Source organism: Xiphophorus maculatus, chromosome 3 (genome assembly GCF_002775205.1).
Source record: "Xiphophorus maculatus strain JP 163 A chromosome 3, X_maculatus-5.0-male, whole genome shotgun sequence".
NCBI lineage: Eukaryota > Metazoa > Chordata > Actinopteri > Cyprinodontiformes > Poeciliidae > Xiphophorus > Xiphophorus maculatus.
In genome coordinates this window covers 4,384,404-4,445,351 of record NC_036445.1, presented here as the reverse complement: position 1 = coordinate 4,445,351, position 60,948 = coordinate 4,384,404, and the positions used below count along the sequence as shown (strand labels likewise).

The window sequence follows — 60,948 nt, the reverse complement described above, 5'->3', positions numbered from 1 at the left end:
TAATTAATCTGACACCATACTTTTTTTTGAAGGAACATTGTAAACATGCAGGACAGAACAATGGCATTTTCCTCTTTTACATTTAAAGTCTGTTAATGATCCACATTTCTTGTGGTTGTTTTTACATAAGCATCAGAACATTAATGCTATAGGACATTAAAACAAAACATATTACTCTGGCATTTCTCCACAGATGTTTGAAAGCAGAAATCTGTGACTCAAAATCATTGTTAAAGTCAAACTAGTCAGCACCCTTCATCCACTGAACTTGATGACAAACGTTCAGGGTGACATCAAATGTATTATTTCAACCAGAAAAAGGTGCAGAGGTAAATTATGATCTTACACAACTATCACTGGAAATCTTTCTCCAGTTTAAATGCAAACTTTGGTCAATAACGTAAATTTCTTCCCTATATTGGGTGAAATCCTTGTGGAAAGAAATACCAAATCTTTCTTATACCAGTTGTTGTCTCATGAAGTTGGGAAAAAAATATCTATATTTTTAATTTAATTTAGTCTTAGCTTTAGTGCCATATTACATATAATTCATAAACTATAAATAACAGGAAAGTGAAAACATTGTGAGGGTACCACAATAAATAAGATTTTAATGTTTTTGTCAAGTAAAAATGTATACATTTTATTAATAATTTGTATTTCTTTCCATCTTTACACCAGTAATATAGCATAAACCAGCAAATAAGTTTTATAATTAGCACAAGGACTATAAAAACAAAATGAATTCAGTTGTTTGATATTTAGGTTTTTTAAGTTTAAAGAGCACAATTATGTTCTCCAACAAACTGATGTTATATAAAAATGTAAACTAACAGTTGGAAAACCTTATTAAATATTGTAAAATTATGTGGAAATTTGACATTTCTGTTTCTGTACAGGTAAACAACGATGATGTTGATAGTTAGGTTAACATGATTTGAGTTTTATCAAACAGGATTAGCTGATAAATAAGTTAGTAGCTAGACTGTGCAAAAGTTCATGTGAATTTATTTTATCATTCACTGTTTTCTATAATGCCCAAGTTTGATTTTTAACTTCACCTTTAGTAATATTTTTGCATGAGTAGAGAAGCTAAACCACTTTTAAAGGGTATAGAAAAGAGGATATTAATCACTGCATTTTAAACATCTATCCTGCATAGATTTAAATTTTTTCCAATGACATGCAGACAGTCAGTGATTCAGAAGGTTATAACACATGAATAGATGGCTGTACAAACTGAAAACAACAACAACAACAAAAAAAACATTTAAAATATGTGATATTAGAAACTGGTTGCTACTGGGCACTTGGCTATTAAAGTATGAGGGGAAAAAATTGCTTTAACAACTTTTAACCAGACCTTAAACAGGTTCTTATAACTGAGGTAAATATTTGTAGATAAAAGTTATTTTATGTACGATGTACCATGTTAGCTCAGAATGGTACCAAAATCTTCTCCAACTTCCAGACAAACTCAGTTCCTAAGGAAAACCGTGGTGGCGTAGGGGATAAGCGCGACCCATGTTTGGAGGCCTTGAGTCCTCGACGCGGCTGTCGCGGGTTCGACTCCCGGACCCAACAATATTTGCCGCATGTCTCCCCCCCCTCCTTCCCTACCCCCTTTCCTGTCAACCTACTTTCATATAAGGGACACCAGAGCCCACAAAAGACCCCCTGGAGGGGTAAAAAAAACAAACAAAAAAAAAACTCACCAACCTCCTGCGATAAAGAGGGTCCCATATAATTAACGCCGTAGTCGTAGAAAAAGGCTGCAGTCTTTACAGATGTATCGTTCTTTAACTCAGTGTCCTGCAGAGTAAACACACATCCAGCTTCGAATCCACACACTGCAATATGATTTCAAACAGTTAATGGTGAAATAAAAAAAAAAAAGATATGTCATTTTAAATAAGGCAAAGAAGATAATATTCTAGTGAAAAAAGGCCAAACGTCTCAAACAGCTACATCTGTGTTTGAATACAGCAGACAGATTGATGGTGAAAACTAAAATCTAAAGTGCAAAGCTTGACAAGGAAAGTGAAAAATTTACATTTATTTTTACTGATTATGTTCAGGACAAGAGGCCCTGAATGTCTCACTGAACTTAACATTAATGACATAAGATAAAAATAACATTTTCTGACACTAAAACAGTCCAAAGCTTTGGTAATGCATAGTTCTTTCCTGAACGTCTCAGATCGTCAGTCATGAAATCCGACTTCTCCCAGATTTTAGTTGCATCAGTAAATTTCTACTGCTGTCAACAAAATAAAGAGCAATGACAATAATAAGGTAATGGCTCTTTTTCCCCTCAGGCTTGTTCTCTTGCTATTTATTACTAGTTCTTCCAGCATTTGCATTTTTGTTATTTTGAGAAAATTCCAACCAGAGCAGCAACTCTTCTCTAAGAGATCTGCATCTTAAGTTGGTATGGGCTCATCCTCATCCTCATCCGCACTGGGGCCCGGGTCGCTCAGGCACCTTAACAGTTTCTGCTGATCTCTATCGTCATCTTTCCCACCAGTTTTGTAAGCTCTGCTTGAACTTGAAGGAAGGCTCATCGTCAAGCCTTGGTCCTGTCCGACCTCATCCAACAGCCTGACGGAGTCTGGAGACTGTGGAGATGCCAGGTCAATCTGGATGCTGGGCACGCCTTTTGCACCTGGCTTTACATAAGCCTGTGAATCTGCAGGCAAAACAATAACATTACTAGGCTATCAGCAATATTAGGGTTTTGAAACCGATTACATACAGTTTTATTATTCAATTGGCATGCATGAGCCTAGACCAGGATTGGGCAATCCTGGTCCCCGGGGGCCAGTGTCCTGCAACTCTTAGATGTCTCCCTGGTCCAACACACTTGAATCCAACAGCTGAATCACCTCCTAAGTGCAGTCAGGTTCTCCAGAGTCCTGCTAATGACCTCATTATTTGACTCAGGCGTGTTGAAGTAGAGATACATCTAAAAGTTGCAGGAGACCGGACCTCGAGGCCTGGAGTTGTCCACCCCTGGCCTAGACAGTTGAGACCAGATGTTTAACATACAGTGTATAAAAAAACCAGTCATGTTTTTCTCACTCCGACATTAAATTAGTCTAAACCTTTCCGACTTTAGAGCTGTTATAATTACCAAATTATTTCAATTTGATAAATGCCAGATAATTTTTACACCTGTGAATGCATTGTAAGGCAACGCTGTGTGACATCAGAAATATACCAAAAGAAGAATCAGTCAGTTCACAAGAGGATTTTGCCTAATGACCACAGTTGCATTTGGTGGATAAATTATGAAACCTTCAAATGTAAGAGCAGGAGTCAGAAAACTGCAGGAAGAACTAGTGCACTTCACAAAAAAAGATGTCATGATGTCATCACAAGGAAAGAGCATTATGTGGAAATATTGAAGCAACTAAGGCAATGTTCTGTAGTGACCCACAAAAAAAGCCCTGATCTCAGCTACAAATACAAATTGCGGGAGCTGAAAAGGTGTGCAAGTTAGGCAGTCTACATCACTTCTGACATGAAAAATGGACCAAAATTCTGATCCAAGTAATACAGTTACAGTTTCAAAGGCAATTCTACCAAATGCCTAGGAAAGGTATGTCAACCTTACCTTTCAATTTAAAGAATGCTAATAAAATAATAATTAAAAAAACACAAAAATCTCTCTCAATACTAAGGTATTTATCAAATAAAAATATTGTTGGTAACCTTTGCTTAACTAAAACAGGTTATGTGAAGTTAGAACATAAAAGCCTGGGTGTCTTTTCATACAATGTAATGTTAACATCTGGTTTTAGCGGTAATGTGCAAAGGGAGAAAAATATGAACTACATTTAGAGGTCATAACGTCACTCGTCTAATTAGACACTTTTGCAGTTCAGCAAATGCTGAGCACAGCAGTTTTCAATGAGAAATAAACACATGCTGCTATTATTCTACTATGTTTAAGCTTATAGAGACGCTGCTGAAGCTCCTCATACACAACATGCTGCTAATTAGAGCCTACCTGCATATCTTAATTAATAATGAAGAAATAAAAACATGCAGATTAGAGTTGCTGTTGGCACATCTGTCCTTCAGAGGACTACGCTTTACTCTACATACCTGCTGACTGTTTGTTTCCTTTTTTCTGCTGAGGAGGTATGAAATCAGTATTTCTGCCTAAAATGAAACCAAACTCTGGTTTAAATGCCGGCTCGCAAATGCAAACATGTTTCCATCAGAGGAGTCGGGAAGGGGAGGGACATTAGAACAGTTTATAGAACATACAGTGGTGTGAGAAAGTATGTGGCCCCTTCCTGGTTTTCCTTTGTTAAGTTTGTCACACTTCTGTGTTTGAGAGTATCAAACACATTTAAATATTAGCCAGTCACAAATAAACATAAAATACAGTTTTCAGGGTTTCTGCAGGTTTTACCAACTCAAATTTAAGACCATTTAAGATACATTTTGTACAGAAGGAATGCATCATTACATGGATTGGCACTGCACTAAGTGTGACCTGATTCTTTGAATGTTGGTGTGGGGTCTTTTGTGAACTCTTTCCTACTTTATTTCATGTATTTCTTTGTATCTTGCCATGATGTCAAACTTTTGAGGATCCTTTGGTGTACTTCACTTTGTCAGAAAGGTCCTATTTAAGTGATGTTTTGATTGAGAACAGGTGTGGCAGTTATCAGGCCTGGATGAGGCTACAGAGAGTGAAATCAGGTGTGATAGTCCATAGGCAAGTTCTATTTTAACAAGGGAGGGGGCAGAAGGCAATCACTTTTTCACACAGGGCCAGGTAGGTTTGGATTTTTCCTTCCTTAATAGTCAACGCCTCCATTAAAAAAACTGCATTTTATGTTTAGCTGTGTTGTCTTTGACTAATATCTTAATTAGTTTGATGTTCTGAAACACTAAAGCAGGGGTGTCAAACTCCAGTCCTCAAGGGCCGGTGTCCTGCAACGTTTAGACGTGCCTCTGCTGCACCACACCTGAATTGAATAATTAGGTCATTAAGGCTCTGGAAAACTGATCTACACAAGAAGGAGCTAATTAAGCCATTTCATTCCAGTGTTTTGTACCTGTGGCACATCTAAAGACTGCAGGACAGCGGCCCTCGAGGACTGGAGTTTGACACCTGTGCACTAAAGCATGAAAAGCATTCAATTACTGAACAATACCTACATAAAATATATCTGGTCCGTCTGGGTTCTATTACAGGGGAAAAGTTTGTCTTGGATTTTAAGTGAGATCAGACAGTAAGAGGTTAAATCCATTACAGTTTTGTGTTTAGTTGATGCATATATTTACCTGAAGCCATTCTGGTTCTGCTCATAGTTGGGGAGCCTTGAGCATGAGGCACAGTCAGGTAGTTGGTCATCTCTTTTATCTGAAAAGACAGAAAATAACTCCATTTTGCAAGAATATTTAAGTCATAAACAGCTGCATCAGTATTGCACAAAGCTTACATAGGACAGCAATGAGAAAATAGCATTCTGGCTCACTCAGTTTCCAGGGAAATTAATCACAGCTCACAGTGTTCACTGCGTCACCATTGACTCAATCAGTATCTTTATTAAACAGAATTGAATTTGATGTTTTGCTTTATGGGAGCCTACAGAAATCCTCCCCATCCTCAGTGACTTCTAGCACATTTAATTTATCCTAAAAAGGAGTCAATTTCCTTTTGCAATTAAAAGCTGACGAAACGGAAGAAAATGTATGACTGCTCATCTGAGAGAATAAATTAACACCTCTTTGAGTCAGAAAAAAAAATCAATTTGGTAAACCCAGAATTGACTCTAATTAAATAATAAATCATGCTTTTGGCTGCATCAGTTTAATTCTTCATGGCTGCTCTCAGATTGACACTGTATATTTTCAGTAATGCTTAATTTACTTTAAGCTCATTGACAGATGGCATTAGATGATTTATGAGATGAAGTTTTACATACCTTCCAGTCCAGCTCCATCATCCTCCTCTTTTTTAAGATTAAGTCATCAAGTCCCTCCTCATCAGGATCAACCACCAGAGTGTGCCTGTTGTAGGATTGCAACTGAGAAACAAAAAGCATAAAAGGTTCTGCATGACTAACACGGGAACACTGCATACATACATATATATATGTAGTTGTTCAGGTCATCTACATTGTTGGTTCTGCCATTTCTTATCTTCCTCTTGTAAACACTCGATAGATTGTGGCTAGAGAGAATAACTATATATATTCTATACATAAATAACTCTGAAGTGAGTGGTACGTTTGAAACTAGTTATATAGTCGTATTTTTGTGTAAACAAGTAATCATGACAGTTACCCTCTGTCGTGTCCTCTGAAGGTTGGTCCTGAGGATTTGTCTGATCTCTTCCTCTCGACCTTTGGTCAGCTGTGGAAGGGCTCTTTCTGCAGGTCGAGCAGAAGGAGGAGACTGGATCTTGGGCTGAATGTTCCTAACAGGGAAAAACAATCAGAAATGTTGTTTTTTTGACTGGTGCAAAAATAGCTGATCATCATGTTTGCGTGTGTTCGTCATATTCGTAACTAACTGAGCAGAGATGATCAGTACAGAACAAGGAGAAATCTGCCTCATGTTCACACATATTAAGGATGCGAAAAATTATGATTGACCATTTCTGCAGAATTACTAATGAAAGAACATCTTTAAAACAATTCTATTACCCAGAATTATTTTTTACCCAGTCATTCTTTCTATATGAAGTTGGACTTTTGTTAAAAATTGTGCTTAAAAGGGGGTAAATCTGAGCAACAAAAGTAATCCCTCTTCATTATCTCTTTACCTCCAAAACAAGGTGCAACCACACAAGATAAAACTATTTCAAAGAAAATAATTTTTGTTCAGAAATGTTGAAACATAAAAGCATTTCTTTCGTATTTAAGATATGTCAACATAGACAGGAAAATGCTTTTATTAGCAAAGGTCAAATCTTACCTGACCTTAACATTTGTAACTTTTGTAGGGCTGAAGGAATTAATGAGTTTAATCGCGATTACTGAAAAAATGGTCATCTAATTTAGTGATCTTTTAAATGTTAAAAGATCACTAAATATGCAGACACAGGAATGCTATTTGCTAAAAATACTATGTAGTCAGAGCAGTAGTTAAGCCAAAACTGTAAAGAAATATACATTTTGAATTTAAGATAAAAAAAAAAAAAAAAAGTCTGTAAATATGTTCTATCCACAACTCCTCAAGTGGCAGTTTTATCTCCACTCACTTCAAATTCTACAGAAAAAAACCCTGTAATTACTATCCAATTATTAATCAGTTTATAACAAAATTAATCACCAGATTTGCCCTACACTGTACTGATAAGTCAAGATGAATAGGCTGAGCATTTCACATTATTTAAAGTATTTGTTTTTAGCTGCAGATGCATTCTTTGCTTCAAATGATCAAGTGTACATGAAAGGAATGTTATGTTATTGCATTTTAGGCAATAAAATGTTTGCGTTCTTATTTCTAATATAAAAAGGCTAAAGAAGTAAAATGAAAAATCTGCAGAATGTGACAATTTCTTTTATCTGATTAATCCATTCCTAATTACAATAATCAATGAAATAACTGATTTCAAAAATAATCGTGAGTTGCAGCCCTAAACCTTTGCTGAAGAATTTATCACTCCATTCAGCGCTAATTTAAGTAAATACAGTCTGTAGTACTCACTGCATGGAAACAGTGGAAGGGAAGGAAGAGTTGAGCTTAGATCCCCCTCCGCTCTCCACCATCCGAATAGCGTGCTTCATCTCCAGTTTGTGATAAAAGGCAATGAGCTGTGGTTCTTTGCAGCGATCGCCTGCAATCAGTATCTTCTTCACATATTTCTTGTTAAAGCGGTTCAGCCTGAGAGGAGAATGGCAGTGATGAATAAACAACAACAAAAAGGAAAAAAGACATTGAGGTCATTCTTGTCAAAGAGTTATCCTTCTCTAGGATGAAAATAATAAAATCCTACCAAAATTTTAGATGCATAGTTTTTATGTTACCTCACATTCACTTTTAGTGAAGTACCTGTACAAACTTTTCCAAAATGTACATTTCCACATTCGGTGGAAAAGGACAAATCCAGTGGAAAAGGTTTACTTTCAATGTCAAGCATAAATTCAAGATCATGTTTTCCAGTCATGATCCGTATCTCATCACAATAGGTGAGGGTTGGAATGTAAACAGAAAGTTTTCTTTGTCACAGCTCTTTCTTCATCGCAACAAACCAAAGCAGCGGCCATCTTGTTGGCCCTAATAATCCATCTATACAATTCCTGACAATAGGAGCAGTCAGTGGAAAGCGACAAAACTTTCAGGTTTTTCCTTTTGAAAATAATTTGGAAGGGAAATTTGTAAGCAAAAAGGACCACATCACTCTCAGGTTTTTTAAACTACTGTACATAGTAAATATAATAGCAATATATATTCAAGGTACAGTCTTTGCTCCAGTTAAAATACATACTTGTTTTTCCAGTGGTGATGTCCATAGTGTCCACAGATATCCTCAATCCCAGTCAGCAGGTGGTCAAGGAACTGAAAGCAGATGTGAAAAAAGAAAGAAAACTGATCAGACTACCTCCCCATCTTTAATAGGGATGATTTGTGTGTGCTGCAAATGATTCTAAGCACAGTCAAAGTATCATATGGAAACATTTGTCTTTTGCCATTTCTTTGAGAGAATGTGTTGTAAGTAACCATTCACATTTTATTTAGCTGCTTCTTGTAGTTCTTGGATCAGCACTGTTGCCTTCACTAACAATACAAATATCTGGGCACATCAGTTTTAACATCCGCAGTCAGCGGACTTTAAAATAAAATCTAGGAGAGGAAGTGAACAGCAGCAGCCACTGCCAGGTGATTGATTGGAGCAGCTTTATTAACAGGAGAGGGATTCCTGCTTACACAATCAGAGAAATGTAAGAACTGATTTGTTGTTTAGACTGCAGCCGACCCATAGATTGGCCCGATACTCTGACTAAGCCTGGAGATGACAGTTTGACAGCTGGTGTTGCTATAGTAACAAGTCATTAAGTAGAACCACTGTATACACTTGTGCTTTGGCTGAGGAAAATGATAAATATACAGACTGGACCATGCTGTGGGGGTGAAGAGTCATCTGTAAAAGTGTTGCCACTCCACAACTAAGAGATCGATGCACTTTTATAATTCTAGCACCAAACTGGCCTAGTTTAGAACAATTACTCGACTTTCTGAGTATTTCCTCAAAAGTGCAGTTAAAGAATCAGATTGGATATTATGTTCAACGTACCACTACAAAATACATCATACCTCCATGATAAACATGTTTGAAAAATATGCATCATGCTTGAGAACACATGCACTAGTAGCTCACATCATTTACTGTAAAAATAAGAGTAAATAAAGACTTGTCAGAAGTCTGGGTGGCAGTCTGTTTAGATCCTTTTCCACACTGTGCAATGTGCAACTCTGGCCTCCCTCTAATCTCTGCTGTTTTACGTTGAAGGAGCCATTAGAACCGTCTGCTCCTCTTGCCTCGAGCAGTGGTGACTCATCACTGAGCCCCTAGAGAGTATGTATGTGTGTGTGTGTGTGTGTGCTGTGGGTGTCCAGACTTGTGTAGTTATGTTGCAACCTCAAAAACATTCGGTACTGAAGACTTAAACAAAATGCTTAAACAAAGCGCTAAGCACAGAGACACTAATGGAACAGAATGAGGCAAGAAAATCAATAATTGCTAAAAATTTCTGAAATGGTTTTCAATGAACAGACATGGAGTACTGCTACACAGCCACTGGGTGGAGGCAAGGCTCAACATTTGATTGAGTAAATTACATCAAGCTTCCTGAAAGAGCTGATTAAAGTGTCAGTTTGGTCCATCTATGGATGCCTCTGAATGTGTACTTGAAAGTGGAAACAGAACATGCTCTAGTCATTCAAATGAAAAAACACTGAGAAGAGCTGGCTCTTCATAGGCCGTACCCGGGTATGGATCTCCTCATTAATGGAGCGCTTCGCCTCATGTTTTTTCTTCACTGCCAGGAGCTCCACCAGGGGTTTAATGGTCATACCCTTGAAGGGGGTGAGAAGAACAAAGCATTATTCACGTGAAACCCCTCCTAATCTTTTGCAATGACGGAAATAGACTGTTATCATCAAGTGCTTTTGAATTGTGATAACTTTATCTCTCCAGTATTTTTATTATCTGTTTTGGCATTAAAGTAATGTAATACATAACACATTACTTTAATGCCACTTTGATGCTTTCCAATTCGTAAATCAGGGTGCAGATAAATAAAGTAGAAATGCACAGAGAAATTGGATGGTGAATACAACCTATTGATTTTACTTGGGTTGTAAAATAAAAATTGGATCTTTTTCCGATCTGTGAGCAGCCTTTACTTAAAAGCAAAAAAAAAGAAAAAAACACTATGATGTGGAAGACTGGAAACTCTGAGGTTTCAGAGCAACCCTGGGTTCAGCACCAATGTACTGTAGCTGCTGCTCATATAATACATAGTAAATGTTGTTGTATAAAAGGACTTCTGATAGCACCTGTAATGGTTTGTGAATAAGTACCTTTATTGTTTAAATGTAAATTAGAGATAATTGCATAGTTATTTTCTTGTGTTGCCAATAGTAGTCAGCACCTGAACAATTAGTAAATCCCACTGGTTTCTTGACTTGCAATCAGAACAACTCAGTGGTGGTGAAACCAACCACTTTATATGATGCTGCTTCTTCTGACAATTAAAAAACTGTTATTGACAGGTAAATCTGTCAATTGTAATAACTTAACTTATAATAACTTAAGAGTTGTTCAACACTGACTTACTTTTCTCACTCACAAACAACATAACATCATCTCTGGTCCTAATAGAAACAGTGACTATTCATATAAAGAAGGAACAAGCGCGTAAAGAAGTATCCTGATGTTGGGGGACTTCCAGAGCACAAACAGAAGCCATGCCAATTCTAAATCTCATTAATATGGAGGAAAAGATGCATCTTTTTGTGTCTTTGTTCCTGTCTGCAACTATAGGCTTGACTGTTTGCTTCTCTTACTTAAAGAGATTAAACCAGATGTCTGCCTTACTCCAGTGGCATGGAGTGGATGACAGCACATTGCAGCTTTTTCATAATGACAGTCTACATCAAAACCTGTATGCAAAGTAACTTGTATTTCCCTCATTTTATAATGATTACGAAAATCGGAGGAATGACTACTGTAGTAAGACAGAAAAGTGATTCGGACTCTATAAGCAAACAAAATGGTTTATTATAAAAACACTAAACAGATAAGCTGATCAGCATGGGCAAAGATTTAAAATGTTACTGGTTTTAATCTGGGGGAAAAAAATAAAACCGGTGAACCCAAAAAATAAAATAAAAAAAACATTTCAGCTAATTCAAATACCATCTCAAACTTTCACATCCTCGTCCGTAATTTCACAGTATAAATGTCAGAAAATACACATTTAGCTGTGAACTCCAGGTAGGGAGGACATGAGGCCACTGGCGCAGGGGAAAAATTCAAAGTAGATGAATAAATGCAAATGTGCTGTGCCAAAAGTTCTTTTGCAAACCAAAATGTTTGCTGATCACTGATGCAGGTGATGCAGGAAAGTGATTATCTGGCAACACGAGAAATAATTAAAAAGGGGAAATAAAAAACAGTTTGAACAGTTTCTTTAAAGTTAATGTGGGCTTATAGAAAAATCGCTTCAGTATATTCACCTGAACAAAGACAGTGAAGAAAATAACAGTGATGATGGCAGTCAGGAAGATCTTCTTGTGATCTGTGTGCAGAAGGAAGCCCAGGGAAAAAGCAATGGCACCTCGCAGTCCACCATAGGCTATAATGAACTGATCTTTGGTGGTCAGCTTGACGATCCGGAAATTGTTAATTACAAACGTAAGACCCACCACGCCTGAAAAAAAGATGAAAAAAGAAGAGGAATTAAAATAATGTTTCATCATTTTACTGACTTTATACACCCAATGCACATCAAAAAGCCTCCTTTCCTGTTGGAAAAATCTGCAAGGAAATCCTCACTGTTGAAGTGTCTTTTTAAGAAAAAAGAGATTTGGGATCTGACCTATGACTCGTGCAACCAGACACAGGATGAGAGTCGCTGTGATGAAGATCCAGTCCCAGTGGTGTTCTCCGTCCACTGTGGCCACACCCAGAAAGATGAAGATCAACGTCTCACTGACGCTGCTCCACATTTTGAGAAAGTACTTGATAGTGGTGTGGGACTTGTGGGATATATTAGCTTCTACATAGGGTCGCATCACTGCTCCACATGCTATTAACCTGGAGAAAGAAAAAAAAGTGGAAATCTTGTGTACACAAAAGTTTTAAAAAATTGGCTGGATGCATATATATTGCTAAACGTTTTCTTTAAAAGGCGAGACAGTGCTGCAATTACAAAGCTTGAATTTCACAAGACAGATTACTTTGAAATAGTATCTCAACAACTTCTATCACCATCTTAAAATGGGTAACAAATCACTGCGTACCGCAGGAGGTGATTAAATGCCACCTCGGAAAATATGGAGGTGTTCATAAAACCAGCCATGATCTATGCAGAAGTAGATAAACAGAAAAAACTATTTAAATATCGGGTAAAATAAATAGCCTTATAAGAAGGCAAAGTATGACTGAAATACTACTGCAATTGAAAGACTGCCCATAGATCAACTGTGCTAAGAATTATTACAAAACTTTGAAGTATAACCACATACTATTTTTGGAACCTGAGACCCTTTACAGTGCATCTTTGTGTCTTGTTGGTTTGCCATTTTCAAATTAGTGGTGCACCATAGTGCAGGGTCTCTCCCAGTGTATTATAAGTCTAGCAGGTTTTACGTGCCCCCACCAGGCTAAGCGCTGCTTGTTTTTGTTTTTATTAAAATAAATAAATAAATAAATAATAATAATTTTTTTCTTTAATAAGTCAGACTGCCAGCGTCTCTTCCGCAATGAGCATTTTACTGGCAGGGCAGAATTATTCCTGAAAGAACGATGGGTTTATAGTTGTCATAGGTGATGCACTGAACAGGGAGCGCACACCAATCAGGCGGCTTGATCTCTGAAGTTTACCTCGACACGGATCACTCATATAGGTTCACCTGTATGGACATTTATATAAAAAATCAGAACAACTCCCCCCCTAAAGCCCAGGCAACCGAAACAGTTTCTGTGGCCTTTATTAAAAACTCAATAGGCCCAAAATGGAAGAGCTACTAAAGCCAAAAAATCACATCTCTCATTTATCCCTCTACCTCCAGCAGCAGGTCTAGCTCATCATGCAAGGCCTGTCCAATGTTGAATGAGGCCTGGAGCAAAATTCGATTTAAGGGCCCCTCTTGCTGCTAAGAACATTAACACCACTAACAGCATTTCATCACAGATTTAGTGAAATCTGGGAGGGGAGGGGAGCCTAGTGTAATTGGCTCCTAAGATGCATTTGTAAGCAAACAGAGCTAAAACTAAACTGAGAGCATCAGATTGTAGCTATGGTAACAAAACTATTTAACTATGAAGGTTGTTCTTTGAACTTTTACAAAGTAAACTTGCCAGCTCCTTAAGATCTTAAATTTAAATGTTAAATAATTTAAAAACTTTTAATTTATCTATGCTGAAACCATTAAATCAAATTTAACTGCATTGATATTCTCTTAGTTCACTTATGCCTTGGGTGGGTTCTAAATGTGCTCAGCATTACATTATGTTTTTAGATCCATTAACTGATGACTTAATTTGGATTTAACAGAAGTGCAAATAAGTTATATTTATTTTAACTGTATATTTGGGATTTGTTGTTTTTAAGATTCTATAGTTGTAGGTTTAAGTATTGTTGGCAATGTCTTCCAGTAACATAATTACCCAGTAATATTTTACATTTCCTGTCAACTTAACATCTTTTAATACAAAACCCCGGTGGACCACCTGGGTGCCCTGACCAGCAAGCTTAGCTAGTTTTCTGGTGGAAACCCTGATAATGTGACCACAGATCCTATTTTCATTTAATTTCTTTTGAAGACTAACAAACTAGATTTCTGATCGCAGGTAGCTCAACAAGTTACACAGCTAAAAAAATAATTCAGTAATAGAAATTAAATTTAACCTATCTGGGTAAAAACCAATAAATCTTCACTGAACAGATCAAGTAGTAGTTTCTCTTTAAAGCTTTCTTAAGAGAAATGTATAAAGATCAGGTTAAAATACTGAGATTAACAAGATTGAAGGTTCAAGAAAAAGCCTACAGAAATTTATATTTAAATTAATAAAAACTTTTCTGACATACACACACACAGGAAACATGGGAGAGGTTCAAAGCAGTACCAACGTAGATGCGTTTGACGAAGTTGCACTAACCATGCGGGAGGGTTAAAAAAAGAGAGAGAGGGAAAGATTGTACTTTGGTATGTCCCTCATCCACAACTTACGACATGATGCCCGAAAGGTGGAACACCTCTGCCGACAGGTAGGCCATGTAGCTGTAGAGGAACACAAAAAGAGGCTCGATGACCCTAGTGTGGGAGGTGAAACGAGACGTGAAGGCAGCCAGGATCCCATAGAAGGCTCCAACCAGGACGCCACCCAACGCAACAATGAGGAATGAGACGAGTCCCAGGATGGCGTCCACTGCCGACACCGAACCAGACTCCATAAACTCCTCAAATAGATGGTAGAGTACCTAGAAGGGCAAAGAATAATGGTGTTGGGAGTAAATAGAGTAAAAGGATAAAAAAACAGGTGAGAAAACAAAAAATATGAAAAGATGATCCAAAGAAAAGGCATAAAAAACCAGAACAAACACACATAAAACATAAATTATATTATCAGTTGTATTGTCAAAGTGCAGAAAATTGTACAAAAAAATTGCATATATGTCCTCAGAAATTCACAAAAAGTGTATTACAACATAGAGCAACATAGAATCAGCCACATAATAAGTCTCATGTTGTCATAGTTTATATTGAGCTCATAAAAATAAGCTTCAGTGTATCCTATAAATGCTATTCACAAGCCGCTAGCTTAGCATTTCACAATATAAAAGCTCTTGCAACAACAGACAGGATATTCTAGTCTTTCTCTACGTGAGACTGTGCTGCCAAATCATGGAGGTAAATTTGTTACCTGGAGACAATAGTGTTGATGGAATGAAAGTAATGTACAGTGGGGATAAAACTGGATGGCATTGAGCACAAGTAAAAGTATTTGTTGCACAAGATGTTGTTAAAAATACCTGTCTGTGTTCTATAAATTTGTGCTTTTAATAGCTATAATTCAAGTATGTTAAGTTATTGATAATATGAATTGATTTTGTTCCAGTGTTTTCAGTTGTCAAAAGTTAGCCAAACCATTGTCAGTGAATAAACTATTATACCCATTATCAAGATTGCTTGTGCAGGGTTTTCTGCTTTCACCCTTAACTGAAAATGTTTATGCTTTGTATGTGCATCTGTTGATGTGCATCTAACCAATCTCTTTATTCTAACTATGACCACTTACCACTGTTACAGCATCGTTCAGCAGTGATTCGCCAAACACCAAGATGTGCAGCAGCTCATTTATGTGAATCTCTTCAAAGACAGCGAGCACAGCAACAGGATCCACAGCAGAGATGATGGAGCCAAACAGCAGACAAGGCAGAATCCCAATGTTGCCGAGATTGATTTCGCTGTACGTGTCTTGTGCGAGCTGACAAACACCATAGATGAGACCTCCGACAAAAAAGGCGTTCCATAAAGTTCCCACAACAGCAAACATCAGGATTGTGCCAATGTTTTCCACAAATGGTCGGATAGGCAAGAAGTACCCAGCATCCAGGATGATGGGGGGCAGGAGGCAGAGGAAAAAAATTCGGTCGCTTAGGACTGGTGGGACCTCATCTCGAGCTAGCTTGAGGATTCCTCCGACTAGTAGGCCAACAGATATTAGCAGGCAGCTCTCTGGCACGACGTTTGATAGACGAGGAATCAGATGGAAACCTGACATAGAAAGGAAAAGAGTAAATAATTATTTAAAATCTGTTTGTGGACATTTCTGACATATTTGTGGAATCAGGAGAAAATAGGGAAGACTCAGGCTATAAAGGCCACAGCAAATAAACATTAAAATAAAAATTCAAATGCTTATGTTTGTAAGAACTGGACAAGAAGCGTCTCTTAATAGTTGACACAAAACTTTTTTTTTCTTCAAAATGACCTTGAAGCCTTTAATTTATTTCTGTTACTTTGTTTAAGTAAATCTTACAAGAAAAATAAGCTGTAAAATAAAATATGGAATAATATATAGATTTTGACTTCGTTAGATTTAGCTGCAGACTGTAAAACGTATATTAGAAATTGCTAATGTTCTGCAATGAAAATGTTTCATGGAAATGCAACGAGACGGGCAACATGCCAGAGCTTGCTTTCACCGTTTACCTGACAAAACAAATTCTCTGCACATAAAGTCGTAAACAGTGAACTATACTGAAAAGGTCAAGAGAGAGATTCATAAAACTGACAGACATGTCCGGCTGCATTTGAAATATATTAGCTGAGCATTCATTAGAAAAAGATCCGAGAGAAATAAAAAAAAAAAATCCTTAAACCTCTTTGCCCTTTTGAATTACGACATAATACACTTTTGCAAGTTCTGCTAATTGAAATCTCTTTTGTTGCCTCAGGCAGGGAGGGCTTGCTTAACTGCACAAGCATGTCTGAAATCTCCAGGCAGCTCAAGCCACCACAAGCAGAAAGTCTGATCTAATAAGTGAGAAAAGGTTTTTCCCATTGAAAGTTTTTTCTTTACATTTAAACAATGGTGATCCAGGCGGAGTTGGTTTCAAATAAAGCCCAACACACCAAAAGTGCGTGTTAGTCTGGTCTGTCTGACCAACAACATATAAAAAAGGTGATAAGTGAAATCCAGCGAGTCGGCTGGCTGTATTTACTGTACACTGCTGCCACGCAGGTATGTGTCAAGCTGAATGTTTGAAAGCAAATGTCACTGTAACAAATGTCTCCACGGAAAGATGACAATGAGACAAAATAGAAACAAAAGTATGTGCAAAGCAAAACATTAGAACAAGCTCAGAAGTGACAACAATTTCATCAGGGAACAACATAACAAAATACCACATGTATCTAACATTTAGATAGAACCTTAAAAAAGTTATGAAAAATAGGCTTTGATTAAGCTCGTCCTCACAAGGTATGTCTGCACAAAACTCACACTACAGTTTCTTGTATTGTTTATAGCAAAAACATTAGTTCACATTATCCAATACCCACAAAAGCTCTTTTGCTTTATGTTTTTTATGCATTTATGCATGATCAGCACTTGAAAGATATTTGGTCTGGAAATAAATCTGCTGAATTTCACCAATGGCTGAAAAAGATGTGTAGGAGAAACTTCCAATCAATAAACCACTAAATTTACTACGAAATGTTTTGGTCACAGAACTTTGTCAGGCACACACCAGGCATGTTTACATGGACATAAGTAATTGGAATAAACGGTATATCAGAATAAAACTGTGTCATGTAAATAACCCCAGTCGGAATATACTGATGGATTCAGCTCAAACGGATGAAAGTTTAATCCGAATGAGAGGGTAAATGCCAATTGATAATACGAATGGCATGCATGCTAGCACTTTTTCTGTTTGTGTTATTCTGATTGTGGCCAACTGACCTGACTGCACATGTTTACGAAGGTAAAGGCAACAGTTGGAGGCAGCACAGAACTCTGTTTATTTCTTCCCACCCTCTCAACCTATAAAGCAGGAAGCCCAATAGCATGTGCTGCTTAGTCTATAGTTGAATTAGGCAGTGGAGTTAGATCTCAACTGTTATTGGAACCTGGCGTGCGTCCATTCTGGCCACTCAGAATGCACAGAAAGAAACACACTACTGTATTTGTTTTTATGTTCAGAACAGATTGAAGAAAAAATATTTCTGTGTTTTTTAAGGGAAATTTTTACAACTCTGCACATGTGAGGGCTTCCATTCTGAATAAGTTCTAGTTAATATAAATGCACGTCATGATCGGATCAATTAATATTGGGCCCATTTAAACAATATACCGGTATTTGGATTATTTGATACAAATAAATTTCAATCTGATCAAATAATTTTGCACATGTAAATATAGATACAGTTTTACAGCCCTAAGCATTGATATAAAAAAGTACCTACCTTGTAATAAATAATGCCAAAGCCATTAGATATACAGACCTACATAGAACTTCTTAGGGAAGGTGCCTGGTTTAAAAATCCAATCCAATTATATTTTCTCCCTTACTTCTCTTAAAATGAAATTAAATCAATACAAAACAACAGGGAGCTTATTCAGTTTAGTACTACAGGACAGGATGCCCAAGTCTAGTTCTCAACATCTACCGTCCTGCAACTTTTAGATGCATCCATGCAAAAATACAGGGAATCAAATAGCTGATTTCCTCGAGCTCTGCAAAGGCCTGGTAACAAAAAAAATTGGGTGCCATATTGCATCCCAGCAGTACTGAAACGACAATTAGAATTTTGTTAGACTGCTATAATATGATTGTGTGCTTCAATGATTCCCTGTCAGTGCACCTGCCCATGCAGTACTCAAACCTTCAAACTGCTTCAGACTGACAAAAGACTCTCTCTGACTCCTGTGAACCTAAACAGGATTAAGTGGGTGGAGAAAATGAATGGATGGATTGGTGGATGGATGTGTCTTGACAGGATGTCAGAAATCTCCAACAGAAATTTTTCAGATATACAAGACATCTGTGGAAGTATTAAATGCTTAGACAGTTTGATGACAACACTGCTGGAGAAATAGGCATTATATTTCATGGTCTAATGCACTTCATTTCTCTACAGATGTCTACAGCAAAGCACTTTTCTTCATCTTAAATCTTCGTTTTAAAAAATACACCTCAAGAAACTATAGAAAGTCTATAAACAGGAAGGGTGATATTGCTATCCTGTAGTATCTTTCAGTCTTTAAAATATGTTTAGTGAGCTAGATTTAAGTTCTATGTTTGTTTTTATTCTGAGACTGTCTATGTAGAGAGAAGCATTAAACTGATCACTGAGGACTTAAAAATGAATTAGCACCTTCATGGTCACAATATCTCAACTACCATAGAGTTTGCTATGTAATTAGTAAGTCATGCCCAACTGTAACAGAGGCATCGGTGTGAGAGATGCTGTATATCAGTTCAGTTTGGGGACATGGGATCACACAGTAAAAAGCCCAGAAAGCTCTAATTAGTTCTCAGACAAACAGAAACAATGACGACAATCATGCCTCAGAAATCTTGTGAATGTAGGTGTTTTGCTTTATGAAACCATCTGACAATTTCAGTTTGTTCCCAATTTCTAAGTACATTTAAAGACATATACGTATGCTGCACCTTTAAGCCAAAAAAAGCAATAAGACATACCAGAACCAAAAGGAAAACAGCTTGCTATGGGAAAAAAAAGCTTAACATCTGAAAGTGAGACATCAAAGAGACATTTTTCAGTGCTCTTTCAGAGCAGACACAGAGCAAGTACAAGACTTAAAAGGCCCAAATAAAAAAAGAGAGCAAATATTTTTGTTAAGGTACTACTTTATTTCTAAGAGAACCACAACTTTTTAATATTCATCAAGCAATTACCTCAATTATTTCGTCAATAATTTGCAGCCTGCTTGGAAGGTTACAGAGACTCTCTTTTAAATACACAACTATGCACACACTTTAAGTAGTGCCTAGAGGGAGCAATTCAGGCCCTCGGTTTAACATATTCAAAACACTCTGACCTGACTTAGCATATCACTTTAACATGGAGAGTGAAACCTGATCAAGCCACACCAATCAAAAAAGTCAACGGAATCACAGATTCCAAGTCAAGAATATGCATTTCAATGGAGTCAAGCTCAGTTGACAGAGACATATCAGAATCTAAATCAGGGGTGTCAAACTCCAGTCCTCGAGGGCAGGTGTCCTGCAGTTATTAGATGTGTCACAGGTACAAAACACTGGAATGAAATGGCTTAATTTCCTCCTCCTTGTGTAGATCAGTTCTCCAGAGCCTTAATGACCTAATTATTCTATTCAGGTGTGGTGCAGCAGAGGCACATCTAAAAGTTGCAGGACAGCGGCCCTCGAGGACTGGAGTTTGACACCTGTGATCTAAATGGTGGCGTGGGAAACAACACAGTGGTATTATTAGACACAGTCCTATGATCACTTGTGTAAAGCCAGTGAGTGTCTTTGAACCCTAATCCATAAATAGCCCACAATGGACTGGTATGTAATATGGCAATAAAACAAGAGGTACATTGTGACTGATAAGCCCGCCATGTGAATATCAGTATCTCTGCAGAGGTAGGAATAGAGGTCACAAATGCACAGGAATATTACCTTGACTCTTGCGGAAAGAAAATATCAGGAACATATTTCTAAAATATCTCATTGAGTTCTGTTAGAAAAAATAAACTGTTAAAATGCTAAAGTACACAGTCCTCAAGTAAAGCAATAGTCACGGCTAGCTGGTATAATGTATTGCTGCTCATGCCTCAAGGAGAGTCGCGTTCAATACCGGATCAAAGAGGGAAACTCTAAATTAAACATATTTCAAGAGTGTCTAAAAAGGACAAGGCTGTGCATACAGTTCAATCAGGAAGAGTCAAAAAAGACATTTCAGGATAATTACTGAGCCTTCTACGTGTAAGAACTCTCAAGACATCCTGCAGGGCTTGTTGAGTATGCGGAAACATAAAACGCTGGCTAAGTAATGACATTTCACACTTTTTTAAAAAATCCTCCTGAAGGACTTAAATTATAACTCATGGTTCTTTCAGTTTAGAGAAGATTAGATAGTGAACAGGCAGGAATAATAGTAATAGTAGTTATGTCAGTGTGGTTAAGAGGTATGTGCAATTCCTTGTAAACGTATTTTTGTCCCCTAAACGTTCCACAAGGTACAACCCCAAGCTTTAAATTGGTTTTTGGGTATGTGACAAACCAACATAAAATATTGCATAATACTAAAGTAAAATGAAAGAGATAAACAGATTTTAAAATGTGTGACAAGTATAAATCTAAAACGTATAGTGCACTGTTTTATTAAGCACCCTTTCCTCTGATACCTCACTTGAAAAACTGCCCACTGCTAACAGCTGTTTTCAAACGTAACCAAAATACTAAAGAGAGTAATTGTAATTTAATCTCAGGACAAATACAGCTATTCTGTATATTAATCAAAGCAGAAGTCAATAGTATGGTAATGGAGGGGCAGAAACAATCCACAGCTCAGGAGGGAAAATCAGTGAACTCCACAAGTTAATGGAAAAGTGGCAGAAAAAAAGCTACTGTTGAAACAATGGTATCGGAAGGCCAATTTGTAGTTGTCTGTAAACCATGTAGCAGACACGGCCCACATGCAGATGATGGTGCTCTTGTCAAATAAGACCAAAATAAAACTCTGTCTGTTCATACTGTACATCTCCCTTCACATCTGCTCTACTGTGATCAGCTGTGAGGGAGACAGGGAACCTAGTCAAAGCTGATGGGATCTGGAGCAGAATTAAAGCTTGAGCTTTGGTCAAAGGTTCACCTTCAAGCAGAACACATACAACCAGAGGTGCAATGGTAGGGTTTAAAATAATAATACATACAAATGCACAATACATTTTTCAGATGTTTTCAGAAAACAATTGTGCAGTAATTTGTGTTGGAATGTCACATAAAACAAAAGAACATAAAGTTTGTAGTACATGACCGAATGAGGAAAAAGTTCAAGTCATTTTTTAAAGGCTCTGAATGTTCTTGAAGTAAACATTGCATGTAAAGTTTTTTTATTTTATTTTGCACTGACAAATACCAACTTCAGGTCATTTGTGATGGCTGCTTAACAACAGTACCGTCTGTGTCCTGTGCTTTATTCCCTCATGAGGGCCTTTATGGAGCACGATAATATAAAACCAGCTAAGGGTGGCAGTTCTTTCATTTCTGTAAGTGTACAGAGTGTCGACATAGCCTGAGACTTGCAACACATCATCATTTCCAAAGCCAGGAACATTGTCCTGTTGCCAGGTGACTAGCCGGGCACTGTTGGCAACTGCATTAACTTCAATGAGCAAGCACAAAAGAGAGAGACAAAAAAAACCACATTTAAAAACACTTTTTGTTGAAGAGTGTGACTGATGGGACATTTGTTTAATTATGGTTATAAAAACAGTGACATATAATTAGCTGACCAGCTCTCAAACATCACTGTGTAACAGACTGGATTTCGCATAAATGTCATTAAACACGTTGACTTCGGAGTGATGGAGGTCTTGTTCGTGACCACAGTGGTGTGGTACAGATAAGCAGCTCTGAGTCATCATTTCATTGTTTAATGTGGACTATTGTGCACAGCCAGTTATGCAGGACTGCCATTGGTTTCAATTATTTATTAAGGCCAGGGATAGCTCGACAAAACCCCTGGTGAGATATATGAACATAGCAGTGCCATCTTCTACTAATGATTTTTCACAAGATGGCTTCTGTTACGTGGTAATGATTGCAATGCTGCCATGTCAACAACTATGGATGATTCATCTTACAATTTACCTAACATCCTTTATTATATCACCTTTCTCAGAAAAGCTAAAAGAGGGCAATATAATAATTTTATAACTAATGAATATAAAGTATAATTTTCACTCTATGAGTGTGATCATTTAAACAAAAGAAAAAACTGTAGATCTAGCTTCAGACACTAATGTATGGACTATTGACAGGTATCAGAAAGTGTGAAAGCACAACAGGATCCTAGAAGAGATCGTTTCTGTGATGCCTGTTGCATTTCTTCTCGTAAGAGACATTCTTTAGAAAACAACGGGCATGCAATACTTGTGAAACTAAGCTCAAATCATTGATGCACGATAGAAAGCTCAAGTTCCTCCTTTTGTTCCACATATTGTGACAGCAGATCTTAACACTCTTCACTACAAAGTAATGCTACTCCTTTTGAGCTCACTAGAAAAAAAGTTTTACCAAGACTCAAGCTGTTTTAGACAGAGGAAATGTTGCAACATGTTAGGGCAAGTGTTGATTGCTAGGTTAACTACAAGCTATATTAGAACACTGAGAGGTACAAATAAGAAGATATAAGAAGCACCCAATACAGATAGGGAAACCGATTTTTATTGTGGTAGCAAAGTTAAGCCACAGTACTTTCTAGTGCCATTCTCAATATTAACTTTGGATGAAAAGTTGGACGTTAAAGACCCATTCAACTCGGACAGCAATCACAATGTACCAGGCTTCAGTAAGATTGCGCTACCCCGAAAAGGCTTTTTTGTAAAATAATTTTATTGGAATTTATGGGCTGCTGTTTTGACTATTGGACATTGCTCTTACAAAGTGTTAGGCTCCTAATTTGTTGTGTTTACTGTGAAGTTTGATGTCTGAATATATGTAAAAGAATTTATCAAACTTTAGGAATTTCTAATTTTTTTCAACTCATATGGGCTTTAATTTTTTTCTTTGTTTTTAAGTTTTGGAATTATAAAAGAGAAAAGGGGGACAGAGGTCATTAAGACACCACATTTGCTGCTGATGGATTAATGTACAGAATTTTCTCCTTGAAGGGGAAGCATTATAAAAAATTATGCCTTTGTGCTGTATATTATGTTACAATGTTATTGCCTCGTCAAACACATGCCTGGCGTATTTCTTTGATTCATTCATGCATGATTGAGAAATTCTTGAATCTCCCATGGCAACCATTCTTAATCTCTGCTCATACAAAGCGTTGCCTATTTACTCAAAGCACCACCTTGGAGCTTCATTCCCCTCCTCCATGTCTCCCCCAGGCAGCTCCACCAGACTAGTGGCAGCTGCAATTAGCAAACACCTGGTGGAACTGTGCATCTACTGAGCTTATTATGTGAATTACTTCTCAGTCCAACTCTCCTAAAAATGGTTGTAAGCAACATCATGGAGAAGCACTGTTGTGCTAAAGAGGGAGTGACGGAAAGGGCATTACCTTCTTAAAGAGCCAGAGGCCAATTTCAAGGTATCAGAAAATGCTATAATGCAAAGTCAAATTTATTTTAAGTTATTTTGAATGTATAAAACATTTTCATAATAACTGAATGTAACAGTTACTTGACTGTGTAGTAAAATGTCACTATGTGCCTGAAAATACATAACAATAGCCCTTGTCATGATTGACTTTAATCTTTCAGCCCAGAAATGTTGCACAAGTACAGTGGTACTTAAAAATAGAAGAAAGACAATAACCTTCTTTGTCAATAAACCTGGAAGTCTTCTTGTCCAAGTCTTAACCTAAATAACATAGTAAAGATAAGCAAAGCAGTTTGTGACATTGCTTTGAACTTATCAAGCTGTGCTTTCTAATGCAATACTAGGACTTTTTCTTCCATATAAGCATTATAGATGAGGATAGTTTTAAAGTTCAGGTAACTGATGAGCTTCCACACTTCTCCACAACAACTAATGCATAAATTAATCCAGTTGCTAAAGGTTTTAAATGAGTGACAAATGAATTAAAGCAAAACTTCCTTGTTTTGTCTTCTAGATTCTGGGTATGTCTCTTTAGGAAGCAACCTTGTCTGAGCACATGTTTCTAACAACTTCAGCATTCTTAGCATAGTATTGACAAAGATAAAATCAGGATTTGAAAGGGTAGTAACTGTGCACCATACACAGTGAATATAGTCCTCGAAGCAGTTGATCTGGTATCTATTCCTGACCATGGGCCTTTTACTGAAGGTCTCCCCTGTCCACTCTGACCTTCAAGTAACTGATGAATAAAGGCCACAACATAAAAATCTGAGTGAGATTACTCATCAGAATACAATAAGTGTGATTTTTAACAATTGCTAAACAAGCTGCAGGTACAGACAGAAGATAAATGTGTACTCTCTCTTCTGCTTAGATACCAAATTCTCAGTTCACATTGCACAACTATGTAGTGCAACCTGTCAGGCTATAATCATTTCAAACCTCTGACCCCAAATGCCTTCTGAGAATTCATGAATAGATCAGTGGCCCATCTAAGCCTCCTCTTAAGGTCAAGGACAAGTCAACAAACCATTTTCTCTGTGGGCACTTTCTTTCTCTGTGTCCATGTCTGATATAGTTTTTAGTCTTTAAGAAAATACCCCATAAATGAAAAATAAATCCCTGAAATGTAATAAATATGTGATAAGTACTACTAGTCAGACAAAACACTTAATGTTAATCTCTCTATTATTAGGTATTCAGCAGCAATTAAAATAGCAAGGTCACTAATAATATTACACTTCAAAATAAGATTTCTGGGCGTGCCGTGGTGGCGGAGGGGTTAGCGCGACCCACATTCAGGCAAAACGTAGCCTCGACGCGGCTGTCGCGGGTTCGACTCCTGGACCCGACGACGTTTACCGCATGTCTTCCCCCCTCTCCTTCCCCCTTTCCTGTCAGCCTACTTTGAAAAAGGGACACTAGAGCCCACAAAAAGAGACCCCTTGCGGGGTGATTAAAAAAAAAAAAATAGTAAGATTTCTGTAACACCCATTTGATGTCATGGTGGTGGTATTCAGCAAGCATAATCTTTAGTGGCTGATAAAATGTATAACTTATTTAACCACAGTAAATGTCTGATAGTATTCTTATATTGTTTTATGACTCTTTACAAATCATACTGACTAACTGTGAATTACGTTAAACAAATATCACCATAACATTAATCAATAATAAAGGGTTTTAAAGTCATAATTTTAAGAAAATATAAAAATTTCACTAATCTCCCATAAAGTGAAGAAAAACATCGTCTAATATAACTTTTTTTAACTGATGCTCTTTACGGTGTTCTCTCCCACGTGAGAAAAACAAGTTTTGGGTTGCAGCCAAACTCCAGCAACAGCACAAACTAAGCTCATGTATCAGCTATTGAATGAAACTGTATGCTTTCATTGATTTTTACCTGGAAGCAACACAGTCCTTCTGAGAATATTTGGTCAGCTCTGAATCATACAAGGAGGGCAAACCCAACTGGACCAGGATAACCTGTTACAACAACCTCACCAGTGGGAGGGGAAAACAGAACACAAATAGCTTCACAAGTATCAAGGTAATTCACACAGGTGTGTCTAGCCCTGTCGCGATAAACAATAAATCAATTAATCGCACGATAAATTAAAACTATCGACCTCATTTTAATTATCGGCTTTATCGTTTATTCCGGCCTTTTTTTCTTTCTGTTGATGACACTGAATGAAAAAAGCCTCAACTCCGGTGCTCTCCACTGACCCTCCTTTCCTCTTTTCCTTAGTGTAATGCCCAGCGCACACGACACGATCTTAGAGCTGTCAGTCGATTGTCAGCCCATTTTCAAAACCTGAGAGACCACACATTAGCCGACAGAAATCCTAATTATAACGGTTTAATCGGGTTCGATCGTGCCATGTGGTGTCCAACAATGGGCACCAAATAATGGCTACAAGTCCAGTTGACTAATTTTAAAACCAGGCATTAATCAATGCTTTACTACAATCTACCTGAAATGCATGTGGCTAGTCTCAGTCCTGACTGAATGAAAATTATTATAACCTATTTATGTCACGTTAACGAAGAACAGCTGAAAAGTTACCGGGTTTATCAACTGCGGTAGCAATTTCGCTACAATTCCTCCCCTTGTCATTTCTATATTCTTTGCACAAAATGTTGAACAAACATTAATGTTGTTTCCACATATCCTCTCCGATGTCTGTTGGACTTCAGCCGTGTCAGCTGTTTGGGATTCCCTTCCCTAATTTCCCCTCAGAAAGCACGAGGGGAATTTGAGTTTTCTGATTGGCTACCTGTCACATTCAACAGGCTGAGTTAACGCTCCCAGTCGGGGAAAACCCCTGATTTAGATCGGAGCGGCCACAACGATCTACACACCACACACTACAGGATGATAGGTTACGAAATCGCAACTGACAATCTTTAGAATGCCCAAAGTTCTAAGATTGTCGTAAGGGGAAAATCGGGGCAAAAAATCATGTAGTGTGAACTATTGCATCAGGTAGTTGGATGTGCCCCCCTTCTCTATTTAAATCTAACGATTACTGAAGGAAAATATAGTATACAGACTTCATAATCTGCACTCATTTGGTTGAATGGCGTATTTATTTCCACTTTGGCTTTATGTTGTTTAGTTTTTAATTCAAGTACATATTTTGTTAATGGAGACTGAGAATATATTTTATTATTGTTTTTGGTTGTTTTGTTTATTTTGTTAATCAGTTCCAGTGTTAAGTGTTCTTTTAAAAATAGAGTGTATCTATCTTTGGCAGGAAATCGCATGCATTATTACGTCATTTCCATTAAATCAATGTAAAAAGGTCTTCAAACAATATTATCGTTTATCGCAATAATTTCTGAGACAATTAATTGCTCAGCAAAATTTGTTATTGTGACAGGCCTCGGTGTGTCCCACTGTCTACTCCTGTATCTCTGGAGGCTGTTATCAAACAGAAACACCAAAGTTCACCAGGACAATCAGTCCCAGGTGCACATTTGATAAGACACCAACCTATTTTAGGAATCACTGGCTGTAAAGTCGTGTCTATCTATATAGCTTCTTGCTGTTATGTATTACAATCACAACATGGATCAGGGACAATCTAATTTTATTTTCCTGTTTACAGATAAATATAGGAATACAGATAAATGTTCCCTCTTAAGTTAGAGGACTATTTTATGAAAACAAAGTAAACTTTGCAAAATGTAACCTTTATGTTGTGCATTGATTGAACACTGCTAAATTGAATGTGTTAATCTGCAACCTAATTACGACACAAAGAAAGATTACTTTCCTTAACATAAGATCTTACTAAAATAATAAGGGTTCCAAGTGAACTGAAATCTCAGAGTTTCTATAAGCTTATGAAATAGACATGTAGAATGTATTTCAAAAGGCCTTCTCAGATAATAGTTCTGTAATAAGCATATAATCACGGATACTCAATTTCGCATCATTCACATTACACAAGACAATCAGGCGGAAGTCACATAGTGCTTTCAGAACATGCAACTAGGATCACAGAACCAAGGGAGGTGTACAATTTGGTCACTCTAACATTATAGAGTCCATAAAGTATATAACTTAATTTATTAATATGGATATTTTTTATGGGTTTTTAAGGCCTAAAGTTGAAAAACAAAACTTTAGCCCTTAAAAGTTGATATGGTCAAACACAAGGATTTTAAAACACTACAGAAACCTTTAGACACAAGCAAAGTTGCTATACTTCATCCTCATCAAGTTGTGATGAGGAAAAAGGCTCAGGGTTTTCCCCACTGCATTATAAGCATGGTAGCCCACCTGGTTTTACTTTGTACAATTTTGATTGCATTTTCTGGTGTTTGCCTTTTAAAGACTCTATTTTTGGTGTTTAAAGACCTAGTCATACTTACACATTTTCTGTCAACTTATAACATTTTTATCGCAAAAAGAAAGTGGGCCGCTGGTGGATAAAGCCTTGAAGCTCTTCTTGCGTTCTTGTGTTGCTGCTGTATTTGTTTTGTACTGTATCACCATGTCACACTCGTTCCATCTTATCTCCTGGTTGTTAGGTGTGGTAAATATGGGAAATGACATCCCCATTTCATGTCAACACCTTCAGCAGATAGTGAGGTGCAGAAAACACTTCCGGAGTGAAAGCCATCTGTGCAACCACTCGAGCCACTGCCGCCCCCCCTTGATCAGCGATTCAAATTATTATCTGAAAATGATACTATACTTCAGCCTTTTCACTAAATGCATGCCCTATTTGGTACTTAACCATAGTAGCATTTTGTGCACTGATTGTTTAAGTTAAATTGGAAGTGGACAGAGGGTGGTTTAAAGAAAAAAGTACAGCAGAAGAATAGCAAAATGCTTAAAAGATAAATGGCTTGTGGACCTGCTCTTTTAAACAGAAAGTCTACAATCAGAAACAAGAAAAACTGCCAAAATAGACTCTTATAGCAGCAACATTAAATCACCCACCAAACATCCTCCGAACCACTGCCTCAAGACCAATTACTTTGTTTGTCTGTTGTTTATTATTTTATCAATTGTTGATTAATTCATTTACTTTCTGTATGTTGCCATTTTTCTTTTTACGTCCTTGAGCTGTGTCCTGCAAGAAATCTACTGGAGCCAGGTGGCCCCTCTCTGCTTCTCCTTTCCCCTGAGACACTGGGCTCCTTGCCCAGACACTGAGGCAGCATCCTTCTTGTCTACAAGCTGCTGCTCAATCAGGCTCCTGATGTAACAGTCAAGTGACAGGCTGCTAGCTCTCAGAAAAAAAAAACGAAAAAAAGCTGAGGACAATGCAGTGTTCTGACAGAAGCACACCACAAGAAGGAACAGAAGGTCAGAGGGAAAAGTAGCTGAAGATAGAAAAGGGTTCAAAGAGAAAGGAAGCAGATGAGGTCAACAGAAGAAATGCTGGGGTGTGCACCCCAACTGCTCACAAAAACTGAGTGAACTCCTGAAATGGGTCAACTCAGGAAAGCCTCTTGTTTTTAAAATAATTCTTGCATAAATACTGTGAGACTCTGTCTTACCACAGAGCATCATGAACTGGTCATGTTAGGAAAACTCGCAAAATATAAAAGTTCTTTTTCAGCATGTAGACTTGTCGGTTAAACTGCTTAGTCATCACTGTAGGAGGCAGCTTTAAGAGATCCTCACTGCATTAAGTGTATGGATCTAAGGAGCAACCTGCCTTAAAGGTTCAACCTCAAACGATTGAGCTATTCCGGTCAAACGGGTTATGTAAGCTTACAAGTTACGGTCTTAGTAGGCACCTGAAACTGTTGAGAAATTTGATAGTTAAGGGACTGATGGAATTTTTAGGACAATAAATTAGTATATAAGTAAGTAAATATTATTGATGGTAATGTCTTAAAAACAAACTATTCTTGATTTGTACCTGTTTCTTTAGAAGTTGATTGTCTGCCTCGCATCCATAAAAGCAGGCAAATTAAAATGACAAAAATTAAAGAGAGCTATCAATCAAGATAAATTTATAATACTGTAAAAAAAAAGTTGGCAGATGCAAAACATAAAGAGTAGTTTAAAACATGATATTACATCAAAATAAAACAACAATATATGGAATGAAACATTGCAATCACAGAGGAATGCTTGAATAAAATTTTTAGCAAGATATTTTCCAGTATTATGCAAAACACCTCCTTCCATCCAACCATTTTCTTACACCCTTGTCCCTAGTGGGGTCGGGTTCTAGATAGGTGCTGGTGCCTATCTCCAGCTAACGTTCCGGGCAAGAGGCGGGGTACACCCTGGACAGGTCGCCAGTCTGTCACAGGGCAACACAGAGACAGGCAGGGCAAACAACCATGCACACACACTCACAACTAGGGAGAATTTAGAGAGACCAATTAACCTGACAGTCATGTTTTTGGACTCTGGGAGGAAGCCCGGAGAGAACCCACGCATGAACAGGGAGAACATGCAAACTCCATGCAGAAAGACCCCGGACCGGGAATCGAACCCAGGACCGTCTTGCTGCAAGGCAACAGTGCTACCGACTGACTGCGCCACTGTGCAGCCCTGTAAAACACCTCTACTTTCCAAAAATATATTTGTCCTCTTGAAAATACTTTAATTGATCTTTATGTCCATATCTGATCTAGATATGTGAACAATGTCTTAAAGCTTAAGGAGAGTAAACATGATATTGTGATGATGTCAAAGTATAATTACAGCTAGAAAAATGCGAGCTATCCATAAAAGATATGTCCTTTATATTTACTATGTTACTACAGGATGTTTTCTAATATCTTGCAGCCGTAATTGATTTTAAAACATATTACTTGACTATGTTGGATGCTTGGAGCTGAGATGACTGTTGCTTTATTATAGAAGTTTATAATCTTAAATCAATACATATCCAAATTTTTATTTATTTGTTTTTTTAGTATGTAGTTTAACTTTTGTGTCTTTTCGACTGACTAATACCTATGATTAGGACGCCTTTATTAACTGGGACCTTCATAACCTTCCATTTTTGGCTAGTACTAACTGAAAACTGTTGATTTAAATTCTGAAGTCTGAAACCAAGTAACAACCACATGATAAAATGACACTTACCTAATTTCATTAAAGAGGCTAGAAGCACCCACAGTGAAATTTCAAAGGGGATACTGACTTCGTCGTACACGATGCCGATGACGGGGAAAGGCTTCTTGGATGTGTTATTCCCTTCACCGGTGTGGATTTCGGAGGAGCTGGCTGATTCGAGGGAGAGCACGGTGCCATTGAGCAGCACCAGTATCGCCAGCAGGAGCAGTTCTAGCTCCGGTAAACTCCGACAGAAGCCACTCCGACCTCGCGTTGCCATCCTCGAAAAATATTGTTGAAAGAAAAAAAACAACAACAAGAAATTACCCTGTAAAAGGAAAAAAAAAAAAACTCCGCTTCAAGAGCAAGGAAGTTGAGCTGGCTTCAACTACGTAATGTTGAAATAGTTAACCAACTATTCCAACACGAACCGTTCAAGTCTGCTACCTGAAACCGAACCAACTGACTATTTTTTGCTAGTTGACGTTAGGTAGTTGTGACTGAACGTCGTCGCGTGCAGCAGCGGTCAGGTAAACCGTCGCCGAACGTTGTTGCCGCTGGAAGAAAGCAGGAAACGGCAAGATGCTGAAGAGTTTTTTATTTTCTTTTTACCTCAGTAAATAATGCTGTAGCAGACCACTTCCGGACAGACGTGCTTTATAAGTTCACCCTCTCCTTTTTTAGCGTCCATCAGTGTCTTTAGTAAGAAATGTCACTGCTGATGGTGATTGCAGGCAAAGAGACAACCGCATCTCCTTCTCCTCCTTTGCGCCCGTTCTTCCTCTTCTTCTTCCTGAAGGTGTTTCTTCCGTGAGGCGGCGGCGTTACTCAGATTCTGACCTTGAGAGGAACCAGCCCAGCTGTCACAACGCATTTTTACTGCGCATCACAGGTATTCAAACTTTCAGGTAATATTCGTGTAAGCGGCATCTTCACTGTTTTTCGAGATAGGACACTTTGGCTGTCACCGAGGCAGCTGAGCTGAGATGTAATTAAACACACTGGGTGAATGCTGCTCACCCAATCATGTTTCTGTAGTGACTCGTCGTGTCTCCCTTGATATAATAGCTTCATACAACCTTCAAAACGCACACCCTTTCGCGGAGGTTTCACAGGATGGGAGGAGGCGAGAGAGGTTTGAAATAAAAAGGAGGGTGGAGGGGGTGCTCAACTGTAGTGACACCTACAGGTAGGGAGGGAGGTTCCTGATTAAAAAAAGAAGTTCATAGTTAATACAGGTTTTGAAAAAAATTTACAAAATCTGGAATATCAGACAGATAGTTTATTTAAGTAATTCGATTCAAAAAGTAAGTAGTATGTCTTAATTCCTTGCACTCATGTTGATATAAGACTAACATTAAACATTTCAATATAGAAATATTCCAGTACAACCTCCATAATCAGGGTGAAGATTTCTGACTTGAAAGTTGTCCAGCTGACACTCTATACAAAAAATGCAATGAGAAAACACAATGAAAGGTCATTGCTAAATAATGTTGCTGTTCAGATATGAATATTTACAAATATATTAACAGAAATTTTAGTGAACTGAAAAAGTGTGGCAGAAGAAGGTGCACAAGAAACAACCTTGAATTTGGGGAAATTCGCAAGATGTGAACTGCAGCTGAAGTCAGTGTTTCCACAACCTCGCATACTGCCAAATTCAGGGCATGGATGGGGTGGTCAATATGAACATCCAATTTGATCACAGTATTTTATAGCATTTATTCTGATATTGCACTGATGCTAAAAAAAAAACATATTTACTACTTCTTAACTGTCTTTTGACTGCATGTCACTGCTGTCAAAGTCCGACATAAACAGCTCTTAAAACTGTAAGACTGAATTTAGGACTGAATTTATGTTCCACTTTCCTATTCTAACTGACAACTTAAAGTGCTTTGCAGCAACATTTACCCAATCATACTTATAAACATTTATCTACCAATATGCATATTGGTAGGCCACTGGGGATGAAGTGTCTTGCCCAGTGGCACCTTGACATGTGACAGGAGAAAGTCTGAATCAAATCCACAACTTTTGGATTACAAGATGACTACTATTTCCATGGAACAATAGTGGTTTAAAAAAACATATCTATCTTGAAATTGGCTTCAAAAAGATTCCAGTAACATAGTTACAACTACTATATACCTTGTTTTAAACTATCCCTGAAACAGACACAATATCTGGTGCTGAGGGGAAAAACTTAAACTTTGCAATTTAAGTTTTGTATTTCATTTTGAAACCAAGTTTCCAAATTGTGGAGAGAGGGGTGAGCAGCAGAAAATCCAAGTTACTTGAAGTCCAGTGCGACGTTTTTAAAGTTACTGACTTTATGACATCTGCTAGAGCAAGTCCACAGTCAGCGCAGCTGTCAAACAGGAAGTTCTTTGAGCACTTCTCTTCTGACACATGATATGGAGATGCTGATTTTTCACCTGTCTACAATATCGAAAGTAGTTACATAATGACTTTGCATGATTGGCCAGCAAACTGGCCTGACCTAAAGTCTTTAGAGAATCTGTAAGGTATTGTTAAGAAGATGAGAGACAGAAAACCAAACAATGCTGATGAGCTGAATGCCAATATAAAAGCAAGCTGAGCTTTTCTAACACCTCATTAGAGCCTCAGGCTGGTCGCCAGTATGCCACAACACAGCATGATGATGCTGTTATCCCTGCAGAAAGAGCCCTGACGAAGTATTGATTGCATGTACTGCATAGCGTGTGCACATACTATTCAGTGGGCTAACATTTCACAATTAAATCTATTTTCTTATTTGTTAAATTAATGTAGGTACATTTTCTGATAATTTAACTTTGAGTTTCATCATCTGTAAGCCATAATCGTCAAAATGGACTGAAATAAACTTTTGAAATATATCAGTGTGCATCAAATGAATCTATGTCATATGACTTTCACAGTTTTAAAGTCCAGTAAATTGAATTTCCGAAATGAATCATATTTTCTGTAATACTCAAAATTTTTGAGATTTGTATTTCTCCCCCACCTCGGTCTCTTAATTTTCAAAGTTGGGGACAGGACCCCACAGATGAACAGATGTGGGATTTTAAGAAATTTTTCAGAAATTAAACTGAATTGGTAGTAATAATAATTATAAAGCATCTCTATCTTTTAAATAATAGAAGACATAAAATCAGCAAAATCTTGGATGATGATTCTGCTTTTGTTGTTATTCTGTGCATTGCCTGCTTACTCAACTGATGGCTAGGATCTCTTCCTCTGTTTTTTTGTGTCAGAAGCTAAAAATGTTAGGAACTTCTGCTCTTGGTGACCACATGTCCTTTTCTAAAACTAAAATGCATTCTTTCTCTGCCCTTTGTCCCACAGGCTGAGATAATGTCCCACATTGTGACTGGCTCACATTATCAGTAGTCGTTGCTACAGAGGCCAAATGCAGAAATGAAAACAGGGAAGACAGGAGATTTGTTTCCATCCAGTCAGTCTAGTTAACCCTTTTGCTATCTTTTTTTGCTTGCTCCATACTCTATAGGACAATTTGGAGAAACTAAAAAGCAGGTACCTGCCATTTAAATTGCTATATAGAAGAGATAAATCTGATACATTCAAAAAATCCCTGCCGAGACTGTATTTAAATAAATGATCTCTGCTTGGCTGGAATTTTTACATACAGAATATTCTTTTATACATGTAAACAACAAGTATGTCCTATATACAAATAGAATAGTGATTATATTATATTTTAGAGTACTTGGAATCAGGTCTTCTACATTTTCCTAAATAAGGAATCATGGAAATTTTCCATTTCCAAACTCGAATAGATGGAGGTCCTTGAGTAGGCATGAGTTCAAATTTAACATGGTCATAGCACTTGTAAAACATTGTGAGAGTCGCTGGAATAAGCTATTTATTGCACTTCTGATCACATTATACTAGTGGCACATATGTACTGTGCAACCTTTTTCTGATAAATAAATCCCAATTGTTTTACAGCTTGGCACTGGAATGTACTCAGTTCAAGTGTGATGTCATTCAGAGATATGAGTTTGTATTTCCAATCCAAATCAAACACATCAAAGTATTACGATACAATGCTTGTCAACTAAACCTTAAATATCAAATTTATATATTAAAAAGCTATTGATAAACATATGTACATTGCTCTTAAGATGATTAGACAATTATTTAACTACCAACCAGGGCATTAAATACAACCAGAGATAGAAAAAAAACAAACTCCAACACAACATGAATTAAAAGAAACGCTGTTATAGAGACAGAATTTGAAAAAAAAAAATTAATTAGTTTCTTTTTTTCTGTCTCTCTGAGTACATATGTCTTCAGTCAGGAGTGGAACACCACATGCCCTACATGCCCCAGTTGATGTTGGACGACCTCCTTGGTCTCCCACCTTACAGTGCAGTATGGGGACCCCACAGGGAACTGTGCTGGTGCCATTCCTCTTCATACTATATGCAGTTTTCTCCATCAACTCCCCATGCCACCATTTCCGTAAGTTATCTGATGACTCTGCCATAGTTGGCCTCATACTAGGCAAGGATGACTCAGAGTACAGACAGTGGACTCAGGACTTTGTAGGCTGGTACCAGTGGGCTTCCTAATCAATGATGCTAAAAATAGGGAGCTGGTGGTGGATTTCCTGTGGCAGACCCATCAAAATGACACCAGTGAACATCGCTGGAGCGGGATAGTGAAATCTTATAAGAACCTGGGTGTTCATCTGAACACTAAACTGGACTGACTGATCATAACATTGATGCTCTTTACAGGAAGGATCAGAGCAGACTATCTGCTGAGGGAAAGTGAGATTTTCTTTGAAGAGTAGGTGTCGCTTCTGAAGACATTTTTGTCTCTATGGTGGCATCAGCCACCTACTGTAGTATGTTGGAGCAACAATCTACAGCTGACAGGAAGTGGTTAGATAAGCTCATCACAAAAGCCAGCTCCTGGCTAAGAAGACGCCCCCTCGACCCATTGCAGGTGGTGGCGACAGAACGCCTCTGGCTAAGATAACATCACTGGTGAAGAATGACATGCACTCCATTCATGAAGTTGTTGCAGAACTGGAGAACTCCATCAGTTACAGATTGCTGCATCTCCAGTGCACAGAAAGTAGTGTTATCGTAGATCTTTTTTGCTTTTTTTTGCTTGCTCCATACTCTCTAGGACAATTTGGAAAAACTAAAAAGCAGGTACCTGCCATTTAAATTGCTATATAGAAGAGATAAATCTGATACAAATCCTTCTGCCCAGCAGCCAATAGACTCCATTACGATAACTGTTCCCATCAAATTTAATAGGTGTTTATATTTCTGCTGTTTGCACAGTTTTTTTATTGTCACGTATTGTAAGCAGTCTTTTGTTTTTAATGGACAGATACATGTAAACATTGTGCAGTTCTTAAATTATCCTAGTCAGTTGCACATTTCTTTGGATCAAAGTATGCTTTTTAAAAATATTTTAGTGTGTTATTCTTAATTATGTTTTTATAAATTTAATATTTTTATCTTCGTGTGAATCTATATGCGTTGATTACCTGCCACTTTGTTGCACCTGAATTTGCCCACTTAGGGAAAATCTATAATAAAATATAAAATTTCTACTCTGTTATTTCTGTTCTTTTATTCTATGTATGAGAATGTGGGGACATTTAAACAGGCTTGTACACGGGTTTATTGTTGCAGTCACTGTATGTGACCTGGAATTCTCATAAAAGCTATATTTTAACCATTCATATAGATTGCCTTAGTTCAGTTAACTCTAATCACTTTGATACAACAATAGTGTGATCTGGACATGACCTATTTACTGCCTAATGATTCAAGAACTAATAATTATGCGCAAAATACTTTTGCAAAGCATCACTTGTGTCTGTTTACAAGTATAAAAAATGTCTTTCTGGCATCAAACTTTCTACCACAGACAACAGACAGCTTTAGAAACACATCAAAGTTCACAAATGAAGGTCAATGAGAAAAAACAGGATTTTTTGTGTTCATGGGAGTGGCCTCAGAAGCATAACGCAAGCTCAACAAAGTGGCTCACTGCAGTAAATTTCCAAGTATAACTTTAAAGGTTTGGCAACGTGTAATTTCCCTAATTGCAAACACAATGAGGACTAGCAGTTTTTTGTTGAACAAGGGTTGCTTTTCCTTTAGTGACTCTGCAGGTTTAACAGGGCAGAAATTGAGCTAGAAGCAAATCATTGGTAGCCGATATTAAACCACAACTTCAAACTGATTAAAAAGCATGACTACTATAGTGTATGACCCCTATATACTTGTAAATACTATACCTTTGTTTCACCTATGTAATTTAAGCAGAAAATACAACCATATATGCCATGAGGGCTTCATACCCAAGTCATCAATGCTGTGTTATTTATGCTAACGCAGCTGCTTTCTGGACGTTAAGAAAATGTTTTGGTCAAGTAATTTGTTTTTTAGACACACCTACACAGAAGACAAATGAGGCAATGTCTAGCCTATCAGAATTATTAAGGGAGTAAGGTTAATAATTTACAGTGAAAGGTGGTGTGTAACATTCACTTACCAGAGCCTAATCAACAAAGTGGCTCAGCTGTTAGTCATTTGTATCTGACGATCCTTATCACTGTTTATGACTAGAAGGTTAAAATTGTTATGTTATTTTACAGCTGTCTGTTGTGGGGATGGTTGTTCACTGTTTTTGCCTATAAAGCAATTAAAATTACATCAAGAAAGTTGACAAAAATATATAAAAAATTGGAAATGTGTGCCCATTTGCAGAACAATTACAACCCAAGTCAGTAAACAGAAGAAAATGTGCAGTGAAATCAATACACACAATGATTTGAGATGATGGAAAAGCAGCAGCTTCCTAAACATTTCTGTTTTTAAATGGAGACATAGATAAGAACATTTTCAGACACATGTCCTCTTTGATTAATCTCTGTTGTAGCTACTAATATCAGTCTTTTGGAACAGCCTGCATGCTATAGCAGGGATGACATTACAAAATGTTTTGTTCAATGCGTCCTTTATATGTCCTACTTCAACAAATCTTGAAGGGCATGAATCCTCAGTTCGCATCTACCCTCTTCGACTGAGTTGTGGCTCACTGCTTAAATCTAAAAACAGCTGCAGGTCCTTGGTGAAAATAAAAAAGAGGCATGATTATGTGAGGCAAATTGCTTAGAAGGGTGGAATTAAAGACAAAGTGCTCTATCAAATTTGTCCTGAAGCTACTTATACCAAATGCAAAGCAAGTTTCAAGGCTACATGAACTCAAAGGCTTTTGAGTGCAATGCTGCCAAGCCAACAAGGGCCACTGATTCAGATCTGATCAAAGATAAATTATAGCCTGCAAAAATAAAACTATAGCCTCAAGAAAAAAGAACGCTTCATTCATTCCAGATCAAACAAAGCAGTTTTACTGAACCTTGCTCAGTCTCCAAAACATGTTTTAATTTGTTAGTCAGAGCCTTTTTAAATTTTGATTTAGCTAAGGAAACCACAGTCTCGGTCTTATAAAGTCCAAATATCCAGTTTTTCTATTGTGAGCTTGTGTTTTCTGATTTCTCTGTCACTCTTACCCAATAAACATCTCCATGTGAACTGAAACAATCCCCAATTTTGGCTGCAAGTTTTATGATTTCCTCTGGAATTTAGAACAAAGGATTTTAAAGCTTGTTTTTTTTTGGTACATGCTTTGCTTATTTTGTTTGGGGAAGAAAACAATTAATAGTTGGATATTTTAATGCTAAATTGGGCTTTTCGGCTTCACATTTCGAGCTAAATAAGATCAATCAGTGTGACACCACATTTAGAGAAAGGTTTATTAGCTAGCAGTGTTTTTCGTTTCCTTCCTGAGAAACTGTCTGGATCACTTAAGGAGTCCTGGCTCACCGCTAAATGGCTTTTCATTAGTGGCTTGCTCCAGGCCCAGCGCTGTCACCTCATGGATCTGTGATTATGAGCCAGCAGAGATCTGGGATGAGACTTGGAAAAAACAAGCGGTGACGTGATATAATCTCTGCAAATTATGACAAGCTCTGACACCACGTCTGTCAGTGGGGACAGAAGCAAAATATTTTGACACCGTTAATTGCCCTCCCTGGGTACAGGTGGTCATTTGAGGCTTTTCTGGACTAGCAGTCATCTCCGACGTAGGGCAGCAGTAGCTGGATAATATCCATCTCTTCCTCTGTTTCCCTGCTTTCTCTCATTTGTTGTTATTCCCTCTGCTATTATAAATACCACTGATCTCACTAATGCCAAATCAGATTATAGTTAATTCAGTTAATATGGCTCATGCACGGTAGAGGCTTTCTTGGAGTATCATTTTCATCGTCTTACATACGGTAAAACCATGTACTTATGCTTTTGGTCATATGGTCATGACACACTCTGGGTCAGACAGTGATGTGGATCCTCTAATGTCTCTGATTTAATTTGCTGTCTGCACAGAATCCGCTTAATCTGAGTAACCCGAATGATCTCATCAGGTAAAAGCAACTAACATGGAGCCTTCATACTAGTCATTTTCTTCAATAAACATTAATTAACATGTAATACAATAATATAATACATCTTGAAGCTACACACATGGGTTCTGTCATATTTAAAAAAGTGTTATTTTTTGTGTGATGTAAAGAAACATAATAATTTCACAGTTAAATCGGGAGGAAAATATGAAAAGTAAAAAAGTCACAATTATCTGGCTGCAAAAGTGTTCACTTCCTTCAACTCTAACTTGGAAAATGTAAATTAAATCAGAAAGTTTTCCAACAAAGTTTAATGGTGTCCACATGTATGCATCCACATTATTATGACATATTTCATTTGAATTGTGTGGAGTAAATGTCACAATAAACGCAAAAAATGTTTTGTAAAACTTTACCATGGCGTCTTTTTTCATGTCTCAAAACCACAAGATTTTATAATTATACCTTTGAGATCAATTAAATGTGTATTTACTTTGAGGTAAGATGTTATTCTGAGGCATCTTGAAAATTATTAAAAACACGACACTTCATGTCATCATTTGGTTTCATATACAGATTTAAACAGATAATATGGATATAACTAATTCCGCTTAAATTTGGGCATTTAGTTGTTATACTATACTATAAAAAAAGTTGTGACAAATCAGGAAATGTTGCAAAGTAACATGGATGTTATGAAACCTAGCAAATTAGCATGGTTTTTGCAAGTTGTTTGTATTTGTCAACACCCATTGTCAGCACCCATTTCCTCTTTATGATTCATAATTATTGCTTCATTTTCCCTCTTAGCACCATTTTTCAATCCCATTTAATTCATAGTTTTGACATAAAATATTATGAAAAAATAAAATGAAATAGAAACGTTATTCTTACATGAGTCAGCAGCTCCTCCTATTGTCAACCATATGATTTGCCCGGGGAAGACTGCGAGTGTAAGCTTCTGCCTGAAGAGGGCGCCACAGCTTTAGAAAATGATTCAGCAAATCAAACTGTTTACAAATCTTCCAAGAAAATAGGACGTGTTGTAATTGAACTTTAATCATTATGACTCGTTAATCTGCTTGCATAAAACAAAGACCAAACAAGCAAATATGCCCAGTTAGATAAAAGAACAAAGCAAAACAATGTACAAATCTCTTGAAAACGGGTTTGATTATAACTGACTCTAGCAAAAATAAACAATATCAACCATGTGAATTATAAATGCTTACATATTTTTCAACAAAAATGCACCAATCAGTATATCAACTTTTGGAGTGTATTGTGTTATTTTTCCAGAGTGAAACATCACTTTGATTTCCTCCGAAACACATTGTTTTAATAAAGCAGGTTTTTTTGTCCATCAGGACCAGACGTTGCTCCTTGCGGCCAGATCAATATTTCAAAGCTGTCGCTTTTTGTGTTCCAGAGAAACCTTTTGCCTTCAAGGTGCAGCATAACTTTTACCTCATTATGAAAGGTGCACTCGGCGGTTATTCTTCACGGATCACATCTGGAACCCTCCAGAATAGTAGAGGAACACTTTAACTTTAAAGCTAACATTAAAAAATGCTTGGAAGTTAGGGCCTAGGGTGTTCATCAAGCATTATTGATGAATAGGAAGGAAAACAGTGCACAATTTTCTAACTTTTACTGAATCTCAGGATGTACAGTATAGAGTACTTATGTCAACACATATTCATGGGTTAGATTGGCATTGACCTATATCTGTTCGGAAGTATTTTTTATTTTTAAAATTAAAAACTCTTCTTACCCCAGAATGCCTGGAACATTAGCTGGAGATAGGCACCAGCATCCCTCCCGGCCCTGCTAGGGACAAGGGTGTTAGAAAATGGATGGATGGATGGATGGATGGAAAAACTCTTCTTTCCACCATTTACTTTCTACTTTGCATTGATGAAATTATGCTTGTGGTTGATTCGTGGCAAAATATGGAAAAGAGTTCAAGTATTTTTAATATTTTTGCTAAATTAAATGAATATATGACTTAATTCAGTCATCTAAAGAGGAGTTCAGAGCGATGCCTCGACTAAGGCCAGTTGTGATCTGTCTACAAGCAAAATTATAAACACAGATAATAAAAGATTAAAAATGCATCACCCAATCTCTGTTATAGAAACCGCATACATAGACGGAGCAGTAGTAGCTGCTCCCCTGACACTTTACATGTCTTGACTCCACTCTCAAAAGGCACGACCATTACATCACTCACAGGCATGTTGCTTTTAAAAGTTTCCCGACTCATCCTCTACTCATTCACTCACTATGCACATAAATCAAACACAAATCATAATCTGTTGAATGTAGTCAAACCAAAAGATGTTGTTGCAGCATGTCCCGGAAGATGGAAACTGTGTAACTCACAATCACAGTTTTATACATAATTCATTGTATGGAGTGAATTGTAAGACCTTCCACTTCCACGTATTATTAAATCCAGTAACCACTCATTTTGACTTGGTGCTAATTTCACTGTGCAACTCTGTCTGCACAGTGGAAACTGTTGCATTTTTGCACTTACAGCTAATAAAAAGATGATACTTAAAATTAGAAAACTACATCAGAAATGTGGGTTTATATGTGCTTAAAGGTTATGTTTGAAATGTGTTCTTGGCTTTTGCACTGTAACCATATGGTTTCTAGGTTATTCTTAAATAAACTGTTTTGTTAAACATGTCACCATAGAGCAGACTTTAATAGGTTGTATTCGTGTCAGCTTTAGTCCTATAACAGCTGTTATATTTCCCTGTTCATTATAACGAGTCATTTCTGAGGTTCTGTGTTTCTAAGCCTTCGCGTGAAACCACACGAGATGGACACAGTGATTGTCGAGTCAATAAAAGGGGAAAACCGCTGCAGAGTAAGAACCACAACTCCATCTTCACTTCTTCTGTTTGAGCAGCGATGACAAAAATATAAAGTCCTCTCAATTATGCAGGGAATTATTTCTTCATCTGAAGGGAGCTGAGGGAGCCACTGGAGCATGCTTAGACTGGCTTATATACACACTTCTACAACATGATGACTTGTTTCATGAGGAGGAGAGAATGTGAAACAGTGTGCCCCTGTCTCTGAACATATATGGTGTTCAAACAGAGGCAGGAAGAGTGAGCAGGTTCAGCCTAGGACCAGCCACATCCTTCCTGGCTTTCTCTATATCTCTGTCCGGCATACTCTGCTTCTGAATTATGCTTCCTGTGCAACTTTTCCATGTGTGCTGCTGCAGAGCATCCAAACTTGTTGCATTTAAAAGACAGAGAGCAGTAAAAACAAAATACTGGAATAATAGGGGTGTGTGCAAATGTTTCACAGTAATGTAGTGCTCCATTTGATCATACAAACAATTTTTCAGAGCTATAAAGATTAATGGTGAAGTGGTTGCATTTAAATATAGATCAAATTAGATTCAATCAAATTCAAAGTTTAGTAACTCTTAAGTGGAGAATGCTAATAAATATTTGTTGAGAACTCAAGGTGGCTCTGTTTATCATCTCTGCATATCAATAACAACAAATTGTGTTGAAAGTTTTGCAATCGAGTCACTAACTAAATGTTGCTACCACAGGAGATCATGAGTGTGTTTCAAATGAATGATTGCATCTTAGTCCTTGAACCATCACCTCCAAGTTTCATCACAGCAGGCATGCTCTCTGTGAACGCAACATTATTAAATGTGGAAAAAGTCTTCACATTCTTTGTTTTCAGCATATTTTTGAGAATTCTTTTTCCCATTTCAGGAAGACAGTCTTCAGTGCACATCAAATGTATTGACATGTGTGGATATCAATTTTCAAGAGTTCCCTTATATTCTCAAATAGATTTACATTCAGACTTTGTGCAAGGCCATTTTATGAATGTACATTGGTGTATTTTGAGGATTTCATTTTTGTAGATGGTGAACCTCCGCCAGTCTCAAGTCTTTCCTATTCTATTCCTATTCCTAGTCTTTCAAGACTGCCTAGTATTTAACTTTATCCTTCTTCGCATCAACTCAGTCCAGCCCGCCTGTTCATGCTGAAGAAAGCATCTGAATAACCTTTTGCTGGTTTTCTACAAAGACAAAGACAAAGTAACTAAGATTCTCCCACCTGAACTGTGGATCGCCTTAGCTCCTCTACAGTTATCATGGACTTCCAGCCTGTTTTTCAGATTTATCCATTATTTTCTTGGCTGCTTACGCAACCTCATCTTGGCCAGTTTGAAGTTGTTCCATGTTCTTTTTATCTTTTTATTTTCAGATGTTAGATCAAACTGTGCGTCATCAGGTTTACAACCCTTTAGATATTGTTTCATGCTGTTTTAAATTTATTACTTACCTGCCTGCTGTTTTTCTTAGTAATCTTAATGCTGATTATCTCACAAATTCATTCTTCAAAGAGCAACTGTATTTATACTGAAATAAACTTACACACAGCGAAATACTAGATAACAAGGGATTTAAATACAAATGCACACCACATGTTTCAGATTACTGTTTGGAAAAGCATTAAAAAGCATCTTTCTAGTTTCTTTCACTAGTGTGAAAAGTTAATTTACAAAGTATAAACTGAAGGGGTTCAAGTGAAAGTGCACTGTTATTCAGTCGCAGATTTCAGATTTTCATTTTAAGAACAATTTCAAACCCATGCAGATTCTTTTAATGTACTTGTGTCGCTCTAGCTCATAACATCCTAACAATAAAATTCACTGGAGGTTGTGGTTGCAACATGAAAAATGTGGAAAAAAATTTAAGGTATGGAAATAGTTTTAAAAGACCCTGTGCCAAACAAACTATATTTAGTTTTAAATCCTTGTTTTTCATAAATGGAGAAAAATGTGTCTGTGAAGCAAAATGGGAATTTTTACATGTGCTTGTAGTTGTAAAAAGAGGGGTGTGCTTACTTTGGTGTTTGTCTTGCAGCCCATGAGTGCACACATCAGTATTTGCTGTTCACCCCCGCTGCCCTCGAGCAGCGCGGAGAATGTCAAGAGTTTGTAAAGGCTGTGGAGGCAGCTTCTGTGTGGGGAGAATGACTCAGCGCCGACCATGATGAGAAAAGACAGCTTTGCAGTAGCAGAGCACACTGCACCATCAGACCAGGACTGGGTTTGAATATTGCATTAGAGAAGTGGAGCTTTCATGTGCAAAACCCCCGAAGGATCCATGGAGCTCCAGCTCATCTCTGGCTCCTCTTGCTGAATGAAGTCAGCCACAGTCCAATGATGTATGTCTATGGAAATGACATATTAGGTAGGTGCTGCTGCTGTGAAGAATGGAGAGATAAACTGAACTTCTGTTTTTTTGTCTGTGTAAGCAGTGGCTCACCACAGAGCAGCACTATGAAGCAAGCCCAAAACCACAAAACCCAGTGAATAAAGAGGAGAGATGGCTGAGGGAGTACAGCAGTGTTCAGATCTGCATCTTAAAATCAGTGAGATGTTAGGAATTCCTGGAGGAACAAAAGCAAACATTGGTGTTATTTGGACCCATAATAAAGTAAACAAAGATTATTTCTTTTTTTAAAAAATGCAAACAATACAGCTGATGAAATGTATTTGATTTTCTCTGTATTGTTTTTTTGGCAAACAATATGTTTTAGCAAATAAAGGTAAGCTGGGCAGAAAGCATTACCAACTAATAATTTCAGTTAAAAAGGGAAAGTTGATATTAAAACCAACCAGTCCCATGTAACAATATAACTGTCTTGTTTCTTTAATCATAAAGTAATGATGATTAACTGCATTTCTTTTGGTACAACCAGCCACACTTCAGCCCGATTACTGCCTGGACTGTAAAATTAAGAAATCACTTAAATATACACCCTTTTGACAACATGAAGTAGGTGAAAAGATTTCAAAAAGCAGCATCATTCTAAAAAAAAAAAAATCAAGAATAAATGAGTTACAATGTACTTTTATATCTCTCAGTCTGTAAAGGATTCCAAAGTCTTTCTGAAGCTTTAGGACTCTGACCAATCGCAGTGAGAGTCATTATCTAAAAATGGAGAAAACATGGACCATTAGTTAAACTTCCCAGGAGTAACCAGTCTATCAAAATTACTTCAAGAAAGCATCGACAGCTCATCCAGGAGGTTCCAAAAGAAAACAGAATAACATCTAAATCTGCAGCAGACAAAGGTTGACCACCATTAACTAGTATGAGAGGCTAATGATGTTGCACATAAGGCCAGGTTGGTTGAAAACAGCCTTTTTTATTCATTCAGGTTATTTTTGACAGAATATGAAAGTAGTTTGAAGATCTCAAGCATGTAAGTGTGACAAAAAAACAAAAACAGAAGAACCCTCACTGTGCCAAATTTTTTTTCAGCACACTATTTTTTCCAATAGTAAGGGAGAGAAAAATAGACAGCAGGGTCAAACACATTTTAATTGTTAAAGAGACTAGGCCTCAGGCTCATCCAGTTTCCCAGCTAATCATCATCTAACAAATGAACACAAAACACTCGACCAAAGCTCAACCTGCTGCACCTCTGAACATTAACCACAGCAGGATTAGTCACACAGACACATGATAAACATTTGGAAAAGGAAACACTTTGATGAATATTCATTTAAGTCACAATGCCAACTGAAAAGCCAAGCGTGTGAGCAGGCACAATAGACAGAGCCCAGAAATCAGCCCTGCCCACCGATGGATTCCAGATAAAGATGTCATACACTCAAGTGTGTGTGGAAAACATCGTGACAGGAACTTAAAGTGAAAATGTTGCCTAAAGGATGGAAAAAAAAAATACTTTTTTTTTTTTTATTGGAGTGGTCCCTACTGAATCATCCTGCGCAAGAACGCACACCTTTCTTGCCGCAGGCACAGTCAAGGTGTAGTTGTGTAACCCTCCAATATAAGGCGACGTCACTAAAAACACTCATGTATTTCTTACTGCCTTTGGAAAAATAAACCAGGTCTATCCAGATGCGTTGAGTGTCTGCTGCTGCAACATAGAAACCCTTCTCTTGTCTAGACCACAGCATCTGTGTCTGAACACAAGAGGAGGCACTCAAACAATGAGCCATTGTCATCTGTCTCTTGGTCAAAGCAACAGCAACAACAAAGGAGGATGGCAGGAAAACAACAACTGCACTGTTTTTGGAGGAGATTGTGGTGATACTCTATGCCAGTGATTACAAACATGTCATGCTGCTCATCGGGGGACATTAAACCACAAACCCTAATTCTGAAGAAAATACAAGGATCTTGTGATGTGGTGCATCTGCATGTGTTTGCTCTTTAGTGGGTAGAACAAGTCATTTTTGTTCTTACATTTTTTTATATGAAAAGGCATTTGCACTTAATATGGGCCATATTATAATAAAAAAGAAGCATTAAAGCAACTTAATGGGCTAATTTTGGGTTAGACAAATCCAAAGAACATTGCTGGCCCTTTATTTCTGTAGAGCAAAACTCAGTGAGTCTGCACTTTGAGATTATTTCATGCTGTATATGGTAGGATTTCTTTGGGTGGTGATGTTGATTTGTGTGCCAGAATGTGTAATTTATTAACACGCTCTAACCTATGGCTAAATCATTACAATAGCAGCAGTGCATTGCACTTTGGTTAATTTAAAGCCTCATTTTATGTAGATATTTAAAATGTGAGTCTGGCAGAAAGAGAACCTTGTTAGTTTATAGAGATTTACCCTCCAACACCTGAAAAAAAGTCTATATATTACACAATAGGCATTGGATAATTTTTAGAAAGTATCAGTCTAATGTTTTAGAATTTTTTTAAATTATAGATTTAAATTTTAATGAGTATGTATGTGCAAGTCTAAATCAATTAACAATTTTATTGTGATTTTATTCTGGTAGTTTATGTACAAATTAAACAGAAAATTCCACTGAAAACAATGTATGCCACTGTTCATAAAATCTCCATTTAACTGAAAGATATCCAAATCTGTACTAGCATTTTATCCACAGTTTCCAGTAAAACTATGACGGAAGAAAACATTTTATGTTTTCAGATTTTACTTCCTGTATACATCGCCAAAAATGATTCATGTTCCTGGCAGACTTAGATTTAAACTAATCATTTAATTTGACCAAATTTTATATATATATTTTAATTAATATTCAATTATATAGACATGTCCTTTCATTGGAGTTCATAGGATCATAGGAATGCAGGATTTAATTTGTCTTTTTTTCTACGCATGTTAGATTTATATTATTGTTATCTATGCCCTAAGAAAACTTCAAACAGTGAGACCATTCTTCTTAATATTAAAACAAATTATAGTGCATGCCTTCAGATTTATGATACTCAACTTAATTTTAAGCATGTGGGAGAATTTTACCCTCACTTGGTTGTGTTATGTAATGGTACAATTTGAGCAACTCGAAACCAAGGTATGGGTAGTGTATAGTGATGTAAAATTTTATAATGAACAACAAACTATACCGAAGTAGTGTTTGCTTGCCTGGAATGATTTTCCACTCAAATGCTTGACTCATTGTGATAAATGTGGTCATACAAGCAGTGAGTCAAGTGCCAGAGACATGACGCTTAACGCTAAAAAGATAAGAAAACTTTATCAGAGCAACTCAGAAAACCACTTTAGATATCTAAATTGATTTAAAACAGCTTTGCAAAGGGATGAATGTCAAGTTAAAGATGAAAAAATGAAGAAAAATTAAGTTAGCGAAGAAAACAATAAAGCCTCATTTAAAGAGAATCATCACTTATATTGCACAGTTGACTGAAGCGACCAGAATCTCACTCAAGTTGGGAAGCACTGAGCTGCACTGAGCAATTCATCATTCAACTACATTTGTCCTGTTTGTTTCCAACCTGCAAATACTTCACATTCGGAGAATAGACACTGATTCAAACAGAATCTAACGTAAGTGAACAGTGTCAAGACAAAAACATTCTAAACATAAACCTTTATTTTCTCTTATGTTATATGTCAAATTAATGGTGGTCAGGCAACACAAACACCTCATTTCATTCCTCTACTTCCCTTTCTGTTGTGTTTTTTCTGTCTCTTGGATGTTTTTAACTTCTTGCTAAAACAGCTGCTGTCCAGCCAGGTTGGACTCCCACTCATGCAATCTGTGTGTGGACAGAGTGATAATGTCTGAAAAGGTGGGATTGGCTTGGGAGACACAAATTTATTGCAGGTTTGCTTTTTTTTTAATGTTCTGAAGTAAATGTGTTATTGTTTTACAGGAATCCTGAAGTTAGCCTGTAGATAACGTCAGCTTTTCTAGTCAATTTTCACCTCTTAATTTAAAGCATCATAAGAAGTTTATGATAATTTATTCTAAAAAGATTTCCAGGGTATTTTTAAGGAGAAACCGACACACAGCATCACAGGTTCTCCACCATACAAGACGCTTTTATTTTACACCAAACCCATCTGAAGGGTTTGAGCCTGAAAAGTTCAGTCTTATTTTTGACTAATTAAAGTCCTAGTATCAATAAATAAAGAAAACATATTTGTGATGGTAGGAAAGAAAATAATGCGAGTTGCATGACTCTGACATGTAGCTAATGTCTAGTGCTTGCCATGGAGATTTAATGACCCTCGGAGGAGAAAACTGTGACTTTAGAGATGTTTTACTTTCCTTACCAACCCCCTCATTGTGCCTGGGTCCATGTCCAGTCTTATTTGCCAGAGTTCTAGTTATTTTATACATCTGAAGTTTTGATTTGACTCAAGATATAAGCAAATTAGGGTGAGAAGCAATTACACAGAGACATTTTATTGTGATCAATAAATATTTGACTGGGTTGAATGGTGTGTTCTAAAATATTTTCTGTTTTGAAAAGTGGCAGAAAAACTTACTTATGTGTGAATGTGTTTATACTCCAAGGAAACAGGAAGTCATGGATTTCTAGTTAAAACAATTAGCAAGCCATGACTAAAAATTATGTATTTATATTACATTTTGTAACAACTATTGCTTAACATTTTCAATTTATTAAAATAAAAGGCTCAATTTCCTAAGATTTTGATTCACCAGCTGCAATGAAATACATTAATTTCTAAGGATTTTACTTATATTTACCAGGTGTCCATAAATGTAGAGCAATTTTGTTGAGAAGGTTTTTCTGTCCCAAGAAGTGGAGGATTGACTTGTCAAGTTGGTAAATAAAAACAGGTTCTTAATGGAAACTTCTGGTGCGTTCTGGGTTTTGTCATTCAGTCACTGAAAACGAGGCTGTCTCATTTTGGAGTGATGGGACAAAAGAAGAGACAGTCCCTCCTTCCTGTTTATAGCCTCGCTGCTGCTAATGCTTTGTCTCAGGAGACGCCACTCAAACCGCCAGCTGATAAGAGCAGGACCAGAAGGGTTAAGAATAACAAATAGGACAAACTGATTAGAAAATAGAGTGGAGATCTCCCACAACTAATCTCTTATTAGTGATATCACAGGAGCAATCTTGTAATGTAATCTGTAAACACGGTGCTACTTGTGTCCTGGAAAGTATTCACTATGGCGGGTCAGTTTTATACGATGTAATATATTTTTGTTAGACATTAGCAAAAGCCAAACAAAATATTGTTGGAGATAAATGAGATTACAGGCAGCAGAAAACCAGTCACAGGACAAAAAATTTGAATTTTAGATCTTGTTTGGGAGAATTTAAGAAAAAATAGAAAGATGTTTGAAAAAATACTTAGATATTTAATTTATTATTTAATTTAAGCATATATTTAGCAGATTACATTACAGAAAGTAGAGGCCTGCCTTTTCTATTGTTACACTATCTTTTTTTATTATTATCTTGGAGTCTGACTGCTGCTGGACTGAAGCAGTTTAAAACAAAAAAGAAAACAGATCTGTTTTAATTCTTGCTGAATACCACATTTCAGCTGTGCAACAGTACGCAGTGGAGATCACACTCTCTTTGTGATGCTTCATGCATTTTCAATGAGAGACAGAACCAGACTCCAGGCAGCCCAGTCAAGCATGCACACTCTGCGTCCATGAAGCCATGTAGCATAGAGTCAGACAGAACGAGGTCTGGCACTGGACTGCTGAAGTAAACCATGGATTTCCTTGTAAAAAATGTTGACTTAAACATGTGTCACTTCAAATACCCCTCTATGGTGTAAATATGCAGACATGCACACACATGCAAATCATCAATCCAATGAGGGAGATACACCATCACAGATGTTGTCAGATATCATACTGAACATGAAGGATAGTCAATTGCCTTCTGATGTCAGCAGTTAATCAGCTTCTGCAGAGCACTTTAGAAATCCTGTAGATTTGTATATTGTTATGGTTTATACATATTTATTTGTAGTATTAACAGGACGTTTTTGACCAATGTTGTCAGAACTAGATTAATGACGAAAAAGAGCTGTCAGTATGAGTCATAATGCAATGCGGTTCATTTAAGCTGAAGCTCTTAGAGAATGGTAGAAAACATTGACCCAATCAGTCTTGTGACCTTTGAAGACAACATGGTAGTGGGAGGTCTGAGTCAATGGGGAGAAAACAGGGTCAAGCTTCATTTCACATTGTTTTGAGGGCAAAAAGGTATCATGTCACCATCCAAGGGCCTTCTTTTTGGCTTCCAATAAAATGAGAGGCTTTTTTGATAAATGATCAGGATTTACAGCTGGGTTCCTTATAAAAGACTGTGTAGCTGTGAATTTTAACGACAGTACTCTGTGGTTTCCTTTAGTCCTCCTTGTTGAATCCGTTTTGCAAAACAGTATTCAAGTTTAAACAGTTGAGATCCAAGCTGTCACCCACAGATAAAAAAGACAGTTGTTTGGGATGTTCAGAAAAAGTCCAGGAACAACCAAGGCTCCAGTCTATCATAAACTGGAAGATGACAAAACACCAGTGTCAGCATTCACAGAGATGTGATTTCATATCAACATGAACTGAGCCATTGTTAACAAAGAGGCTCTTGCTTCAAAACTGAAGCTCCTTCAAGATCAACCCAATTGTACATTTGGCCATATGAGTCAAATGTTGAGAGGAGAAAAGTTTTATGGTCAGAATAAAAAAAAGATCAGACTCTTGGCCACAGTACTGGCCAAGAGTCTTCAAACAAAAAGAATGTTTGAAGGTGTCAAAATGAGGCTTTCAAACTTGTAAAAAACATTGCCAACAACATAGTGAGGGTTTCTTTTGCTGCCAGTGGTTCTGTTGCATATAGCGCAAAGTGGGTGGAATAGTGAAGGAGGATTACCTCCACATTATTGCCCTTTCAACAGTATAAGTGTCCCAAAAACCCTTCTGAATGGAATGCATTGTGAAAAAAAAGTCTCTAATTTATGGTAAAATACCGGCAGCTGTGGTTGCCAGAATTTTGCGACATTAATACAGTAAAATCCGTGTAAATACGGATTTGCTTCAGAGAAATACTACACAGGAAGTGAACTGATAAGTGCCAGTCGCTACTTGCATCTGAAGTCTGAAGTTGGATCTCAAAAATAAAGTGAAATTCAGCTCAACTATTTTCTAGTTACAAATTAGAAAACTAAGAAGATTTAGTAGTTGTATTAAATGACTAATCAGTGCTAAAATATGATGCAAGTGACTCGTCCTGTTTAGATTGTGAGTAAGATGGAGTTTTCACACTCAAACCTAACACATGTTGTCCATATGTTTCGAGAAGTGTGTCGCTAGAAGCCCACGTTGATAAATCATTGCAGAGACTCAGGAGAGAAGAAGGTTATGAATAATTGGCACATGTTTGCAAATGAGCATATCCCACATTTTTCCCCGGTTGGAAAACAGAGAACATGAGCTGCACATGCAAAATGTGAGCTCAACGACTGAGTGGATGCATTCACATGACTGCAAGTTTTTAAAGACTGAAGGAATATGCAGCTGTGCAACTTTAATGTTGATCTCTGATAATTAAGTCATGATTTCTGACTTTAAAATTCCATTTAATATCTATATTTTGCTGTAACGGTTGGGGAAGATTCCCATTCTACAGGAGACAGTCACAGTACGCAAGGTTGCACAAGTTAAACTGTGTTTTTTTTAAGGTTTATTACTCCCTCTAAGCATTGTTGAAATTTCCTCTGTACGTCAACGACTGCACACCAGGCAGTGGTCCTCTTAATGGGCTCATAAAGGGTGTGAGCATGTCAGATCCTGGCGTCAAAAGCAGTTGTGTCCAGTTTAACGCAGGCTTCTTGATTTAATGGCTGTGTGACATAAGGCATGGTAGTACCCTGAGGTTATCTGTGTCTGGAGCCAGACTTGGAATCTGCCCATCAGACCCTGTTTACCCCGTTCTTTAGTCTCACTCCTTAGTTGCTCACAGTGTGGGCCAGTCCTCTCTTTCTGCACCCTTAGAGAAGCTTGAGCTGGTTCTCAAGCTGCTGATTAGGGGTGCTGGAGATTCCTGCAAAAAAATTCAGCAGATCAAAGAGCTGAAAACGGAGCCAACCCAATCAAAGTAAAATTTAGAGTAATTCTCCAAATTTTCATTTAGATTTCAGAGAATGTGATTTTGATTAAGGTTGATGGTACTGGGAAAAACCTCTCGCTTCAAAACGGTGCAGAGTTAATAGTCTGGACCACCTCTGTGACTGACAACCACAAAGCATTGAAAGGCTCACTGAATGCCAGCATCAGGATCACATTTACCAAATAAACAGCATCAGAAATCTGTGAGCATAATGAACTCCTGCGAGGGTCCACACACACACAATTTCCAAATTCCCAGATGGGGTACATAATGAAAAACTCTCCTCTCTAGACTCAGCTGCTTAAATTGAACAAGTTAACATGAAACATTTGTTAGGGTGGGGGGCGCGTCTTTCAAAAGACTGTAAATTTATTTGCCCGGGGCCACAAACTCATTAGCAGCAGATATTCTCTCAGAGGGATTAACATCACATAAAGCTGAACATTTGGATTTTGAGTTTGATAAATGGTTGTAATTTAAAATCAGGCTCAGTCAATTAAAGGAGAATTACATTTAAGAGCACATGTCCTCAAATTTACAGCTTTTCCCTTTTAATAAAAATAAAGAAGAAGAAAGAAAGAAAATTGTGAAAAATGGGTAGCGGAGAATGCAACCAAATTGCAGAAATTATGTGAAATTATGTTTGGAATGCCAAACTTGTGCGTTAGTGTACAGCACAATGGCCACCCAAGATCAAAAAAGTGATTGCTAATGACTTTAGAAAGTGGAGATTTAAATGCTCATGTATTGATTGGGGAGGGATCAGTCAGCAGAAAGTTTGACAACATGAGCTTGGAGACCCAACAGACCAGTGCAGCACAGAGAGATTTAAAAGCAGCGTAGAATGAGCTTTAGTAACAAAAGCTGTATGAAGTAATATTCTGCCTGCATTCAGGCTACATTGCTGCTGCAGTTCTGTTTTGCCTCAGCATGCTTGTGTGATCTTCTTTCTCCAACTATGTTACTAAATATTTTATCAGGAAGGCATGCAGTGATTATGCAAGTCTCACTTTCCATCAGTATTTAACTACTCTGTGGAAAAGCAGCTGTCAAAAGATTATTCTCACGTCAATGTGTACACTGGTTAGGATTCTCAGAAAAAAGTAATTTCAAGCAAATGCTACATAGTTTTGGGTAGGAAAGACATATAACCTAATGATATACAACCAGACAGCAGTTGCAGCTGAACACCCTTTACTTGGTTGAGTCACATTGAAAAAGAACTAACTGCAGCAGCTAATTTTCATTGATAACCATGTAGGAGGAACATTTGAAGGGAGGACAATGAGTTACTTTCTAAAGAGACCACTGTATATTGGCAAATGTTTTGGATTGAATTAGGACGCATGAAAAACCAGTTAAAAGATCAAGCAGTCAATTCTTTGCTCAAGCCATCTGTAATAGCTGTGACAAACTGTGTTGTTTCCTCCTTCTTTGGCTTTAGATTGTTCACAACCTTGGATCCGATATTGTAATTGAGGAATTTGATTATTCCTTAATGATAATCATCATAATTATCCTAGCAGAGAAACCTTTTTAGTGTTGAGCTTTGTGACAATAGTGCTCAATCCCTTCCTAAGTCAACAAAAAGCAGCCACACATCCATCCAATGTATTTCATTAAGAAAAGTATTTTAGGTCAAGAAAAGTTACAAACACTTGCACTTCATTCATTTAAGATACTAAATATTTAGTTTCGAAAGGTTGACTAAAAAGTCTCCTTCAGGTAAATGTAACTAGAGAAAAGCTGGTTGTGATTTATTTAATTCTTTCAAGATTTAAAGGTTTTCAAGTCCAAGTTTTTATTACTTGTGGTTTTATGATGATTTGGTCAAGTTGTGATATCACCAGTGACTTGGGACAGATGCTGTTTCCCTGTTACTATCATCATCCAACAGGTAAAGACCAGTTTGGCAACTGGGTGTGAAAGCGTTTGGCCTGTGGACAAGCTCCTGTGCTCCAGCACTCATAAAATGGAGCTACGTGTGGTAAACACATGGCTGATCCAAACGGTTGCAAAATCTTATTCATTAAAGTTTTAACCTCTTTCAACAGCACCACATGTTTCAAATTATATCATAAAGCTTACTTTCTATCTTGTACTCCAAAAAAAAACAAAAACATCATTGCTCTGCTCTGAATTATCAGCTTGAGTTTAAATCAAGAACATGAAACGTCTTTGTGTGCGAGCCTGATCGGTAACAAACGAGAGAGCAGTGAACCGGGCCACATCACCACAGTTCATGTCCCTACAAGGTGCAGCCACTTAGCTCAGTGTTTTGGGACAAGATAGGTGTTGGCAGGCTGCAGGTGCTCACATCCGACCACCTTACTGCTCAAAAAGCAGCGGCACTGTTTGAATAAGGTAAGAGTGAAGCTCCACATGTCCTCACAGGCTGAACCCTCACATGCTCAAATACCTGTGTTTCCTGTTGAGGGACAAGCACAAAGAAAGGTCAGACAACTAGCCCCGGGGGAACAAAGGGATCCGATGATGAGACCTCCATCTTCCTGCTGAGCAAACCAGTGAACTATCAGACTCTGGTGAGAGGAACAACATCCTCATTTACGTCACACATAGTTGAATAACAATAGAAATTATTAGATCGTAATTTTCCTTAAATAAGACCTTTTCTTGGTTTGTGAAGTTATGTTGGGAATTTAATTCCATCTGCAAGCCATCTTTTTAAGGTAACCCATGAATATGGTGTAGCTCATAGGAGGCATATTGCCTGGGGACAAAGGTGGAAACTATTTTAATTTTACCTGATCTCTTTGACTTAGTTAAGCGTGTATTTTCATATTTTAAAACCCTCTTTTGTTCAAGATAAGATTTTCTTTTCTGTGGTTGCCAAGTGGCAGATTTGTTTGTAGTGCTTGTGTTTTTTGTTTTGTTTTTTTACAACTACTTGCTTCTGAAATGAAATCATGCAATGGATATATTACTGCAAATGTATAAGAAGGTGGTGAAATGGTACAATGGGAAGATAACTGATGTAATGTGTTATCAGAAGTCTGCACAGCAGCATGGTAAATTATTGTTGGAAAAAAACTGTGAAACCAGTTTCACCTCACTCAAAATATTTCACTCTATTCCACAGTACAAACTTGAAAAATACTAGTCTATTGATTAATACTCATGTGTCTATGTATCTTGCAATTTCAGTGTCCTGTGAGGATATTTGAGTAAATATTACCCCTTCTAATACATGCAACACTATAGCATGTATAGAGTAGCATAATCTTTTGGTCTGAAGTTAATATGCTGGAAATTTTAGTGGCATTAACATCCTAATTCTGAGACATCCCAACATATCTGCCAGTGCTTCAAATATTGTGGAAATGCTGAACAAACATCATAGCAATGACCCACAATAACATTAATGAAACTTTTGCAATACTGTGCACAAACGTTGTCTGCACTGATGAAGATCCACTTCCCTCAAGAATGCTGGAATAGAATCTAACTATAGAGAATTTAACTTTGTGTCAACAATACATTTTTATTGTACTGTAACCAGTTTTGGTGGAGGGGGTCGAGCAGCCATAGTGCCAACACCCCTCTCTAATGGAGCAGCTGAATGACTCCCATGCAAGAAATAATCCCAGTCTTTCCTGCATTTATTTTAATAATAAGCCTCAAATGTTGCTTTGGCTCATTAATGTTGAGATCTTTTGGGCTGAACTGAACTGACCTCTCAGTTTTCATGACAGCATTCTCCTCAAAGTGCCAACTTATCCTCTAGTGAGACCTTTCAACATCAGGGGGGATTTTTAGATGTTCTGCCAGAGGTTATGAATTTCCAAGCCAGTTATAACTACCTCGAGAATGTACCACTGTTAATACACAAATCTTGGTTTTTATTAATGTGAAATACTGTTCATATTATAATTCTTTGGCTCAGGTCTAACACTTTGTGGCTGTCCTCAAACATGCCCTGCAGAGACATGCCAGCAGATGGCTGAGATCTACGTCCCTGGATTTCACGTTCTGCCAGGATTTAGGTTTCATCCATCAAACCAGTGGCATGTTGAAGCTTAATCACAACAAAACTTCATGTTCATCCAAACAACTGGGCAGAGTCAGAAATTTCAACAGCTCAAGACTTCATGAACATCTTCTTTTCTTACTTCTTCTCAGAGAAAGCCTGTGACCATTAAAGCAAAAACAATGCCAGGGTGCTGGGTTCCTCCAGCAGATGTAAACCCCAAACAAAGGCTGTTGTATCTGACAGGAGAGTGGTGGGGAGAGGGTTGGAGGTCAGCACAAAGGGCAAAACAAACAGCCCAGGACACAGCAGTGTGAGGATGTTGAGGTCAACGATTCGGCCTTCAGCCACGAAATGTGAGAAGAAATCCAAAGATGACAGGAAACGACGACCACGTAGGACCTTAAGTAAATATTTATTAGGGCAGTTGAGATAACTTTGAAAAAAGAATAAAGCCCCCATCTTAAGCAAAATTGGAAGCTTTTCCATAGGTGAAAAGGTTATGGGCTTTACTTAATCTAGAGTAATAAACTGGACAGTATCTATCACTTCTTCACAAGCATACTTGATTAGAAACATACACAGAGCTAATAGCAGGGCAGTTGTTAGCACTGTTTTTTCCGGGCCTTAAGATTTCTGCACTCAGTTTCCCCATGTAGGCATTCTCTCTGAGAACCTTTCAAACAACAACTGGATGCAAATTTCAATTAACTTTGATCTTTTCAGACATATGGGTAAAAAAAATACTGATTGAGGGTTTGGATAAATATTATTTGGAGGCATGTGACAGTCAGTAATCAATGGTGTCATATGGAAGTAGAATATTGTCTGTAGGCTTTGTAGAGACATTTTGCTGAGTTTTCTGGAAATAAGCTGAAGATAATAAAACATGCTCTGTGTTGGTATGAGTCTATGTTTCTGCAGACTATTGTATAAGACATTCAATATGTCAAAAAATTACAAAGGCTATCAATATAATGTATCATGTCTGTAAGATTGATGATGTGCCACCATAAATGTCCCATTGATTTTTTAAAAGAACAATCAGTCACTCCAGTGATTCAAGACATCATAGCTTTAACAACGCAGAACACGTTGTTACCTTGGTAAGTCCAGAACAGGCTGGTGTCTATTTCGGCTCGTTTGCTGGTAACAAGCTCTGCTGGCGGCAAAACAAGGAGGAGGCAGATGAAGAACTTGTCGAACTTTATTTCTCTTCTTGGCAAAAATGGATAACTACAACCACGCCACCGCTAGAGTCTCTAACAGCTAACACGCTTCACTCTTCTTCTTCTCCGTGCTCTTACTCATTGCTCTCTACCGCCCCCCCCCCTAGGGAGCGGCTGGACCTGTAACAACGTGGTTGATTGCACAGGAGATTTATCTATTTTTGAAAAGTAAACTATATTCAAAACATCAAGGACACAATCACCTCACAAAAACCATCAAAGATGGGTGAGCAGCTCAAAACTTCAATAAGAGGAAAAACTGTTGTTATGTAATAACAATTTCCCAGTTCTCAGAAAATTAGAAAGTATATTTAAAAGTAAATTATAAGGTTGCATAATGCAACAGGTTTCAAGTTGTAAAGATAATAAACTTTGTCAGTGGAGAGGCTGGGAACAATTTTCTACAAACTGGAGACCATTGCGAAGAAAAAAAAAAGTTCAAATAAATAAACAATAAGCTCACTGCGCAAGATGTTAACAATGTGTTTATCTCTGCCTGATTACAAAATATGTTTGTGACACCTATATTTAGGGAAATCCAAAAACACGAATAAGGTTTAAGAAATGATTCATACCCAGGAAAACAGACTTCTTACATAATCAAATCCAGGCAAAGCGAACAACCTCTTTATCAAATTTGAACCAAGAGGACCTAAACCCCCCTCACTATTGAACTTACTTACCTAAAGACAAAGTGCAGCTCCAGAATTTCTCCTTCTTTTGAGGGCACTTCAGATGATTACCTATGTGCCTCCAAATAGGCACCACATGGCTCACAAAGCCCACTCATCAGGCGAGGCCATGCCAGCAAATGGTCCAAGGTGGGATGGGGCAGGAAGTTGGCCCGAGAGGGGTTTCCTCCCTTTGAAGTGCCAGTAATCCAAAAGTCTGTGTGAGGTGTGTGTGTGCCTGTGTGCATTTGTGCTGCTCTCATTGTGAAGACTTATTTGCATTTCTCCTTTTTTTGAATCTGTTATATCCTTTAAAGTCCTTTGGAAGTGTATTTGGTTATTCATGTACTTAAGGAGCGTTAGTTCTCATGAAGAGAAAGAATTGTGAGAAGGAAAACATTCGGACATCCTTACATTTACTAACTTCTTGACTGTTCATAGTATCAAGTTTTGCTATGTACAATACCTTCGATCAAAACGGTTTTATGTAATATAACACACACTCCACTGAGGCTCCCAGTTATTGTTATATGTACAATATACTTATTCATTTTAAATTAATACACAGTATTAGATGGTGTCATAGGTTGCCAGATTTTGTTCTTTGTGTCTTTCCAATTGTAGTTATCATCCTCTGATCTGCCCCTGATCTCACTTTTGCTGCTAAAACAATCCTGATCTGTCGAGACCTGAACTCCACCCGGCTCTTGGTGGATTTATTAATTTATTGGGGGGGTTTTATCAGAGATATCTTGGATATTTTTGCACTCTATAAAGTTGTATGCAGGGAAGCCATGCATGAGCTGCAAAATGTTGTTCATTCTGGTTTTACATTGCCTGTGGCTAAGTGTGTCTGATGGAGATTTCATGTCTTTCTTGATTATTTTTTGCTTTTTTTGTATACAAGATTATGTAAATGGCTTGTGTCGTGTGTTCACTCACTGAGCAACATTATATCGCATTATGCATTATGCATTATATCATTAAGGTGTTTTCTGGCACCAAGTTGTTCACAGGAGATCCTTTAAATCCAGTATCGTTAGATATATGGACCGGACTTGTTTGTGCAGCACTTCTTGACTGATCTACAAATTTACAAGATTATGTGTTTATCTCCATCAAACATATGCAACAATCTGTGATCCACTTTTTATTCTGAGATATTTCTATCAGAACAAGCATTAATTTCTTGAGCAACAGCAGCCTGCCTTTTGGATCAGACCTTGTTAGAATAATCCTTGGTGACCCATGATCCCTCTTGTTTAGGACTGCTCTTTTCCTGAACCATTTTTGATGAATATCGACCACTGCAGACTGAGAATACCCTACAAGTAGTTTGGATTTGTTCTAGCCCTTATGTCATCGATTTGGAGGAGAAACATTTTTGTCCTTGCTGCCAAATATATCCAATCTACTAATTGGATAAATTATTAGAAGATAAGCAGTGATTCACTTCGCTTATCAGTGGTCATAATGTTAGTCTTGATTTACATTATGACAAAAACTCCTAATGTTGTTTTTGGGCCTTCGGTTTTGCTGTTCCAACTCTGGATTATTAGTAATCTGCATTAAAACTTTCTGGAGTTGCCTCTTATGAACAGTGGAAAAACCTTTTTAGCAATATTCTAAGTTCGACCTGATGATACTTTTGTTACATACATACATGCAAACAGAAAGATTGCATTAAAATCTCAGGCTTTCAGATACTCAGATCCCTGTAGATCAACGTAAGAAAGTAATTTATCTTCAGCAACTGTTTCTACGAAAACCAGGATTAAACCCAGCAGTAGTTTGTGAACATGCCCTTAATTTAAAAGGCAACACACCATACTGAATATAACCCTGTCATCTCTGTCATCTCCTTGTACGTGATGTTTCACAGGTTTTGCAAGATTATCACCTTGAGTTAACAGGGTCTTAAATAGCTGAATGGCACCAGGAATCGAGAGAGGAATTAGACACCTGTTACGTCAACCAACCATAGCCTCATTGTTGCAAATGTGGACAAATGAAGGCTGGGTCTTACAGGGAGTAGAGATGGCGTCAAACAAGCTAGTAGCTGCGGTCCACTTCTCACAGCAGGAAACGTGGCTTA

General features: G+C 37.5%; 1 protein-coding gene across 3 annotated transcripts; it reads right to left on the bottom strand.

The window, feature by feature from the left end:
* Window positions 1-1,641: 1,641 nt before the first annotated feature.
* Window positions 1,642-32,203, bottom strand: slc9a1 (solute carrier family 9 member A1). Of its 3 annotated transcripts, XM_023331322.1 has the most exons (14): window positions 31,690-32,203; window positions 31,108-31,405; window positions 15,500-15,978; window positions 14,431-14,681; window positions 12,075-12,292; window positions 11,713-11,906; window positions 9,958-10,047; window positions 8,459-8,529; window positions 7,678-7,854; window positions 6,310-6,442; window positions 5,949-6,050; window positions 5,305-5,383; window positions 4,111-4,167; window positions 1,642-2,689 (listed from the first exon to the last, which is right to left on the bottom strand). In XM_023331322.1, the coding sequence occupies exons 2-14, from the start codon at window positions 31,355-31,357 to the stop codon at window positions 2,424-2,426; spliced, it is 2,367 nt and encodes a 788-aa protein (XP_023187090.1). In that variant the 5' UTR covers window positions 31,358-31,405; window positions 31,690-32,203; the 3' UTR covers window positions 1,642-2,423. The 3 variants fall into 3 exon arrangements, with proteins under 3 accessions (XP_023187090.1, XP_023187089.1, XP_023187091.1); XM_023331321.1 differs by having other exon boundaries at window positions 31,108-32,203; XM_023331323.1 differs by lacking the exon at window positions 4,111-4,167 and having other exon boundaries at window positions 31,108-32,203.
* Between the last annotated feature and the right edge of the window lie 28,745 nt (window positions 32,204-60,948).

What these genes read in the sequence shown, in the direction of transcription:
- slc9a1 (XM_023331321.1), bottom strand. Translation starts at nt 31,357, where the DNA reads ATGGCAACGCGAGGTCGGAGTGGCTTCTGTCGGAGTTTACCGGAGCTA. An exon ending in CACCTTTCGGGCATCATGTC is followed by an intron (nt 12,293 to 14,430) that starts GTAAGTTGTGGA and finishes TTCTTTCTCCAG; the next exon opens with GTTAATAGCATGTGGAGCAG. An exon ending in TCTGGTTGCACGAGTCATAG is followed by an intron (nt 11,907 to 12,074) that starts GTCAGATCCCAA and finishes TCTTTTTTTCAG; the next exon opens with GCGTGGTGGGTCTTACGTTT.